The sequence below is a fragment of the Bombina bombina genome, chromosome 1, assembly GCF_027579735.1.
Source record: "Bombina bombina isolate aBomBom1 chromosome 1, aBomBom1.pri, whole genome shotgun sequence".
Lineage (NCBI taxonomy): Eukaryota > Metazoa > Chordata > Amphibia > Anura > Bombinatoridae > Bombina > Bombina bombina.
The window spans coordinates 1,471,485,072-1,471,557,160 of NC_069499.1; the positions used below are offsets into that span (position 1 = coordinate 1,471,485,072).

Here is a 72,089-nt window from a genome sequence, read left to right on the forward strand (position 1 = left end):
GACTGCCCGCCTGGAGGACGACGACTTGCTGCATGGATGAAGACTTCTCCTGGCTTCGTTGAGGACTTCTTGCCGCTCGGATGAAGACTTCTCCCGGCTGGATGAGGATGGATGTCCGGTCTTCAAAAACTGTAAGTGGATCTTCGGGGGTTAGTGTTAGGTTTTATTAAAGGGAGATTATACACTCATTTTTTCTTTGCATAAATGTTTTGTAGATTAACTATTTATATAGCCCATAAAGGTTTTTTTTGTAAAATAAAATAACGTTGCTGTGATTTTCAGACTCCTAACCAAGCCCCAAAGTTTTATGAGAATACCGTCAGCTACCTTCTCCAGCTTGTTCCTGTTTGTGTAAAGGGTCTTTTTATATGCAGAAGAAGGGGGAGGAGGGTCGTATTTCCCACTTGCAGTGGGCTTTCCAGCTACCTTTTCAAAAGAGCTAAACTGAGAGCTTCTAAGTAAGTTTTTAAACGGTTTTATACTGGATTTTTATATCAGTATCTGTGCATCTTATTCTTTATATTAGTGTCTATTACATGTAGTTATATGAAAATGAGTGTGTACTGTCCCTTTAAGGGTTTCTTGGGTGGGTTTTATTTTTAGCTTAGGGTTTGGGCAATGTAAAAGAGCTAAATGCCCTTTAAAGGGCAATGCCCATTCAAATGCCCTTTTCATAGCAATGGGGAGCTTATGTTTATTTAGATAGGATTTTATTTGGGGGGTTGGTTGTGTGGGTTTTACTGTTGGGGGGGGGTTGTTTGTATTTTTTTTTTTTTTTTTACAGGTAAAAGACAATTTCTTTGGGGCAATGCCCCGCAAAAGGCCCTTTTAAGGGCTATTGGCAGTTTAGTTTAGGCTAGGGGGTTTATTATTTGGGGGGGGGGGGTTATGTTGATAGGGCTATTAGATTAGGTGTAATTAGTTTAAATATTTGATAATTGCTTTTATTTTGTTTAACTTAGTGTTTGTTTCTGTAATTTAGTTAATTGTATTTCATTAATGTAATCCATTTAATTTTAGTGTAATGTTAGGTTTAACTGTAAGACAGGTTAGATTTTATTTCACAGGTAAGTTTGTATTTATTTTAACTAGGTAGTTAGTAAATAGTTAATAACTATTTACTAACTAATCAACCTAGTTAAAAAAAATACAAACTTACCTGTGAAATAAAAATAAAACATAAGCGAGATACAATATAAACTTAGTTTTATTGTAGCTATCTTAAAGGGACACTGAACCCACATTTTTTCTTTTGTGATTCATATGGAGCAAGCAATTTTAAGTAACTTTCTAATTTACTCCTATTATCAATTTTTATTCATTCTCTTGCTTTCTTTATTTGAAAAATAAGACATCTAAGCTAAGGAGCCAGCCAATTTGTGGTTCAGAACCATGGACAGCACTTGTTTATTGGTGCTGTCCAATCAGCAAGGACAACCCAGGTTGTTCACCAAAAATGGGCCGGCATCTAAACTTAAATTCTTGCTTTTCAAATATAGATACCAAGAGAATAAAGAAAATTTGACAATAGGAGTAAATTAGAAAGATGCTTAAAATTGCATGCTCTATCTGAATCATGAAAGAAAAAATTTGGGTACAGTGTCCCTTTAAGTTTTATTTTACAGGTAAGTATGTATTTAGTTTTAAATAGGAATAATTTAGGTATTAATTGTAATTTTTATTTGGAATTATTTTAATTAGGTTAAAGTTAGTGGGTGTTAGGGTTAGACTTAGGTTTAGGGGTTAATAACTTTAGTATAGTGGCGGTGACATTGGGGCAGCAGATTAGGGGTTAATAATATTTAACTATTGTTTGCGATGCTGGAGTACGGCAGTTTAGAGGTTAATATGTTTATTATAGTGGCAGCGATGTCTGGAGCGGCAGATTAGGGGTTAATAATTTATTTTAGTGTTTGTGATGCGGGAGGGCCTCGATTTAGGGGTTAATAGGTAGTTTATGGGTGTTGTGTACTTTGTATCACTTTACTTATGAGTTTTATATTACAGCTTTGTAACGTAAAACTCATAACTACTGATTTTCAGGTGATAGTACAGATCTTGTAGTTATAGGCTGTACCGCTCACTTTTTAGCCGGACAGTTAAACTCGTAATACTGGTGCTATGGAAGATCCATTGAAAAAGGACTTTTTGAAAGGTGCGGTAGTTACGTTACGGCCAAAAAAAGTGTGCGGTACAGATGTACCTACAAGACTCGTAATAGCAGCGGTAGTGAAAAAGCAGCATTATGAATTTTCACTTTTTTTCACTCATAACGCAAAACTCGTAATCTAGCTGACAGTTAATTGATGCTTCTTCATAAACATGAGAATTTGCATTATCAGTGTTCGCTTAATCAGTGGAAATATGGAATGTTGAATAACAGGAGTCTGGCCTTTTTGTTTTCCCGAATCTGAATTTTATGTATTACTTGCACTTACATGATGTGTGCGAGTCCTCACATCCTTCACTTTTAATATCCTTACTAATAAATGGGTCAATCGTTATTGTCAAAATGTTTTATCTACAAAAATCTCCATTGACGTCAATGATGTTTTTCTGTTAAAAACCATTAGATAATTTTTTCTAAACAATTGTGATCAACCTGAAAGTGCAGAGCTAAACATTAATGTAAAGAATTTGTGGTTAGAGCAAAGCTTTAACATGAGAATGTAGACGCCGCAGCATTACAGTTTAGCTGTTAGGAGCACCTGCACATGTTTATGAACAAAGAGGATGAAGAGCCAGGGGTCCGACGACGTAGCTGACAGAGGTCTATGGCTGTAGCTGACAGAGGGGTTGTATAGCCAGGGTTCTGAGGCTGTAACGGACAGAGGGGCTGTATAGCTAGGGGGTCTATGGCTGTAGCCGACAGAGGGGTTGTATAGCCAGGGGTCTGAGGCTGTAGCTGACAGTGAGCTGTAGAGCCAGGGGTCTAAATCTGTAGCTGACAGAGGGGCTATAGAGCCAGGGGTCTGATGCTGTAGCTGACAGGGGGGCTATAGAGCCAGGGGTCTTATGCTGTAGCTGACAGTGGGGCTATAGTGCCAGGGGTCTGATGCTGTAGCTGACAGAGGGGCTATAGAGCCAGGGGTCTGATGCTGTAGCTGACAGGGGGGCTATAGAGCTAGGGGTCTGATGCTGTAGCTGACAGGGGGGCTATAGTGCCAGGAGTCTGATGCTGTAGCTGACAGGGGGGCTATAGAGCCAGGGGTCTGATGCTGTAGCTGACAGGGGGGGCTATAGAGCCAGGGGTCTAAGTCTGTAGCTGAGAGAGGGGCTGTTTAGCCAGGGGTCTGAGTCTGTAGCTGACAGGAGGCTATAGAGCCTTGGGTCTGAGTCTGTAGGTTATAGAACTAGGGGTCTGAGGTATGGTGTAAGTATGTGGCTAATAGAGAGTTTGCAGGACCGGAGGTCTAAATCAGAAGTCTGATGTGGGTATGGGGCTGAGCTGAGACAGGGGCTGCAGGGCCACGGGTCTGATCTGAACTCTTATATGGGTCATACTATTAATTAAGATTTGTTATCACTATTCTCATTTTTATATTATACAAAATACAGAAAAAAAAATGCAATTTGTTTCATTTAAATAAAATAGGATTTATTTTCTTTGACAACAATGTTTATTTTAGATGTCACAAGAAAAACATTTGGAGTGTAAGAATTTTTACAACAGATTATTTAAATAAAGTATATTTTTATTCTCTGCACAGGCAGATTTTGCAGTAGGACTTCCCAGCAGGATCCCTGCACTAGCATTAAACATTCAATTACACTCAGACTCATGCACGCGCACACACACACACACACTTTGCATGTAAAAATAACACTTTTACTATATACAGAAAAATTTGAAATAAAATACACTTTTTTTGTTTTGTTTTTTTAACATTGAATCTGCACCAGGATGCCGTCTGGCTAATCCAGGTGAAATAAGCGGATATTTATAGTGAAATATATATATATATATTTTTTAAAGGCACTTATGATTCAGTAGCGCTGGGGTACCATTTGGTAACCCATTCGGTGCAGTAAATGCAGGAATAGGTTATATTTTGCCATCTTCTTAGGTTACTGTGCAAACAGCATAAAACCACTTCGGATAGTGTAACTCTATAATGACCTTAAAGCCAAACTGAATACTTACAATGATCTCTAACCCCAATAAAATATTAAATAATATAATAATCAAATAATTCACTGTGTTTTGTAACCAAAGGCTTGAGAACTGTTAGGAGATTCAGCTCTACACATGCTCAATACCATTATACACTAGCGTGTAAATAAGAAGCTGTTATAGAGAAAGTTATAACTTTAGTCTATTGAAAAAGATTTGCTGTAAAGTTTTTCTTTTTGAGATACCCAAATGATAGATAGCCAAAGATTAACTTTGACCACACATCCCAGTGAACTTCCTACATAAAAAGGTACATCCTATGTTTGGAGTGTCAGTATAGGGGTATGGAAACCCAGCAGCATCAAGTCTCTGTCCAGGCTCGTCTTCTCACTCGTGCACAAGCTAAAAAAGTGTTAGATCACATCCCTTTAGTGGTAGAGCCAGTGAGATTTCACCACTGGTTGTATGGAGATTGCGTCTAAAACACAAAGAAGAAATGCAATCAATATAAAAAGCTTACACTGAAGAATGTTTGGTACTTTACAGTTAATTTTTTTTTGTTATTTAAAAGGGATACTGAGCCCAGTTTTTTTTATTTAATTATTCAGATACAGCATGCAATTTTAAACAACTTTCTAATTGACTCCTGTTATCAAGTTTTTTTCTTCGTTCTATTGGTATCTTTTTTTTAAAAAGCAGGAATGTAAGCTTAAGAGCCAGCCCATCTTTGGTTTAGCACCTGGGTACAGCTTGCTGATTGGTGGCTAAATGTACCCATCAATCAGCAAGCACTATCCAAGGTGCTGAACCAAAAATGGTCCGGCTCGTAAGCTTTCATTCCTGCTTTTTCAAATAGAGATACCATGAGAACGAAGAAAAAAAAATTATAATAAGAGTAGATTAGAAAGTTGCTTAAAATTGCATGGTCTATCTGAATCATGAAAGAAAAATATTTGGGTTCAGTATCCCTTTAAACTAAATAAATCTAGCACTACAGAATTTGCTGGTGCTCTAAAATAAATACCAAATAAATAGATCTCTAAAAAATAAAAGGTTTACTTGTCATGTTTGCAGAGGCATGTCCATTCCCACAAATAAAAAGGAGAGACACGTGTCCTTATTAGCCAGAGAAGATTAGTAGGTAGTACAAAACTAATGGTGAAACATTAGCTTCAACATGATTTTTCACAAGCTACTTGTTTGAATACAATATTCCTTCAATGTAGAAAAAGTGTGACTTTTGTCATTGACTAGGTGTAGTGGGCGAGGCATGGGTGGTGCTTTCTGAGGACAGCGCCTAGGGGACAAAGTTTGCACACTCTTGTAGGGCTTGTGGTTTCCTATAAAAAAAACCTTGATACAAATGGAGAAAAGGGAGATCCTGGGGTTGGCCTCCCAATCATCTTACTAATTCTGGGTTTATTGGGAGTCCTAATATTGTATCATTGCTGAGGCTGGGCAATGATTCAGCTGAAATAAATCTAGTGATCATTATTCATCTTTGTTTGGTTACTGTATCACAGAACACCTGGATTAGAATGTCAGAGATCCCAATTTAAAAAATAAAAATAAATAATAGAGTCCATGTTGTATCTATGACATGGCAAGCTGATTCTTTGATTTCATTGCTCACACATGTCCCACCTGTAAATTCTTGATTTGAGGACTGGCACTGTTCCGGTTCTGAGCAGCATAGGCGTCCTCTGCTCGTATTGTGGCATTTCCGCTGGCTGCCGGGTGTGAGTTGGCTGTGGGTCTTGGAATTATAACATCATATGGAAGTTCTGGCTGTAGCAGGAAAGATATGTTGGTTAATTTAGTTAGAGTATCAAATCATTATATTGTGTAAGATTAGGAGGCAGGTATAAGTCCTTACATCTGTGTATTAATAGAATGTATTGGTTTTGGGTGTGTGATGGAAAAAAAAAAAAAAAAAAGGAGTAGGCAAGAGATATGTATCTCAATGGCTGCATGTTAGAAGAAATTAAGAGGGCCTTGTCCTCATGTTTTTGTATTAGGGGAATTCAGATAAGGGTATATGTCCTGTTGTGTGTATTATGAGGCTGGGGAACTAGTTGTAGAATGAGATAGAGAGTACATTTCTTAAAATCTGTGTAATGATAGGATACATGTTTTATCTATATATGAAGAAAGCAAGAGCTGTGTCCTTATAGCTTTTTATATATGTTAAGTTCATAGAAAAGTATGTCCTGCTGTCTGTGTGTAATGCTGAGTGAGATATGTCCTTGTGCATATTGATATATTGGACAAAGCATGGAGTTGTGTGATATGATGTCTGTATATTAATATTCACAGTCTAAAAAGACTGGAGATACATATCATAATGTCTGTATAAAATGAATTGTAATATTGCTCTCTCTTTATGAGATGAAAATGAAATGCTATGTAATATATGTGTGGCAGCTAAACATATTGCTATTTCTCTGGATTTCATTTTTATGGTATGTGTTTCCTGATGTTTCTCTGGATTAATAGAGTTTAGCTTCTTATGATGTATGCATGGCTTGATGTCTCTCTATATTATAAAGGGTGATGTGTGCATAGCCATATCACTTTCTGTATTATAAGATGTAATATGTATATTTCCTGAGGCCCTTATGTGTTATGAAGGGTTAACTGTGTGCTATCAAATGCCTTCCTTTATTATTGGTTACTATGTATGTAGTCTGATGTCTTCCAGTGTCATGGTGTAGGATTTACGTAGTCTGATGTCTTCCAGTGTCATGGTGTAGGATTTACATAGCCTGATGTCTCTCTGTATTGTGGGGTGAGCTGCGTGGGTGTCCTGATGTCTCTCTGTATTGTGGGGTGAGCTGCGTGGGTGTCCTGATGTCTCTCTGTATTGTGGGGTGAGCTGCGTGGGTGTCCTGATGTCTCTCTGTATTGTGGGGTGAGCTGCGTGGGTGTCCTGATGTCTCTCTGTATTGTGGGGTGAGCTGCGTGGGTGTCCTGATGTCTCTCTGTATTGTGGGGTGAGCTGCGTGGGTGTCCTGATGTCTCTCTGTATTGTGGGGTGAGCTGCGTGGGTGTCCTGATGTCTCTCTGTATTGTGGGGTGAGCTGCGTGGGTGTCCTGATGTCTCTCTGTATTGTGGGGTGAGCTGCGTGGGTGTCCTGATGTCTCTCTGTATTGTGGGGTGAGCTGCGTGGGTGTCCTGATGTCTCTCTGTATTGTGGGGTGAGCTGCGTGGGTGTCCTGATGTCTCTCTGTATTGTGGGGTGAGCTGCGTGGGTGTCCTGATGTCTCTCTGTATTGTGGGGTGAGCTGCGTGGGTGTCCTGATGTCTCTCTGTATTGTGGGGTGAGCTGCGTGGGTGTCCTGATGTCTCTCTGTATTGTGGGGTGAGCTGCGTGGGTGTCCTGATGTCTCTCTGTATTGTGGGGTGAGCTGCGTGGGTGTCCTGATGTCTCTCTGTATTGTGGGGTGAGCTGCGTGGGTGTCCTGATGTCTCTCTGTATTGTGGGGTGAGCTGCGTGGGTGTCCTGATGTCTCTCTGTATTGTGGGGTGAGCTGCGTGGGTGTCCTGATGTCTCTCTGTATTGTGGGGTGAGCTGCGTGGGTGTCCTGATGTCTCTCTGTATTGTGGGGTGAGCTGCGTGGGTGTCCTGATGTCTCTCTGTATTGTGGGGTGAGCTGCGTGGGTGTCCTGATGTCTCTCTGTATTGTGGGGTGAGCTGCGTGGGTGTCCTGATGTCTCTCTGTATTGTGGGGTGAGCTGCGTGGGTGTCCTGATGTCTCTCTGTATTGTGGGGTGAGCTGCGTGGGTGTCCTGATGTCTCTCTGTATTGTGGGGTGCGCTGCGTGGGTGTCCTGATGTCTCTCTGTATTGTGGGGTGAGCTGCGTGGGTGTCCTTATGTCTCTCTGTATTGTGGGGTGAGCTGCGTGGGTGTCCTGATGTCTCTCTGTATTGTGGGGTGAGCTGCGTGGGTGTCCTGATGTCTCTCTGTATTGTGGGGTGAGCTGCGTGGGTGTCCTGATGTCTCTCTGTATTGTGGGGTGAGCTGCGTGGGTGTCCTGATGTCTCTCTGTATTGTGGGGTGAGCTGCGTGGGTGTCCTGATGTCTCTCTGTATTGTGGGGTGAGCTGCGTGGGTGTCCTGATGTCTCTCTGTATTGTGGGGTGAGCTGCGTGGGTGTCCTGATGTCTCTCTGTATTGTGGGGTGAGCTGCGTGGGTGTCCTGATGTCTCTCTGTATTGTGGGGTGAGCTGCGTGGGTGTCCTGATGTCTCTCTGTATTGTGGGGTGAGCTGCGTGGGTGTCCTGATGTCTCTCTGTATTGTGGGGTGAGCTGCGTGGGTGTCCTGATGTCTCTCTGTATTGTGGGGTGAGCTGCGTGGGTGTCCTGATGTCTCTCTGTATTGTGGGGTGAGCTGCGTGGGTGTCCTGATGTCTCTCTGTATTGTGGGGTGAGCTGCGTGGGTGTCCTGATGTCTCTCTGTATTGTGGGGTGAGCTGCGTGGGTGTCCTGATGTCTCTCTGTATTGTGGGGTGAGCTGCGTGGGTGTCCTGATGTCTCTCTGTATTGTGGGGTGAGCTGCGTGGGTGTCCTGATGTCTCTCTGTATTGTGGGGTGAGCTGCGTGGGTGTCCTGATGTCTCTCTGTATTGTGGGGTGAGCTGCGTGGGTGTCCTGATGTCTCTCTGTATTGTGGGGTGAGCTGCGTGGGTGTCCTGATGTCTCTCTGTATTGTGGGGTGAGCTGCGTGGGTGTCCTGATGTCTCTCTGTATTGTGGGGTGAGCTGCGTGGGTGTCCTGATGTCTCTCTGTATTGTGGGGTGAGCTGCGTGGGTGTCCTGATGTCTCTCTGTATTGTGGGGTGAGCTGCGTGGGTGTCCTGATGTCTCTCTGTATTGTGGGGTGAGCTGCGTGGGTGTCCTGATGTCTCTCTGTATTGTGGGGTGAGCTGCGTGGGTGTCCTGATGTCTCTCTGTATTGTGGGGTGAGCTGCGTGGGTGTCCTGATGTCTCTCTGTATTGTGGGGTGAGCTGCGTGGGTGTCCTGATGTCTCTCTGTATTGTGGGGTGAGCTGCGTGGGTGTCCTGATGTCTCTCTGTATTGTGGGGTGAGCTGCGTGGGTGTCCTGATGTCTCTCTGTATTGTGGGGTGAGCTGCGTGGGTGTCCTGATGTCTCTCTGTATTGTGGGGTGAGCTGCGTGGGTGTCCTGATGTCTCTCTGTATTGTGGGGTGAGCTGCGTGGGTGTCCTGATGTCTCTCTGTATTGTGGGGTGAGCTGCGTGGGTGTCCTGATGTCTCTCTGTATTGTGGGGTGAGCTGCGTGGGTGTCCTGATGTCTCTCTGTATTGTGGGGTGAGCTGCGTGGGTGTCCTGATGTCTCTCTGTATTGTGGGGTGAGCTGCGTGGGTGTCCTGATGTCTCTCTGTATTGTGGGGTGAGCTGCGTGGGTGTCCTGATGTCTCTCTGTATTGGGGGGTGAGCTGCGTGGGTGTCCTGATGTCTCTCTGTATTGTGGGGTGAGCTGCGTGGGTGTCCTGATGTCTCTCTGTATTGTGGGGTGAGCTGCGTGGGTGTCCTGATGTCTCTCTGTATTGTGGGGTGAGCTGCGTGGGTGTCCTGATGTCTCTCTGTATTGTGGGGTGAGCTGCGTGGGTGTCCTAATGTCTCTCTGTATTGTGGGGTGAGCTGCGTGGGTGTCCTAATGTCTCTCTGTATTGTGGGGTGAGCTGCGTGGGTGTCCTGATGTCTCTCTGTATTGTGGGGTGAGCTGCGTGGGTGTCCTAATGTCTCTCTGTATTGTGGGGTGAGCTGCGTGGGTGTCCTAATGTCTCTCTGTATTGTGGGGTGAGCTGCGTGGGTGTCCTAATGTCTCTCTGTATTGTGGGGTGAGCTGCGTGGGTGTCCTAATGTCTCTCTGTATTGTGGGGTGAGCTGCGTGGGTGTCCTAATGTCTCTCTGTATTGTGGGGTGAGCTGCGTGGGTGTCCTAATGTCTCTCTGTATTGTGGGGTGAGCTGCGTGGGTGTCCTAATGTCTCTCTGTATTGTGGGGTGAGCTGCGTGGGTGTCCTAATGTCTCTCTGTATTGTGGGGTGAGCTGCGTGGGTGTCCTAATGTCTCTCTGTATTGTGGGGTGAGCTGCGTGGGTGTCCTAATGTCTCTCTGTATTGTGGGGTGAGCTGCGTGGGTGTCCTAATGTCTCTCTGTATTGTGGGGGTGAGCTGCGTGGGTGTCCTGATGTCTCTCTGTATTGTGGGGTGAGCTGCGTGGGTGTCCTGATGTCTCTCTGTATTGTGGGGTGAGCTGCGTGGGTGTCCTGATGTCTCTCTGTATTGTGGGGTGAGCTGCGTGGGTGTCCTGATGTCTCTCTGTATTGTGGGGTGAGCTGCGTGGGTGTCCTGATGTCTCTCTGTATTGTGGGGTGAGCTGCGTGGGTGTCCTGATGTCTCTCTGTATTGTGGGGTGAGCTGCGTGGGTGTCCTAATGTCTCTCTGTATTGTGGGGTGAGCTGCGTGGGTGTCCTAATGTCTCTCTGTATTGTGGGGTGAGCTGCGTGGGTGTCCTAATGTCTCTCTGTATTGTGGGGTGAGCTGCGTGGGTGTCCTAATGTCTCTCTGTATTGTGGGGTGAGCTGCGTGGGGTGTCCTGATGTCTCTCTGTATTGTGGGGGTGAGCTGCGTGGGTGTCCTGAATGTCTCTCTGTATTGTGGGGTGAGCTGCGTGGGTGTCCTGATGTCTCTCTGTATTGTGGGGGTGGAGCTGCGTGGGTGTCCTGATGTCTCTCTGTATTGTGGGTGGTGAGCTGCGTGGGTGTCCTGATTGTCTCTCTGTATTGTGGGGGTGAGCTGCGTGGGTGTCCTGATGTCTCTCTGTATTGGTGGGGTGAGCTGCGTGGGTGGTCCTGATGTCTCTCTGTATTGTGGGGTGAGCTGCGTGGGTGTCCTGATGTCTCTCTGAATTGTGGGGTGAGCTGCGTGGGTGTCCTATGTCTCTCTGTATTGTGGGGGTGAGCTGCGTGGGTGTCCTAATGTCTCTCTGTATTGTGGGGGTGAGCTTGCCCGTGGGTGTCTAAAGTCTCTCTGATTGTGGGGTGAGCTGCGTGGGTGTCCTAATGTCTCTCTGTATTGTGGGGTGAGCTTGGGCTGGGTTGATCCTAGATGTCGATCTCTGTATTGTGGGGTGAGCTGCGTGGGTGTCCTAATGTCTCTCTGTATTGTGGGTGAGCTGCGTGGGTGTCTCTGAAATGTATCTCTGTATTGTGGGGTGAGCTGCGTGGGGTGTCCTAATGTCTCTCTGTATTGTGGGGGTGAGCTGCGTGGGTGTCCTGATGTCTCTCTGTATTGTGGGGTGAGCTGCGTGGGTGTCCTAATGTCTCTCTGTATTGTGGGGTGAGCTGCGTGGGTGTCCTAATGTCTCTCTGTATTGTGGGGTGAGCTGCGTGGGTGTCCTAATGTCTCTCTGTATTGTGGGGTGAGCTGCGTGGGTGTCCTAATGTCTCTCTGTATTGTGGGGTGAGCTGCGTGGGTGTCCTAATGTCTCTCTGTATTGTGGGGTGAGCTGCGTGGGTGTCCTAATGTCTCTCTGTATTGTGGGGTGAGCTGCGTGGGTGTCCTAATGTCTCTCTGTATTGTGGGGTGAGCTGCGTGGGTGTCCTAATGTCTCTCTGTATTGTGGGGTGAGCTGCGTGTATATATATATATATATATATATATATATATATATATATATATATATATATATATATAAATAAGAGAAAGCAGAACACTGTATTTTGATAGAAAGCAGCAGGACTTTGTACAATATTTAGGATGGACTGCAGACCACTGCACATTACATATGAAATAAAAGCCATTGTTTGTCTCTGCAGAACACTGAATTTACACCTTTATGGAATAAATGTTCAGCACTAGGTTGTGCTTATTCATTCTGATATCTCTTGTATTTAGCTGGCAGTGACTCTGTCTGCTGGCAAACTGTCCATGTGGTTTTCACCTCTAAGAAAACAGAGGATATTTAAAGGGGACATTGTACACTAGATTTTTCTTTGCATAAATGTTTTGTAGATGATCCATTTATATAGTTCATCTGTGAGTGCTTTGCAAAAATGTATAGTTTGGCTTATGTTTTAATTGTGCTGATTTTCTGACTCCTAACCAAGCCCCAAAGTATCATATGTACACTCGCATTTACAGACTCCTGCTGGTTCCTGTTTGTGCAATTTCACTTTTCATATGCAAGTGAGGGTGGGTGGGGGGGGGGGGGGGGGAGAGGTCTGCTTTTCCTGCTTTCACAGCCCTTTCACTGGGTGTTCCAGCCTAACCTTATCAACAGTGCTAAACTGGGAGCGTCTAAGTACGTTTTTAAAAGATTTTATACTGGATGTTTAGATCAGTATTTGTGCATATTCTTCTTTATTGTAGTGTCTATTACATGCAGTTATATGAAAATTGATGTGTACTGTCCCTTTAAAGAATCTTTATCCCCAGCTTATATATAAAGCTAAACATTTTAAAGTTATTTTAAGTAGAATTTTCAGTACTTAAAAAAGGTGGTAATATAAAATGTTTAAATATGCTTAGTTGGAAAAACCTGCAAAACACTTTCATCATTTATTTTGGCTCATTTTTTGAGAAGTGCTCACTACACGCTTTACAAGCCTAACCTGCAACAAATCTGTCACAAATTGGCCAAAGCAGAAGTGATAAGATGCTGCAAAACAATGTTAGTTTTACTAACAAAAGTAACAATGGCAAGCCTTGTGTTATTGTATTCTGAAAACTTTCAGACTTGACTAGTATGTATTGCAAGACAACAGAAATGGCTTGTAATTTAAATGGAAACAGTGTCTGTTAAAAAACAAAACAAAAAACAAAACAAAAAAACTATAGTACAACGGAATTGCATTTTTTTAACAGACTGGTAAATTATTTTTATTTTTGAACTCTGTAAAAAAATATTACTGTGTAAGCAGGATCTGTAATGTGTGTATCATTATTTTATTTACATATTCATCTATCCATTAACTAAAGGTTTAGACTTTAAGGGATAGGAAAGTCAAAATTAAAACTTGCATGATTCAGATAAGCCTGCAATTTTAAGATTCACTTTTAAATTCACTTTTATTTTCAAATGTGCTTGTCTCTTGGTAACCCTTGTTGAAAAAGAATACGCACATATCCTACACTAATGGGAGCGAGCACATATTTGTATTTTGTGAATGGTTAACTGTGTTCATCTAGCTGCCAGTAGTGCAACGCTGATTCTTAAGCAAAGGATAACAAGAGAATGAAGCAAAATTATATAATAGAAGTAAATTGTAAAGTTGTTTAAAAATTGTATGTCCTATCCATTTCAAGAAATACATTTTGGGGGTTTTCTGTCCCTTTAAGCATTTAGAAAAATTAATACATACATAGATATTTCATAAATGTCACTATTTAGAAACAAAATATGTTTACAAAGAAATTAAAATACTTGGATTCAGAAGTAAGGTAAGAAAATGAAAATAAAAAAGTGAGCAAGGTTCTGGAAGAGGATGGAGTATAAACTGTCTGTTGATCTACTTAAGGTGAACCAAAACTGACAACATGCAGACAAAGGTTGCACTGTTATACGTCTATTTAGGACGTGTGCATGATGGGTATGAACAGCTGAGTAGTGTTCTTAGAAGTTTGCACAACCACATAGTATTCAAAAAGCTGTTCCAACTGACTGGAGACTTGCTTAAAGTCACAGAGACCTCTACCGGAAGAGAAGGGTCACTTACCATATTTTTGTTCATCAATGCCATCTCCGTTGGTTGGTACACACTACTCCGAACCTGACCATTGTATCCACTATATGGAGAAACAGGCCTTTTGGCAGCTAATGGAAAAAAAATTAAAAAAAATGTTGACCTAAGTTACTGATCAGTATAACACAAACTATATGTACTACTGAACATTCTATTGTACTGTATTGGCAGATATCTGAACTAGTTTGGATTCATGTTATTGGTCAGACCTGTACATATATGTAAGATGAAGGTCTTACAAAATAAAAAATAATTTTAATGCATATATTCTATTTTTTTTTCCCGTTTTAGAGGCTGTGATTTGGTGTCCATCCCTTACACAAATATATATTTTACAAAATTAAATACATATATATTATTTATACAAATAAATGAGGTTTGGTGAGTCAGCATCAACACTTACATGAATTTGGTTCATCCATGGAAAAAGCTTTGTTCTCCACATACATGTTTTGGGAAGTCTGTTCCTTCAGGATCGTCTCATAGCCCACGCCTCTAGTTTGATACAGCTCTTCCTGAAATGTCTGGTCCCTGTTTGGCTTTGTCAGCTGGGAAATCTCTGGGATAATATAGAAGAAGATAAAAGCCCATGCATTTGAAACAAGAGCTATGGCTAATGTTGGGTCATCCCAGTACAAAGGGATTCCAACCTTTCTATTCCCATAAACATACATTACAATCCAGACAATCCAGATGGCAGCAGATATGAAGAGAGTAATCAGAATGAAAATTGCATGCTTCTTCCAGTGTCCATACTGACCACATAATGCTGGCCAAGCAGTCACAAAGCCTGCAAGTATTAGGAACATAACATATATAAGGGCCATCACAAAGTCTTCATTAGCTATGGCACAGGGATCACCTTGAGTGCTTGAAGAACGGACAATAGTAATAATGAGCCATTCTGTGTTGATGATAACTTCAACCAAAGCGAGACACACCGCCATGACAAAAATCCACCAGCCGCTGGGGCTGGTGTTTTTCCGCACCAGGAAGTTGAGATAAAATCCATGTGCCCATAGGCAAGAGAAGCAGATTGCGAACAGTACCCCAAAGAGGAACCTTCTAGATGCACACGTGGAGAAGTATTCTTTGACGATCATGTCAAAGACAAGTCCAAAAAGACCAAATGTCCCTAGGAGAAAGAAGACTTGAGTACCCAGTATACTTTTCTTCTTCTTATCTTGGACAAAGGGTGTGCTGGCTATCAGAACAATAGTGAGTATGAATGAAGACACAATGCCCGCACTGGTGATGGCTTGCAGCACAATGCCCCAGACTGCGTCAAGGTCACATAGGTTGTAGTACAAGGGATTTAAGCCTGACCCACATCCTCGTGGGGGTGCTGATGTCTGGGCATTGGCCGAATTGCATAAAGTACACAGCAACCATAAAGAAATCAGTGGGGTCCATGACAAACAAGGCCAAGATGTTAATAGAGCCATGAACAGATCTGCAATGAGAAAATTATATACCATAAGTTATGTACAAGTTATAAATAAATGTTAAGCACTGAGACTAATTTACAGATGTTTCTGATCTTTGAAAATACATTCAAATGTTTACAGGAAGGCACTGTATCATATGTACAAAATAAATAGATAGTTCTCCATCTGGTAGTCACATGCTGTTGTACAACAATCATTTTCAGCTAGCAATATCAGAAACACATGACTCCATGCCAGCTGGTTTTCAGTCACAAACAGAACATTTCCATGGTGCAAAGCATTCTGGGTACCTACTCCTACCTTCCTGTTAACATATTAACAAAATATGACACGCACAACAACATTTAATTTATTCTTCCACTCTTCTTGCAAATCAGGACATGTTATATGATTAACTAAAATGCACCAATCAAACCTACCCACACAAGCTAATTGTGTTTATACTTTATGTACTTTTTCCATTATTGTTTTTAAAATAGCTATGATAAAATTATTTAATACACTAAAACATTTATGCACTAGTTAGGTTGTATGTTTCGAGAAAAGCGTACAGCTATTTGGGAGCTAAGAGTAAAACGTCAGGATCTCATATGAATAATATATTTTTTCCTCCCACTATTGAATTAAGGTAATAAACTCCTTTACAACTAGTTTATTTTTTATTGTTTGCCATTTTTACTAAAATAATATTTAAATTTTGTATGAATTTTGTACCATATTCATATAGTAATATTGTTTCACTTAATCTGTGCATGGTGATAGAACACAAAGGAGCTCTCTCTCTTTTAGGGTTAGGCTATCAGATGCAAAAACCCATGCAATTTGCGAGATGTCTCCAAAAGAAAGTAAGAGAGTTAACTGGGGAGAGCGCAGTTAGCAGGGAGGGGGTACTTTAAAATGAATTCCTGCAGCTAATACAAATTATATTACTCTGCTTTCACTGTATAGTATCTTACAATTCGCTATATTTTCATATGCTTTTGATTTTATTTTAGAGTAATAAGGGCTAGATTACGAGTGGAGCACTGCCAGTTACACGCAAGCAAAAATGGGATTAGGGTGGGCGTTTGTGCGCATCAGGTTTTTTGCTCGTATTACAAGTTGAAAGTAAACGTGATCGATTGAGCGTTCGTTGGATTAGCGTGACCTCAGAGCTCTGGTTAACAGGTTTTGCAATATCTATATATATATCTAAATATGTATATGCATGTATAGATATGTTTATGTGTGTATATACATAATTACAGACATACATACATACTGGAGCCCTTTGCAGTTAAGTAGCTGAAAACATGAAAAAGCATATTTCTGCAATATTCATATTTAATAAAGTGTTATACTGTGTATTTGCTGTAAATATTTGACATTCCAATGTTCTGCACATAAAGGGAATATGGTCTAAGCATTTTTAAATATATAATATATCTCAAAATACCATCAGATATATGTAGAAATATGTATTTATGAATACACAATATTGTTCTATGTAAAGAACACTGGAATGTGAAATATTCATATTTTCATGCCGGGTTAGTGCACTTGAGAATATCAGATCGTGTTTGCGCGCGAGTAGGGAGGTTTTTATCCCACTTTTTTTGCTACATTGACTTCTATGGGGGGGGGGGGTAGGTTTACTTTCAAACATGTAATACAAGCGCAACCAGACGCACGCAAAAAGCTTCTAGCGCAGTTAACGCTTGAGCAATAAATAACGTTCCACTGGTAATCTGACCTTAAAAGTTCCCCTTTAATATAATAGGCGCATTGTGCATGCGCAAAAGCTGGTTACGAGGAGGATCAAAAAATTACACGGATCACAAGAACATGCTGATGTCACCGACGATGAAAAAGGGAGGGGCTTAATGGACATTTTTAAATGGCTGCAGCGCGAACAGTAAGTGATTTTACTGGCAAACACAATATATTTGAAAACTAGGCTACTTTGGTAAATTATGATAGAAGGAAAATTTATATGTAAAACTTCAAATGTTTTTTTGAGTCGACTGTCCCTTTAAGCGTTTGGCATATTATATAACACAATCTTGCCACCTTTCAAGATTAAACTAAGTGCTACGCTGAAGGACACGTTTATATAGTACACCAGAATGAAAATTGGTGTATATCATCATCATCATCATCATGACTTTGTAGAGCGCCAACAGATTCCGCAGCGCTGTAAACATAGTCGGTGTACAGGATAGGTTTTGTAGGGGTCAAGTGGGTAGAGGGCCCTGCCGAGAGTTTCACTGTTGTAGTCGGCTCTTATGAAGCGATCTGTAAACAGCTGGACGCATAGGCTTACATTCTAAGGGGTTCAAGGGGAAAGCAATGGAGTTAGGAAAGGTTAGTGTTGGTTGTATGCATCCCTGAATAGTAGAGTTTTTAGGGAGTGCTTGAAGCTGTTAAAACTAGGGGAGAGTCTTATGGAGCGAGCAGGGACTTCCACAAGATGGGGGCCAGTCTGGAGAAGTCCTGTAAACGGGAATGTGAGGAAGTAACAAGAGAGGAGGAGATCCTGAGCTGATCGAAGGGGACGGGAGGGAGAGTATCTAGAGACAAGTTCTGAGATGTAGGGGGGAGCAGTGCAGTTGAGAGCTTTATATGTCAGTGTGAGGATTTTATGTTTAATCCTAGAGGAAGCCAGTGAAGGGATTGGCAGAGAGGTGCAGCAGATGAAGAGCGACTAGTAAGGAAGATGAGCCTGGCAGAGGCATTCATTATGGATTGTAAAGGAGCTATGTGGCAGCTAGGTAGACCAGAGAGGACGGAATTGCAGTAGTTGAGGCGGGAAAGGATGAGAGAGTGGATTCAAATCTTGGTTGTATCTTGTGTAAGAAAATGTCTAATTTTAGTGATGTTTTTAAGGTGGAAGCGGCAGGCTTTAGCCAAGGACTGAATGTGAGGAGTGAAGGAAAGATCTGACATCTGACCCCAAGACATCGGGCATGCGGGGAAGGGGTATTGATGGAATTATCAATAGTTATAGAAATTTTAGGGGTGGAGACATTGGAAGAAGGGGGGAAAATAAAGCGTTCAGTTTTGGAGAGATTTAGCTTAAGGTAGCGAGAGGACATCCAAGATGAGATGTGAGAAAGACAGTTAGTGACACGGGTTAGTAAGGAAGGAGGTAGGTCTGGTGCAGAGAGGTAGATTTGGGTGTCATCGGCATACAAATGGTATTGAAACCCATGGGACTTTATTAAGGAACCTAGTGATGACGTGTAGATTGAAAAGAGAAGGGGACCAAGGACAGAGCCTTGAGGTACCCCAACAGAAAGTGGTAACGGGGCAGAGGATGCTCCGGAGAAGGCTACACTAAATGTACGGTTAGTCAGGTAGGAAGAGAACCACGAGAGAGCTGTGTCACAGATGCCGAAGGATTGGAGGGTTTGGAGCAGAAGAGGGTGTCAAAGGCTGCAGACATGTCAAGGAGGATAAGCAGAGAGAAGTGGCCTTTGGATTTTGCTGTAAGTAGGTCATTGTTTTATCAATATATCCGCATTCTAACATCTCATCCTTAAAAGGGACACTGAACCCAATTTTTGTCTTTCGTGATTCAGACACAGCATGCAATTTTAAGCAACTTAATTTACTCCTATTATCAAATTTTCTTCATTCTCTTGGTATCTTCATTTGAAAAGCAAGAATGTAAGTTTAGAAGCCGGCCCATTTGGTTAACAACCTGGGTTGTTCTTGCTGATTGGTAGATAAATTCACCCACAAATAAACAAGTGCTGCCCAGGTCTGAACCAAAAATCGTCTGGCTCCTTTAATGCCTTCTTTTTTAAATAACGATAACAAGAGAACAAAGAAAATGTGATAATAGGAGTAAATAAGAAAGTTGCTTAAAATTGCATACTGTATCTGAATCACGAAAGAAAAAATTTGGGTTCATTGTCCCTTTAAACCTGTGTTCAAAAGATACTGTGCATATTCCCAATTACAAAATATCAAGTCATCTAAGTCAAATCTTATTTTAAATCAAAATTAAATTACTTGACTTACGTATTTCTAAGGCTAAATCATAATATAACCAATATTTGATTCAATCTATAGATCTATATTATTAAATCTCAGAATTTCATCTTGCACAACATGAGGAAATAAATTAAAATAACAAATACATATTATAGTTTCACCTCTTCTCTAAGGTTGCTAAGGCAGTGCTATTTCCTCCGATAAAACAGACGGGTGACCTTACAAACTCTCCACCATGATATCATTTGAGTTTTCAAATAACATTTTTCTCTGTCTATTAGGAGTTAATGAGAGGATATAGCATTGCCATTCACACAACATTCTAATTTACTTCTCTTTTTCTTTGTATCTTTTGTTGAAAAGCAGGGATGTATGATTAAGAGCCAGCCCATTTCTGAAGCACTATATGGCAGCAGTTTTGCAAGAATATTTTCCATCTGCAAGAGCACTAGATGGCAGCACTATTTCCTGCTATGCAGTGCTCCAGATACCTACCTATGTATCTCTTCAACAAAGAATATCATGGGAACAAAGCAAATTTGATAATAGAAGTAAACTGGAAACCTTTTATTTATTTATTTTTTTTAAATGGTACGCTTTTTTGTGTTTCATATCCCTTTAAGAGCTAAAAAAAAAAAAACGGAATTATTTGAGGAAGACATAGTCAAGATGTGCCAAAAGGGGAACAATGACAAAATACAATGTTACAACATAATTTATTCAGAATACCCCCCCCCCCCGGAAAAAAAACCCAACTAATACATTTTTTTTGTAGTACAATAGCCTCTTAAAAAGGGACACTCAAGTCAAAATTAACTTTTATGATATCAGATAGAGCAGCAGTTTTAAGACACTTTCCAAATTACTTTCATTATCAAAGTTTGCAGTCTTTTTATATAGACACTTTCTGGGCAACAAGATCCTACTGAGCATGTGCACAAGCTCACAAGGTATACGTATACTAGTCTGTGATTGGCTGATGTCTGTCACATGATGCAGGCTGCTGGAAAATGCAAGAGAAAATAAATTTAAAAAAAAAAAAAAAAAAAAAAAAAAAATCTGCTGCTTATATGAAATTCAGAATAAGTATTATTCCTTTGTCTGTATATTATGCTCTTGTTAATTATGCAATTCTACTGCATTTAGTCGTCCTTTAAATAATAAAGCTGAAAATCAAAAAGGTCCAGTGAGGAGACAAAACCGGTTCCCATTACATTTTGGCCAATCATCCCTAAGAAAAAGAGGTGAGAGTTTTGTATTGAGGCGGCAATGGGTTTGGCAATATATACTGGGGAGGGGGGGGGGGTATGTGCTACTGCTCAGTATAATGGGGACGCGGCAGTTCAGGTGTGATGGAAGAAAATCTGCTTCCAAGGTAACAAAATACTGCAAACATAGCTTTGTAAAAGGACAGATTGGTCATTAACAGTGTTTGATCATTAAAAGTCTTCACCTAGCAACACATGCAAGATTAATGTGACATAATAATCTCTCTAGAGAAATGTAATCATTAGCCCTGAAAATACAAATGGTATAATGTGCATGGTATAGACCGCTAGTTTATTTAAGCTTTCGAGAAATTGCTCTTCATATCTGAAGTATTTCACCTTGGACTGAAGAATGAGCAATCTCTTGAAAGACTTAAAAAGTAAATAAAGTAATGCTTTTTATTTAACTTATTTCTTAAATATTTAAATGACTAATATAATAAAATAGGTCTGCATATTAGTATCAGGCATTGAATGCATCAATATGTCTGCTATTTTATTTTTTAGTGTTTAATGTCCCTTTAAAAAAGAACCACACAATGCACTAGAATTACATAATTAACAAGTGCATAATAAAAAGACAATGATTTAACATCTACTCTGAATTTCAAAATAAGCAGTAGATTTTTTTTCTGACAAATTATTTTTTTCTCCCATAAGTATACCCTGTGAGCTTTTTCACACGCTCAGTAGAATCTTGTTTCCCAAGAAGTGTTAATATTTAAAAAAAAAAAAACACCTGTTCAAAATTTGATAAGTAAATTGGAAAGTGCCTTAAAACTGTATCTTCCCCTAAACTACATATTGCAGCTGAATTTATTTCTCAGTATAAAAGCTGTATTATTGTAAGGTGTAGAGAGCAAGTTTAGATGCATGTGGAAGGCAAATCTATATTGAAGCTACTTTGGAGGATTCTGTATGCAGCTGTTGACAATATAGGTTGTGCGTTGAACCAAATCCACATCTAGAATTCTTCAGACCTCAGCTCAGATCTGGTATTCTCAAGAATATGTATGTGAGAGCCTAGGCTGAAAGAACGTTCCCACAGCATCTCACACAAAGTTCTTTCCTTTGAGTTCTCTCACTGCACACAGACTGCAGATAGTGAAATTACCCTGTTACATGTATTAAATGTATAGAAATAATCTCCTGGGCTATTATGGTTCTGCATCAGTTTTTTTTTAACTCAGTAACTTTCTTCATATCTTGTGTATACTATATGTGTGTCCTTTGTCTATCACATTCCCCATTTGTGTTAAAGAGGCAGTGAAAGGTGAATGTGTCAATTACCTTTACTATTATCATTATAACTTATAATGCCGCAACGTGACTCATTGCTGTAAAGATGAAAAAGGACAGTTTACCCCCCAAAAAATTATCCTCTTTAATTTGTTCCCAATGATCCATTTTACCTGCTGGAGTGTATTAAATTGTTGAAAAGTAGCTCCTTTACACCTATTTCAGCATTTGAAATAGCCAATTTAGCCGGTGGTATCCCCACCTATACTTAATGATTCTATACTTAAGAAGGGACAGTCTACTCCAAAATTTGTATTGTTTAAAAAGATAGATAATCCCTTTTTTACCCATTCCCCAATGTTGCACAGCCAACATGGTTATCTTAAAGGGACAGTCAACCATAGAATTGTTATTGTTTTAAAAGATAGATAATCCCTTTATTACTCATTCCCCAGTTTTGCATAACCAACACAGTTATATTAATGTACTTTTCACCTTTGTGATTACCTTGTATCTAGGAACCTTCTTCCAGCCCCCTGATCACATGACTGTGACTGTTTATTATCTATTGTCTTAAATTTAGCATTGTGTTGTGCTAGATCTTAAATAACTTTCTGTGCCTGAACACAGTGTTATCTATATGGCCCACGTGTACTTTCTGTCTCTTTGTGTTGAAAAGAGATTTAAAAAGCCTGTGATAAGAGGCAGCCCTCAAAGGCTTAGAAATTAGCATATGAGCCTACCTATGCTTAGTTTAAACTAAGAATACCAAGAGAAAAAAAGCAAATTTGATGATAAAAGTAAATTGGAAAGTCAATAAAAATTAAAAGTCCTATCTGAATAATGAAAGTTTAATTTATACTTGACTGTCCCTTTAATGTACTTTTATCTCTGTGATTACCTTGTATCTAAGCCTCTTCTGACAGCCCCCTGATCACATGACTTGCATTTTAGCCAATTAGTGCACTGTCATGCACAACTCCACGGGAGAGAGCACAATGTTATCTATATGGCCCACATGAATTAGCAGTATTTTGTTGTGAAAAGCAAATAAAAAAGCATGTAATAAGAGGCTGACTGTAGTGGCTTAGAAACAGGCAGAAATTTAGAGGTTTAAAATGTTATAAAGTATATTAATATAACAATGTTGGTTGTGCAAAGCTGGAAAATGGGTAGTAAAAGCGTTATCTATATTTTTAAAACAATAACAATTCTGGTGTAGACTGTCCCTTTAAGTCCAAGCTATTGAAAGGCAATGTAAACACAGCCAGCAGAAGAAATAATAATAATAATGAGGAGAGAATTGGGTCCTTGGCAGAGCGGAGGGGGTGAGATAGGGAGCATTTGCAGACAAGAGCAGAAATATAGTAGGGCGCAGTGTTGGTGAGGGCTTTAATGAAAATGTCAATACTGCATTAATGGATACACAAAAGATATGCAAATTAGAGACATCAGTAGACAGCTCCCACAGGGTGGGAGAGAAAGGTACAAAAATGTAAATTTTCAATTGTTCTGTCTAAGGGCCAGATGATCAAAAGTTTGCCACCAAAATGTGGAAAACAAGGTTTAACCTCGCAGGGACAGTCTCGGTGCAATTATCAAAGAAAATGGTCCTTTTTTGCAAGTGCTGAGCTGTCTCCCATAAAAATAATGAGAGCTCTCTGCTATGAGAAAGTTCTTAATGGGGGACGAAGTACACAGGGAGAAACTGGCGTATGTTTAAACTTGAATTTTATGCCTAATAAAAAAAAAATCAAAAATATGCTGTTTTCAGTGCACTATACTTTAAAATTAGTTATTTTCGTATGCATAGGTATTTCTATTTAATTGGTGTTTTGAGTATTTTTTTTTTTTTTTTTTTTTTTTTTTATAAACAACTTTATTGAATATTGCATAATGTGATACATATAATAGGAGACGCAGCTCCTTGTTGTTTACATATCCAACAGTTGTCCATTATTTGTTATCCTTACTTTAATACAAAATATATTAACTTTCTAGAACTCTCTACTTATTGGAATCAATAGAGATATACGTAATAACAATATAGAAAAAAGGAAAAGGGGTAGCGGGAAGGTAGAGAATAAGGGAGGGAGAGAGGAGAGAAAGAGAAAAGGGGAGAGAAGAAAGAAAAGAAAAAAAAAAAAAAAAAAAAAAAAAAAAGGGGAAAGGATCCGTCCTGCTCTGCCCATGTCCCCTAACCAGTCTAACTTTCTGTGGGTTGTTTTTCTTTAAGTAATTGAAGATATGTGTCCCAAGTTTGGGTTATCACTGCATAAGTATCCATTTTTCCATGTTTGAGATAATAGTATTCTTCTAGTGAAATTAACTCGGTAACCTTCTGAACCCACATAATAAGTGAAGGTGCTCCATTATATTTCCAGTTTTTGGCTATCAGTTGTTTTGCCCCGTTAGTCATAATCTTAAATAAGTTTAGGTAAGGTTTATATTTAATTTTAGGTTTTTTGTTTAGCAGCCATATTAGGGGGTCTAACGGGAATATTGTTTCCATTATGTTTTCTACTTCCCCTATTACCTGTCTCCAAAAGTTCTGAATGGCATTGCACCACCACCACCACCACATATGTGCTGCATTGATGTTTACATGTCCGCATCTCCAACATTTATTAGGCTGTGAGCGGAATAGTCGGTGTAATTTTTGTGGGGTAAAATACCACCTGTATAGTATTTTGAGATTAATTTCCAGTATGGAAGATGAAATAGAGGATTTGACGGTGGCTTGAAGTATCGAGTCACCCATCTGGGGAGTTATAATAACCCCCAGATCGGTTTCCCATTTTTCTAGGTATGGTGGTATATGACTTGGTGGCCTCTGTATTAATAATTTATATATTCTAGCTAGTGTATGTCTGATTGGAGGAGGTTGTGTACATAAGGTTTCGAAGTTGGTCAATGGCCTTACCATGTTGTTATGATCTTTGTGTTTGAGAATATAATTTCTAGCTTGTCTGTAGGTGAACCAGTTAGCAAAACATTCGTGTCCCTCTGTTGTTAGGTCAGTTTGTGAGCGTATTGTTTCATTAATAACCATCTGTCGGATGGTATAGTCTCTGGTTATTGAATCTGTAGTCGAGGAATTTGTAAATGGGCTCAATGTAAACTCGCCATTCTCTATTAAGGATGTCAGCGGGGAAGGTATGGAGGAAATAAATAAAGATGTGTGTATAGTTTTTGTCCAGATCTGGTAGGTCTCCCTAGTCACCGGGTTATCATTTTTCAGACTAAATTTGATGGAGTTATTCCAACAAAGACGTCCTAAGTGGGGTCTTTGAGATATTAAGTGTTCCAGAGGGACCCATCTCTTATGATGGTAATGGATGTTCCAGTCTACGATTCTTTGTAAAAATATAGCTTGCCTGTATAATTCTAAATTTGGTACCCCCAAACCTCCTAATGTTCTAGGTAATTGCATTGTGTGTTGGTTGATTCTAGGTGGTTTTTTGTTCCATATATATTCCCGAAATGCTCTCTGTATGGATGGTAGATAGTGTTTGGGGAGTGGAATGGGTAGTGTCTGGAGATAGTATAATATTCTCGGGAAAATATTCATTTTGATTACCTCTATGCGTCCTAGCCACGAGATCTGTTTGGACCTCCATGAAGAAAGATCACTGATAATTGTCTGTTTAAGTGGTATGTAGTTTAGCTTGAATATATCATCTATTGTAGGGGCCAATTTAATTGTTTTGAGTATTTTATTAAAAGCTTGCCCGCGAGATCTGTAGGGCAAAAATGTTTAGATAGATAATTACGCTGGGATTTGAGAGACAATTTCAAACACACCAAAAAACAATTATGCTTTGAATTTTGGACTTAAAAGGGACACTGTACCCAAAAATGTTCTTTCGCGATTCAGATTGAGCATGAAATTTTAAGCAACTTTCTAATATTATCAAATTTTCTTCATTCTCTTGGTATCTTTATTTGAAATGAAGAATGTAAGTTTAGATGCCGGCCCATTTTTGGTGAACAACCTGGGTTGTCCTTGCTGATTGGTGGATAAATTCATCCACCAATAAAAAAAGTGCTGTCCAGAGTACTAAAACAAAAAAAAAAGCTTAGATGCCTTCTTTTTCAAATAATGATAACAAGAGAACGAAGAAAAATTGATAATAGGAGTAAATTAGAAAGTTGCTTAAAATTGCATGCTCTTTCTGAATTACAAAAGAAAAAAATTGGGTTCAGTGTCCCTTTAAGTAAGAATTTGTGTGCTTTTTGCTCATCCAATGTACTTAAATTACGATTTACAATGTGCATATTTATTACAATTTATTCCTGTGTGATTTACATACAAATTTTAAATTTTTTATAAAATAAGATTTTTGGTGAACAATTTTGTTACGGTTTTTGATGCACCATAGCAATACAATTTTTCCCTGCGTATTCTTGTGCGAACGGTTAAATTATTTGTTTTGTAAGGTTTTTAAAATTAGAAATTTTATTGTGCACTTTTGGAATGAATGAATGAATGAATGAATGTATGTATGTATCTCCTCCACATACAAAAAAAGCAGTATACGCCCCTTAGTGAGACACCCTGTTTTCAGGGTAAAAATTATCTTTAGATCATTCCACCAGGGATATAAAAAGTACTGGCAAGCATTCTTTAATAATCGTTTCAGCCCAGAGACCTTTAGATCATCGGTCCCCCAAGTATTGGACTTTGTGTGTGTATATATAGAAATAGATAAGAGGAGACATGCTCTCCCTGCAAGTTTGGCACTTTTATTGGGTTATGTTTCAAAGAACAAAAACAAAAATAAAAGGAACAGCGTCCCATAAATTTTATACTGTGCAGCTGAAACACAGCACTAGAAACACAGGGGAATTTTTTTTTTTAAGTACACTTAACCCTTTCATGACAGGGTCTCATAATTTGTCAGTTATGGGATCGGGTCAGGGGGGCTTCCCTAGGATGCTAGGCACACCCTCAAGACTGCAATCGCATCCAGGAAGCCCCGTTATCTTCAGGACAGCCAAACGGCTAGGACGTTCTATTCCGTCCTAACACTAAAGCCCTGCACGGTTAGGATGGAATAGAATGCCATAACGGCATTAAAAGGTCAACTACTATGCATTATTATGTTGTTATATCTCCTAACCAACCTGGATCTTAAAGGGACGGTCTACACAAAAATTGTTATTGTTTAAAAAGATGGATAATGCCTTTACTACACATTCCCCAGATTTGCACAACCAACATTGTTATAATAATATACTTTATAAAACATTTAAACCTCTAAATTTCTGCCTTTTTCAATGGCTCTAATGACAGCCTCTTAATCACATGCTTTTGTATTTGCTTTTCACTACAGGAGACTGCTAGTTCACGTGGGCCATTTAGATAACATTGTGTTCACGCCCGGGAAAGTATTTAAGAGTTAGCACAACACAGTACTAAATGCAACTCAATAGATTTTAAATAATCACAGTCATGTGATCAAGGGGCTGTCAGAAGATGCTTAGCTACAAGGTAATAAAAGTCCAAGAAGTATGGCAGCAATCAGTGGTTTAACAAATGGTCTTTATTAGGAGCACAGCAAACAAAGCAGCGACGTTGCTTGACAAAGGGAGGAAGCTCCCGAAATGTCGCTGCTTTGTTTGCTGTGCTCCTAATAAAGACCATTTGTTAAACCACTGATTGCTGCCATACTTCTTGGACTTTTATTATATTGTGAGTAGGGTTTGGTGGTACCCCTACATGGCGTGAAAGTGGTTCAGGTGCTGACTGATACTCTCTGGACATTAGCTACAAGGTAACCACAGAGGTAAAAAAAAAAGTATATTATTATAACTGTGTTGGTTGTGCAAAACTGGGGAATGGGTAATAAAGGGATCATCTATCTTTTAAAACAATAAAAATTCTATTGTAGACAGTCTCTTTGAGGGAATGCAACGGGTAGGGAGATCTGCTCACTGTTCCTACCACAGCTTCCCCTGTCAGGGCAAATATACTAGTTTGCAGGGATTGCATTGGCTCCACCCATAACATGCCCCAACTCTGCCTAACCCCACCCCTTGCAATCCATTCCTATATTGGCTCCGCCCACCAAGCAACAGTTTCTTAAAGGGATATTCCAGCTAAAATTGATATCCACAGGGATGCATTTCTGTTTTTAATAGAAGCATTTTTTGTAATATGCATGTATTAGCAAAAATGCTTCTAATAAAAGCTATAGCTGTTTCAAAAGTGTATTTAAGTATGCACCGTGCACCAGCATTTTAAGCATAGCACTTGCTCAGAGAGCCTAAGGTGCTTCTACTATACTATCTGGTAATGACTCAATTTGTTAACTGCTGACATGATACAAGTCCCACTGAGCAGCTGCAGTATTTAAAATGCTGGTACAATGAGAATATCTAGCTATGCTTCACGTGCAGAGAAAAATGTTAACACTAAAACAGTTATAACATTTACTAGAAGCATTTTTGCCAGTACATGTATATTGCAAATATGTTTCTATTCAAAGATGTAATTCATCTATGTGCATTAAAATTTTGCCTGAAATGTTCCTTTAACTTCCTTTTCATGCAAAATATTTTTAACACCTTTAAATAGTGATTCTTCATATGTATGATGGAAATGTCTTGTCTCTTTAAAGTATATTTTATCTTCTATTAGGAAAACATATTTGGCATCAATTATAAATATATAGCTAATTTTTCACCACATGCATCTCTCACCCATAACTACATTTCAGATTATCAGAGGGTTAAACCAGGAGCAAGGAACTATTTGCATAAGGTGAAGATGGTAAATGAGCTACTGCTAATAGGTTGGCAGAAAAGGAGAGAGAGAGTCCTCCTGTATCATGTGACAGCTATCAGCCAATCACAGACTAGTATACATATAACGTGTGAACTTTTGCACATGCTCAGTAGGAGCCGTGCCTCAGAAAGTTTGTATATAAAAAGGAATGTGCAAAATGTGATAATATAAGTAAATTTGAAACTCTTAAAACGGTATGCTCCGTCTAAAATCATGAAAGTTTAAATTTGACTTTAATTTCCCTTTAAGTGGGTGTGAATTAGGATTGAGGAACATGCCCTTTTCTTTTCACACAGTTCTTTCCCTATTTTGTTTGTATAATTCTACTTGTTCACTGAATGGACACACACACATATACACATATACACATTGAATCTCTCTCTCTTTCTTCTCATATTTTTCTCTTTAAAAATCCTGAGATTTTTGCTGGCACAACATTCTGAGGGCTGAATTCACTAACAGTCTTTATCCTCTAGTTCCTCTGCTCGTCTACAGACCCCAATGACTAAAGCACATAAACTTCTAAATGTAGTAGTGTATGGGCTCCATGAAAAAACAGTGATGGGTGAGAATGGAAAGGTTGGAGACACCTTTAGTGAATACGAATCAGTGCCAAATCCTTACAGATCCATTAATCATGCCTACCCTGAGCTCAGCCTTGTTTTACTGTCATATGTTAAACATAATTACAGTACATTAATATATTGTTTGTTGATGTAGACACATTCATTTTCACACATATAATTTGACCCATGCCAAACCTAGTTGCCAAGGCTGTGTAGATTGAGCCAAGTCTCAAGATACTAGAGAGAGAATTACACATGCTGGGGAAAAGCCAGGTAACAAAGGGAAGGATAGGATGGGGAATTGTCAATGTTCTGTCTCTAAAGGGAGCCACTTCTCAATCACTTCTGAAAATAAAAGTTAATTTGGCAATGTTTGTGTATTAACTGAAGCAAAGGTTTTAATTGTGTGGTTACAATGGGAACTGTAAACACAACAGCTATAACTCACCATGAAAAACAGGGCGTGTAGAACAACAACCGGGACACAGACGTCTGTATTGTACACATAATAGGATCTTATCCTTTGTATTTAAAAAAGGATCTCATGGCCACTCTTTTTTTTTTTTTAAATAATTTTACAATGTCTCAGTATTATAAATTCTAAAGTATATTTAAAAAGGGACACATTTTTATCCTTTCATAATTCATAAATAAAATATAAAACAGGTTTCCAATTGACTTCTATTATCTAATTTGCTTCATTTTCTTGGTATCCTTTGTTGACGAAGCAGTAATGCACTACTGGTAGCTAGTTAACCCTTTAAGGACACAGCTTTCAGTTTGCTCAATGGTTTTATGACGGAAAAAATCTGTCATATGTCCTTAAGAGGTTAATGCACGGGGTGAGCCAATAACACGAGGCATATATGTGCAGCCAACAATCGACCTCCTGAGCTTACCTAGGTATCCTTTTCAATAATTTATACCAAAAAGAACAAAACAAATTAGATAATAGAAATCAATTGGAAAGTTGTTTGAAAATCACTATCTGAATCATGACAGAATTTTTTTTTAGGTTTAATGTCCCTAAGATTATATACAATTGCATATATTGTTTCAGTAGATATCGGTAATATGACATGAAAGTCAAAGTTACATTGTCTTGGTTCAGATGTAGCATGCACATTTACGTCAATTATCAAATTAACTGTTCTATTTGTATCCTTTGTTGAAAGACATACATAGGTGACTGAGAATCAACAATTCAGTACTGGGAGCTAGTGGCTAAAACACATACGCCTCGTCATTGGTTTAGCAGATGCATCCAGATAGCTTCCAGTAGTGCATTGCTGCTATAGAGATTACTTTATCTATGGGCTCAATAATCTAAGGGTTTCTTGGTTTGTGAGATTCTTGCCATTACTATGAAGTCTCTGGTGGAATTCTCTAGCGGTAGTTTTTACCTTGAGAACAGTATGTTTTACATGTTCCCTGCATTTAAAGGGATAGAAAGGTGGTAAAAAAAAAAAGAATTGTGGCACACACACACATATGCTGTGAAGGCCCATGCGCCTTTATTTAAACACCGCGCCTTTATTTAAACACCACACCTTTTCAGAGAGTCAGCCACCTTGCTCTATGAGCAGATAAGGCATTTGAATACTGGTGCACAGGGCCTCACAGCATATGTGCATATGCCCCTTCAAAATGTTTTAGCTTTTGCTAGAAGTAAATTTTGCTAATGTAAATATACTACAAATATTATTTTCTATAAAATGGAAATGTACCAACGCCCATTTCAGTTTTGATCTTTCTATCCCTTTAAAAGTGATAGAGATGCACACATTACAAGGTTTTAAAAAAATAAATCATAATTAAAGGGACAGTTTACTCAAAATTTTTCTCACCTTTAATTTGTTCCCAATGATCCACTTAACCTGCTGGAGTGTATTAAATTGTTTACAAGTCGCTCCATTACCCTTATATTGGCATTTGAAATAGTTGATTTAGCATGTGGTATCCCCACCTATTCTGAAAGTTTGTGGCCGCAGGTCCAAGCTATAGATAAGCTTTGTAAACACAGCCAGCAGAAGAAATTACACTCCCAGGGGGATATAGCAGAGATAAGGTAATAAAATGTTTATTTTCCATTGTTCTCTCCAAGTACTGGTGATTGTTTTATGGACAGATATAAGATAAAGAAGCAGGTATATGTACACAATGTGATACAGTAATGAGATCTGATTATACCTACAAGCTCAACCCATTTTATTAGGTTGTGGCTTTAAAACACAAAATAAGAGCTTTAATATACCCAAATAAATTTTTTACTCTGCAGTTGGTAAAAAAAAAAAAAAAGCAATTGTAAACACATTAAAGGAAAAACTATTTTACAGTATACTGTCCCTTTAAAAAAAAAAAAAAAAAAAAAAAAAAAAATGGTATGAAACCAATAAAATATTGAAATAAAAACAGTTAAAAAATTGCATTGCTAAATCACATTAAATGGTATATTTGTATTGAAATTAAGATCTGGCATATTCTCTAAACATTTTTCCCTGTAGAGTTCGCTGTTTTATCTCACAAAATGAAAAGTTATGGGATATTGTCAAAAAAATTTCAAACTCTTTATTACACCTAATAGAAAAAAAAACACATGCAATGCGTAAATAGAGGTTTAAGACATTCCCGTCAAGCGTCAGTGGTTTTTGATGTCTGATCCTGTGAATGATAAATAATCTGGCCCTATGTGTTTAACCCATTTGCAGGAATTAAAAACAGATATATGCAGGGAACAGTACAATAATAAAATGCTCTAACACATAGTATTCTTGAGTGCTTGTATGTCCCTTTAAATGAGCGTAGTATTAAAAAAGGGTTCTATGTTTTTAGAAAATTTTATTTTTAAATAAACTCCCATTTCCCATTCTGCCTCAAAATAAGTCCTGCGTGAAAAAACAGTGCATTCAAATTGGATAAACCGACATTTAAATTAGTAAATGCACAAAACATAAATACAATATCACATAACATACTTTTTAAACATGCAAAAAATCACCATGGAAAAAAGGTTTTTAAAAAGTTTTTCCAATGGTGTTTCAACAAACCTTCAGGACAAATGATTTGCAACCAGAGTAAACATATTTAATTAATGTATTCAATATTGATGAAGACTAATGTGTTTGAATGCATTTTACTTAAAGGGACAGTATACTGTAAAATAGTTTCCCCCCTTAATGTGTTTACCATTTTATTTTTTATTTTTTTACCAGCAGCAGAGTATAAAATGCATGAGATTTGCTTTTTAAGGTTTGTGTATATGAATTAGCTGATTTTGTGTTTTGAAGCCACAACCTAATTCTTCAAGGTATAATCAGATCTCATTACTTTATCACATTGTGTACATGTACATGCTTCTTTATCTTATATCTGTCCGTTAACCAAAGACCAATACTTGGAGCGAACAATATAAAACATTTTATTACCTTATCTCTTCTGTACCCCACTGGGAGTGTAATTTCTTCTGCTGGCTGGGAGCTTACCTATAGCTTGGCCCTAAGGCCAGAAACTTTCAAAATAGGTGGGGAAACCACAGGCTAAATCAACTATTTCAAATGCCAATATAAGATCTTGTAAAGGAAATACTAGTAAACAATATAATACACTCCAGCAGGTAAAGTGGATCATGGGGAACAAATTAAAGGGGAGATTTTTTTTTGAGTAAACTGTCCCTTTAACCAATAATATCAATTCATTAAAGTATTCATCCATAAATTAAAACTATGTTTGTATTTTAGAAGTGTAAAAGTTTCATTAAAAAAAACGTAAGCAATATTTTTAAAAGGGATATAAAAGTGCAAAATGAATCTCTCCTGAGCATCAGTGCACTATTGAGAGCTACTTGAACACATCTGATGAGCCAATGACAAGAAATGTGTGCAACCACCAATCCCCAGCTAGTTCCCCAGTAGTGTAGGACTTGTACATATTTTTCAATAAAGGATACCAACAGAACAAAGTAAATGTGAAACAAAATCTGAAAATACATGTTCTATCTGAATCATGCAAGTTTCATTTTGATTTTCCTATCCCTTTAAAATTTTCATTAAACACACACATATATATATATATATATATATATATATATATATATATATATATATATATACATACACACACACACACACACACATATATACACATACAATATATATATATTAATTCAAAAGTCAGCTATTGATTTTGAAAAATATGAAAAGCCAGAGAAAAATGTGATTGAAGGGCATTTCCTGATATTTCAGAATACTGAATTCTCATTGCAAAGTGAGCACTAATATAGCATAACTGGAGATGTCACAAAAATAACTACCGTAAATTATAAATCATGTTACAGCCCCCATTCAATTTGGCTCTTTCTTTTAATGAAAAAATAATTTTATAACAGTTGTTTAATATTTTTGAGAATTAGATGATCTGAGATCATTCGAAATCTAAAAAGTGTGTGTGTATATATATATATATATATATATTTATTATTTCTCAGACAAAAAAAAAAGGGTTTATATACAGTTATTGTATTAATAATTGCAGAACCTACAGATAATAGCTTCCTCTTTCGTTGCAATATGATTACAAGATAGTTGAACAGTACTGATATCATCACTATTTTGAGTGTTTTATTATCCAAATGTGTGCAGGGTTTGTTTCTTTAACCTCTGGCCAGACAGTCCCATTTACCAGCAGAGATTTTAAGCTGTCTTTTGCTACCATTTAGGCACAGTGTTACAGCTTTGCATATACCACCCTTATCCAGCCTCACTGCCTAAAAAACATTGCCACATTATTTTGTCTCTCTCTCTACACAAAGAATGTTAATCCATCCCCCACTCCCCTACATATGAGTCCACAAGTCACAATACTGCCCTGGAGCACCTAATGCTGCTTCTATAGCCCAAGCTAGCAGCTGCCTGTTCTGCCACTTATGTGTTTAATGGCCATAAACCACCCTGTATACAAACTTACAACAACACCAGGGCCCATTTGGTACAAACATTCTGCTGTCATAATCAAAGTAAAGTAAAAGTCAGCAAATAGTATTCTCAACTTCAGACCAAGTGCAAACACCTCTTCTTTTACCCAGGGCACAAATACATGACCCCTGGTTGAGAACAGGATATTCTACTCAACACAAAACCACAGCAATACATGACATTTTCAACCTCTCCTAATACAGACAAATTAATTTGCTGCTCCCCTAATCAACAGAACAGGTTCCCCTCACTTCATTACAGAGGTCACTGACCTCTCATCCAGCTGCCTTCTACAAAGGGCACTTACCTAACCGGCCACATACCTCTAATAGAGATGAACAGATAATCACCATCAACCTTGCATAGAACCTGCATATCTAACTTACCTATTAAGGCAAACAAAGGTGTCACTTATACTCACATCCACCTAATACGATACAAATGACATATTCCTTATACAGTACAATACATAAGTACCTCACCCTTAAAAGGACACATACCTCTCTGCTCTTCCTAATATACAGGAAAAAAAAACTCACACCTAATACAAATTATATTTACCATGTAGCACCTCCCAATATAGTAGCTCGTTAATATTCTACTTATAGAAAGACAACACACCTTGTGTGACTTTCTAATGTAAGGTTCCTCTGAATCTAAGAAGTAAACAATTTTTGCAGTTCTCACCTAGAGCACAAACAATGCAACTCACTAGCTCCTTATACAGAAGACAAACCATTATTATTCTAATAGACCAGCCCTCATACTACCCGAGACCCATTCATAATACATAAAGCAAATCAAATCATGCCCCTTCTAAATCACAAAATATACAGCACTCATATTCTCCTAGAATTTGCACCACTGTCCCCTAATACAAAGGAACATGGGCTATCTCCATATTATTGCACATATTTAATTCTATTTAAATTTCTAATACACAATCACGTGATAAATTGTGTTAAAATCGCTTTATCTTAAATGCCTTAGTATTCACACCCCAGGCTCTAACAATTATATACAGTGCATAAGTCTCTCTTCCACTAATGCACAGGCCTTTTGTACAGTTTTCTAAGCCTGACTGTGCTTCTTAGTGCTACAAACTGCCAACTGTATTTTCTTTTCGCAGAAAGACCACATTATTCTCTTTTCTGAAAATGTTACATTATACTGGTTCAAATGTTACAATTTCTTGAAGCCCCTCTGGCCAAATTAAAAACAGCTACAAGAAAAATATTTTGTATCCTTCTCTAACACTTCAGTAAAAGATTTGATTCAGCAAGCATATTTGTTTTTTTATTTCACCTAGATATTCCTTCAGAAACAAACAGCCCTACCTATAATATATAAAATACAAATAATAAACAGTAGGCAAAGCACATGGACAGAAACCTAACACAGTTATTTAATAAATAGTAAATATACACACATTATATATATATATATATATATATATATATATATATATATATATATATATATATATATCCCTGCTGTGCATTTAGTAACACTTTGTGCATTTTCAGGTAAATAATTATGCTTGTAATATAATAAGCTTTTGTATTTTCAGTATATTACCTATAGAAATACACAAATCATGCATTGCCCAGTATGTATGGATTTATTGCAGCCTTGTTAACTTGCTAATTAATTGGGTTCTGTAAGGAATCTCAGATTTTTTTTTACCTTTGTATAAAGTCCGAGGTATGGGAAAAATGAAGCAGTCAGATGCTAATACTTTTCTCACTGGCCCCTTGTACTTGCTAGAACTTTTAAAGCCACTTTATCTTTGAAGATTATGTGCAGTAATGCTGTCTTACTTGTGGCTCAGAGGCCTTTAGTCCATAGTATTCCACAATGCTGACTGCACAACGGTTACACAAACTCATTTATAAATATAAACACAACAACCTCACAAGCAAGCAGTCACCACAAAGTACATTAGGTCTTACCTGGTAGCTCAGAATTATTATGAAGCTATTTCAGGAGACTGTAGAAACCAGATTTTGTAGAGTCTGAAGGGAAAATATCCTTTTCTTTGCTGCTTTTTTTTTTTTTTGGTTGTGGGATGTTTGAGCCAAGGGGCAACGTCTGCAGCTGAGAGACTCCTGTTTAATGTGTGCAGTAGCTGAGAGTGTTAGTTTCTTTCTTCACTCCTCCTCTTTCAGAGATTGCACAAGCCCTGTATTCCTGACATCAGAGTGACATCACTGTGACTCCCTCTGAAGCTGCAGGTATACACACAGCCACTCCCCACTTCACCGTCTTAACTCTTCTTGTGCTAGGGACTAACCCTTGCACTGAAACTACAGTCATTCTTCTGCTTACTCATTTTTTCCTGGCACAAAACATTATTTTGACTACCTGTTCTAGTCTATAAACACAACACACACACACACAACAGACACTCACACACACACACAACAGACACACACACACACACACACACACTCACACACACACCAGACACTCACACACACACACTCACACACACACACCAGACACTCACACACACACACCAGACACTCACACACACACACCAGACACACACAACAGACACTCACACACACACACTCACACACACACACACACACACACACACAACAGACACTCACACACACACACCAGACACACACAACAGACACACGTGCCTATGTATGGGAGAAATACAAAGAACATTTCAGGCTAGATTACAAGTTGTGTGCTATGTACCACTCCTGCTCAAGCGTAAATTTAGCTAGAAGTAATCTTTTTGTGTATGTTGGGTACTGGCATATTAGAAGTTGAAAGCAAAAACCTGATGGGTGCTAACTTCCGGACTTTGGATATTGCGGCTAATGCATTCGCCCAATAAATATTAACAATTATTATAGTAGATACTATAAAAAATTCTAAATAATCCATAGAATATATATATATATATATATATATATATATATATTAATTAAAGTTTGCGTTTTCTTTCAACTTGTAATACAAGCAAATTTTTTCCTCAGGGATAAAAAGCCGAAAAAACACAATATCGCTTGTGCGCAAAAAGTTAGCGCGCCACTTGTAATCTAGCCCATCATTTATACACACACATGTACACAAGTATTCTCTCTGTCTCTCTCTCTCACTCACTCATTCACACACCTACTCTCTAACACAGTGATTTTTAACCTTTTTTTTGCCGTGGCACACTTTTTTACATTAAAAAATCCTGTGGCACACCACCATCCCAAAATTTTTAAAAAATCACACATTGTAGCCTAATACAGCATATATATATATATATACACATACACACAAACACACACATACTGTATGTATTGTGCTGTTATGCCATGCCTCCTACAAACTACCCCTGCACTGGGAGTAAAAAACAAGCAAAGTTTAAAAAATATGTCACACTGTTGTCAGTCTGCCGTGGCACACCTGAGGACCTCTCATGGCACACTAGTGTGCCACGGCACACTGGTTGAAAACACTGCTCTAACACACACATGTACCTACTCACACACACAAATGATCTCTCTCTCTCATCCACACACATGCGCATAAGTATTCTCTCTGTCTCTCTCGATCACTAATTCACTCATTCTCACACACACCTACTCTCTCTCACATACATACACACACAAAAACACACAAATTATCTCTCTCATCCACACACATGCGCACACACACTCACACAAATGCACCTACTCTCTCTCTCTCTCACGCACACACATGCACCTACTCTCTCTCTCTCTCTCTCTCTCTTTCACACTCACACACACAGTACATATGTATGGGAGAGAAACATATAAGCAGTCCAGGAAAATTTACAAGTCAGGAGAGAAGCTACTAGTCTGCTCAATATTACAGAAAACGTTTTATTATTATTAATAATAAATAATAATTATTATTATAATTTATTTTCTGCTGCTTTTGTTGATGCATTTGTAACCAGAAGCACACACATGCACACGAAAAAATATAAAATTGTTTTAAAAAATCATAGTGAAAAAATGCTCCACAAGCAATAATATAGGGCAATTACTTGTTTGGTGCAATATAAAACTGATACGGAAATGTCATTTAATATAATGATTACTTTAAAGACAATCTCTTTTTTTCTCAATACAGATCCTTTTTGTTTTTAACATGTGAAAGTGAGAATTATCAGTGGATCTCTAAACAGACAATACAACTATTTGCTGTCTGCTCCTTCCTTCCTGCCTTCCTGTATTGTGCATCTGTTGCTTGTAAAATTCCCTACTTGCTATTTAGATAGTATGGGGCTACAGGCACACAAATTACTGTAAGGAATTAAAGGGACATATGAAACGGCATAAAAATTATTACAAAGGTAACTCATTTATTAGCATTTTTTACGTGTGAATGTAATACTTTCCTTTAAGAAACATTTATCGTTCTACAAAGAACTTTTCCCTAAAGGTTTATTGGAACAAATTATCACTTTGTTTGCAGCAATTGCCAAATGTCATCCGCCACTTGCTTTATTTGGAGGAACTAATCTGGGCTTGTTATTTGAACAGGCAAAGCTAGCCGAAGTCATTTTGTTAATAAAACCTTAAGGCTAGATTACAAGTGGACCACTAAATTATTGCAAGTGAAGCTCGTGGTAGCAATTAGCGCTCCGAAGATTAACCAGAGATCAGATCTCTCTCCAGCATTTTTGGGGCTTTAAAGTGCCTTTACACTGAGGTCTATGGTAACTGTGTGTTCCCAGTAAATATGTATGTATATGCTTATATAAATATATATTTATGTGTTAATATGTATATATACACATATTAACACAAATATATATGTATGTATTCATATACAAATATATTTAAAAATGCTGCCCATCGCTGCACAACTTACCTCCTTTGCTGTGTGAGATTCTAAAGCTGTCTGTGATGGCATCTGAACGAGGCTCTCATAGCAGCCTATGGAAACGTGCTCTCATGAGCGCAATTTACTTGTAATACCAGCGCATATTACAAAGTGGAGCACTAATATCGCGTGTATGCAAGCGATATTTAGCGCTCCACTTGTAATCTAGCCCTTAGTTTCTTTTATCTGATAATCGCTGCCAATCAGAGATAGATAAATAGCAGGTTTATATTTGTGAATTCTGCAATGTGCACTTTCAGTTCTCAAAACTGGAAAATTTCAGACTTAAATGAAATTAAATGAAAATGGGGTAAAATAAATAAAGTTTACTGCAATATTTTTAAATAAACGTTATTTAATTATTTCTGTCCCTTTAATAACAAATTGCATTAAATGGTTAACTTTGTCACATGTATGTTTTTTGTCTCTTTAAAGGAAAATAAAGCATATTTTGAAAATAGGAATACCTGGCCCCAAACTTTACATTGCCAATAAATCCTCTATATGTCTTTGAGTGGTAGCTACGCATATTCACTGAGTGCAGGCAGCCATTATCAGCTTCTGAGCTAGGTAACATTCTAGTCCATTAGCATTTCTATGCAAACTCATACCCCCCAACTGTCCCGATTTTCCCAGTGACAGTCCCGATTTTAGGGGTCTGTCCCTCTGTCCCGAGTTGCTAGCCATCTGTCCCGATTTGCCCCAGGCATTTAAAAAAAAAAAATTTTTTTTTTTTTTTTTTTTAAATTCTATTGGGCCCATACTCAGAAGCAGCTGGCTTTGCTCTCACAGGGTTAGATACCTGTTATATTCCCTGTGGAAAAGGAATGGTGTGTGGGTTAAGCAGGAGTAAGAAGGCTGTATACACTCTGACCACGGGTAATGGTGACCTCTCTAACCTACCTCTGGTAGTGATGATGTCTAACCCCTGGTGATAATACTAGCATGCCTTCAGTTTTATACAATGAGCAGTGGCAGCCGCAGACTGCCAGCTAATGTGCTTGCCAACCCCAGGACCCCATACAATGAATTACAGATACCCATATATGATGTAGTGTGTGTGTCTGTATCCATAACTGTGTGTGTGTATATCTGTATGTATAAGTTTATGCTATGTAGTGTGTGTCCGCATGCATACATGTAAGCTATGTAGTGTGTGTGTGTGTATCTGCATGTATAAGTGTGTATCTACATGTATAAGTGTATGCTATGTAGTGTGTGTGTGTGTATCTGCATGTGTAAGTGTATGCTATGTAGAGTGCTACTGTGCATTTTTGCTGACTTTAATGGCCAGAATATAGAATATTAATGGGGAATGCAGAGAGTAGTTTTAAAGAATTTATTAATAAATGTGCAATTAAGATAAAAATATTTAGCAATGTCTTTGCAAAGGCTAATTAAATACAGCGCTCACATAGCCATACCAGTGGTTTGAGATTGTGTTTGATTTGCTGCCTAAGTGTATTAAAATCTATGACTTTATTTAGAATTTTATTTTTATTACTTTGGTCTTATGATTTTTTAAGCCCCGCCCACCACATTGTAATTTTTTTGCCGGGGGTGGGGGGGGGGGGGGGTGTCCCTCTTTTTAATTTTGAAATGTTGGGAGGTATGCAAACTGCCTCATGTGAGTTTTGTGGAGCAGGGCCACCCTAATTCTTATTATCATTTATTTGTATAGCTCCACAAAATTCCCTAGTGCTGGCACCTTTAGCATTTGCTGGGCCACCTTATACCCCTCCCCTTGTATGCCCTGTATGGCTCACCCCTGTTCAATATTCAGTGTGTCCTGTATACAGAATTACTCTATATTAAAGGGACAGTCTAGTCAAAATTAAACTTTCATGATTCAGATAGGGCATGCAATTTTAAACAACTTTCCAATTTACTTCTATTATCTAATTTTCTCAATTCTTTAGATATCCTTTGTTGAAGAAATAGCAATGTACATGTGTGAGCCAATCACACAAGGCCTTTATGTGCAGCAACCAATCAGCAGCTACTGAACATATCTATATATGCTTTTCAGCAAGTGATATCAAGAGAATGAAGCAAATTAGATAATAGAAGCAAATTAGAAAGTTGTTTAAAATGACATGCTCTTTCTAAATCATGAAAGAAAAAAATTGGGTTTCATGTCCCTTTAACCCTCTTCATACCATATAAACATCTTCACACTTGCATTGCACCTGCTCCTACCCTCAGAGTGCGTGGCCCCCCAAAATGTGGGTCCGGGTGAGTGCCCCTCTTGCCCTGCCTATTAACACCCATTAAACCTTACACAGGGACATTACTGCATCGGTATTCCGGTCCCACATGAAAATGCTTTTATAGAATTTAACCCCTCATCAACAGTCAACCCTGTAGTCGGCTGTCTTTTTTCATATTAGGGGCGCGATCCGATATAGATCGCAGTTTGCGGCGCAAGCGAGGGAACCGGCATCGCCCGCAGTTTCAGCTCGCAACTCGAGCTATCCCATATATGGTGCAGTCAGATGCTAACGTGCCGTAAGTCTGACAAACCAGCGATGTCCAGAAATCTGCGCAAGTACAAATTTCTGGCGTCGCCAGTGACTTGCGCCACGTTAGAAACTGCCGGCGCCTATAAAACCTGACTAAAGTCTAAAACACCCGCACTGTCTAACACGCCTCCCTAACATAGCCCGCACTGTCTAACACGCCTCCCTAACATAGCCCGACACGTCTAACCCTCTATCCGCTATCCCCCCTCACTAGCCTAACAATAAAAAAGCTATTAACCCCTAAACCGCCGCTCCCGTACCCCGCCGCAACCTAATAAAGTTATTAACCCCTAAACCGCCGCTCCCGTACCCCGCCGCCAGCTATATTATATCTATAACCCCCTAAAGTGAGCCCCTAACACCGCCGCCATCTATATTAAAATTATTAACCCCTAATGTAAGCCCCTTACACCGCCGCCATCTCTATTAAAATGATTAACCCCTAATTTAATCTACCTACCCCGCCGCCAGCTATATTATCTATATTAACCCTAAGTATATTATAGTTAATATAGTTATTACATTATATATATTAACTATATTAACCCTAATTATATTAGGGTTAATATAGTTACTATAGTATTTATATTAACTATATTAACTCTATCTAACCCTAACACCCCTAACTAAATTTATATTAAATTAATCTAATTCATATTATAAACTAAAATATTCCTATTTAAATCTAAATACTTACCTATAAAATAAACCCTAAGATAGCTACAATATAATTAATAATTACATTGTAGCTATGTTAGGGTTAATATTTATTTTACAGGTAAATTGTTAATTATTTTAACTAGGTATAATAGATATTAAATAGTTATTAACTATTTAATATCTACCTAGTTAAAATAATTACCCAATTACCTGTAAAATAAATCCTAACCTAAGTTATAAATACACCTACACTATCAATAAATTTAATAAACTACAAACATCTATCTAAAAATACAATTAAATTAACTAAACTAAATTACAAAAAAAAACAAACACTAAATTACAAAAAATAAAAAAAAGATTACAAGATTTTTAAGCTAATTACACCTATTCTAAGCCCCCTAATAAAATAATAAACCCCCAAAATAAAAAAAATTCCCTGCCCTATTCTAAATTAAACAAATTTCAAAGCTCTTTACCTTACCAGCCCTTAAAAGGGCCTTTTGTGGGGCATGCCCCAAAGAATTCAGCTCTTTTGCATACAACAAATACAATCCCCCCCCCCCCATTACAACCCACCACCCACATACCCCTATTCTAAAACCACCCAAACCCCCCTTAAAAAAGCCTAACACTACCCCCCTGAAGATCTCCCTACCTTGTCTTCACCACACCGGGCCGAACTCCTGATCCGATCCGGGCGATGTCTTCCTCCAAGCGGCAAAGAAGAATTCTTCCTCCGGCGACGTCTTCCTCCAAGCGGCAGCAAAGTCTTCATTCTTCCGGCGGCATCTTCAATCTTCTTTCTTCGTTCCGCCGCCGCGGAGCATCCATCCCGGCCGACTGCTGTACTACGAATGAGGTACCTTTAAATGACGTCATCCAAGATGGCGTCCGCCGAATTCCGATTGGCTGATAGGATTCTATCAGCCAATCGGAATTAAGTTAGAAAAATCTATCCAATCAGATTGAGCTTGCATTCTATTGGCTGTTCCGATCAGCCAATAGAATGCGAGCTCAATCTGATTGGCTGATTGGATCAGCCAATCGGATTGAACTTGAATCTGATTGGCTGATTCAATCAGCCAATCAGATTTTTCTAACTTAATTCCGATTGGCTGATAGAATCCTATCAGCCAATCGGAATTCGGCGGACGCCATCTTGGATGACGTCATTTAAAGGTACCTCATTCGTAGTACAGCAGTCGGCCGGGATGGATGCTCCGCGGCGGCGGAGCGAAGAAAGAAGATTGAAAATGCCACCGGAAGAATGAAGACTTTGCTGCCGCTTGGAGGAAGACGTCGCCGGAGGAAGAATTCTTCTTTGCCGCTTGGAGGAAGACATCGCCCGGATCGGATCAGGAGTTCGGCCCGGTGTGGTGAAGACAAGGTAGGGAGATCTTCAGGGGGGTAGTGTTAGGCTTTTTTAAGGGGGGTTTGGGTGGTTTTAGAATAGGGGTATGTGGGTGGTGGGTTGTAATGGGGGGGGATTGTATTTGTTGTATGCAAAAGAGCTGAATTCTTTGGGGCATGCCCCACAAAAGGCCCTTTTAAGGGCTGGTAAGGTAAAGAGCTTTGAAATTTGTTTAATTTAGAATAGGGCAGGGAATTTTTTTTATTTTGGGGGTTTATTATTTTATTAGGGGGCTTAGAATAGGTGTAATTAGCTTAAAAATCTTGTAATCTTTTTTTTATTTTTTGTAATTTAGTGTTTGTTTTTTTTTTTGTAATTTAGTTTAGTTAATTTAATTGTATTTTTAGATAGATGTTTGTAGTTTATTAAATTTATTGATAGTGTAGGTGTATTTATAACTTAGGTTAGGGTTTATTTTACAGGTAATTGGGTAATTATTTTAACTAGGTAGATATTAAATAGTTAATAACTATTTAATATCTATTATACCTAGTTAAAATAATTAACAATTTACCTGTAAAATAAATATTAACCCTAACATAGCTACAATGTAATTATTAATTATATTGTAGCTATCTTAGGGTTTATTTTATAGGTAAGTATTTAGATTTAAATAGGAATATTTTAGTTTATAAATGAATTAGATTAATTTAATATAAATTTAGTTAGGGTTAGATAGAGTTAATATAGTTAATATAAATACTATAGTAACTATATTAACTATATTAACCCTAATATAATTAGGGTTAATATAGTTAATATATATAATGTAATACCTATATTAACTATAATATACTTAGGGTTAATATAGATAATATAGCTGGCGGCGGGGTAGGTAGATTAAATTAGGGGTTAATCATTTTAATAGAGATGGCGGCGGTGTAAGGGGCTTACATTAGGGGTTAATAATATTAATATAGCTGGCGACGGTATAGGGGGATTAGATTAGGGGTTAATAATTTTTATATAGGTGGCGGCGGTGTAAAGGGTCAGATTAGGGGATAGATAAGGTAGATGGCGGCGGTTTTAGGGGCTCACAGTAGGGGGTTAGTTTATGTAGATGGCGGCGGGGTCCGGGAGCGGCGGTTTAGGGGTTAATAACTTTATTAGGGATTTCGGGGGGGATCGCGGTTGACAGGTAGATAGACATTGCGCATGCGTTAGGTGTTAGGTTTTATTTAGCAGATCGCGGTTGACAGGGAGATAGACATTGCGCATGCGTTAGGTGTTAGGTTTATTTTCTAGTTAGTTTAGGGAGTTACGGGGCTCCAATAGTCAGCGTAAGGCTTCTTACGGCTGCTTTTTGTGGCGAGGTGAAAATGGAGTACGTTTTCTCCATTTTCGCCACGTAAGTCCTTACGCTGCATATTGGATACCAAACTGCGCTGGTTTGGTATACCTGCCTATGGCCCAAAAAACTACGGGCAACGGCAGAAATATATGCGCGTAACTTCTAGGTTACGCCGTATATAGGATACCAAATCAGCGTAAATATTGGCGTCGCCGGCTTTTGCGGGCGACGATTTATATCGGATCGACCCCTAGGGGTTAAATAGCTGAGACCTTGCTATTGCCGTATTCCTCTTGGAGTGCAACATGTAGTAATAGAGCCACTTTCTGTCAGACCCGCACCAGGCTAAAACTCCTTAAAGGGACATTAAACCCCAAAAAAATATTTCAAGATTTAGCAAGAGAACACAATTTAAAAAAAGTTTCCAATTTAGTTCTATTATCAAATTTGCTTTATTTTCATGATATTCTTTGTTGAAGAGATACCTAGGTAGGTAGCGTGCACATGCCTGAAGCAAGACATAACAGGAAATAGTGCTGCCATCTAGTGTTTCTGCTAATGAATAGCATTGTTGCAAAACTGCTGCCATTTAGTGCTGCAGAAACGTGCACACTCATGAGCTTACCTTGCTGCTTTTCAACAAAGGATAACAAAACATGAAGAAAAATTGATAACAGAAGTAAATTTGAAAGTTAATTAAAATTGTATGTTCTATCTGAATCACAAAAGAAGAAAATTGGGTTTTATGTCCCTTTAAGGACACGTGACATATAGTGTACGTCCATGTCATTAAGGGGTTAAAGGCATTTTTTTGTGGCAATTTGAATGACTTAGTACATTTTTAGTGCACACTCCCATGTTAAACAGACAAAAAAACGGTCACTAGTGCCACTATACAGATCCAGTATACAACAGCTATATAAATAAAGACTGATTAGCCCTTTTTTATGCGGAGATCAGTCCCATGTGCACATGGGCAGTACCAGTCTCTGTAATCTCTGTGCTAATACAGGTTACAAAGTGATACCAAGAGAATGAAGCAAAATTTATAAGGGAAGTAAACTGAAGAGTTTAAAATTGTATGTTCTATCTGAAGTGCAGTTGTACTATTCTATCTCCATTTAAACATGCTATGTTGAATAAAAAGTTAAAGGGACATTCTGATGGAAAAAAAATACATATCCTAATTTGTTAGTTCATGTTACTTTGTTAGAAACTGAAGATTCTTCTTTTCTTCAGATCTTCGTCTGCCATCCGGTTCATGCTGTAATCGCAGTACACTGCAGCTTGAATGCAAGGTTCCCCTTATATAGGGGCACCTTGCATTTCTATTAGCTGATTTTTCAATTCAATTCTAAATCAGCCAACAGGAAAAGCTATCATTCTATCGGCTGATTTGAAATTGGATTTGAAAATCAGCCAATAGAAATGCAAGGCACCCCTATATAAAGGGGATCTCACATTCAATCTTCAGTGTGCTGCGGTGACAGCATGAAGAGGACGTTGAACATTAGATCAGAAGAAAAGAAGAAGCTTTGAATAGATCAGAAGAGAAAAAGAAGCATCGGATCAAAGATAGAAGATGGAAGGATATGCATCGGATGGAAGAGGACATCCCCAAAGGAGCTGACCCCTTGGCGCTACCTTTGATCGATATGGGTGTTTGAGTAAAAACACCCTTTGTTTTCTTTGCACTGCCGAAAAAGTTTTTAATACAATGGAAATAAAGCATTTTGGTTTTTAAAGAGTTCCCCGGTGAGTTTCTTTCATCACATTGATTCCAGCACCTGAAACCCGGGTTGAACTCAGCATTGAGGAGCGGAAACACGGAACACAGACCCCGGATGCACATAGTGCTCACAGAGCAGGAAGGAGTCGGGTCAGCGTTGCCGAAGAGGAGAGGGGCAGCGGTGAGTAAAAAAGTTTATGCATTACAGGCAAAGTTCCTTTTTTGATATATGAAGCAGACATTATTTTCTTTACCCCGCAAACTGCTCTCTCCGTGGACCGGAACCGGTCAATCACACAAAAGAAATACAAGTGTGTATATATATATTATATGACCGAGACTGACCCGACTTTCCTTACAAATTTGTGTTTACTTTCCTGTGGCTATTCTGTGGAATTCAATATATATAAATACAAAAAGTGGACCGTGAATTTATATAGGAACAAAAAAGACTGTTTATTTGAATCAGCCAATCTTAATGTGAGAAGGTCAATTTCATATATTGATCCCCAAAGGAGAGCCACAACGGGCCCATAGCTGCGCCCCTAAGGAGTCGGATTCAAGTTAGGTAAGTACTAACTTTGTGGTTTAGCCATAGAGCTTTTTTTGTTTTGTTTTATAGTATAAAAAAAAATTCCCTTGTAAAAGAGCTAAATCACTTATGCCCTTTTTAGTGTTTTTTAGTGTAGTTTATTTTTAGACTATGATCACTTATACACCTTTGCAGAGCATAATATTTTGCCAGATTATTTTAAGATACACTTCAACTATGGCACTGCCTGACAAATGCCCTTTTCAGGGCAATGTTTAGAGTAGGTTATTTTAAGGGGGCTTTACTTTTAGGATAGGTCTTACTGGTTGGGCTTTTTATTTTTAGTAATGTATTTTTTGAATTTGGTATATATATATATTTTTTTTAAATGTTTTATATTGTGTAATGTAGGGGGTCTTGAGGAGGTAAGCTATTAGGTGGTTATTAGTGAAGGGGGTTTGTTTTGTTGAGGGTTGTGGTGGCTAGGAGGTTAACATTGTAGGGGGCTTATTGCGGTAGAAGTTGCGGCGGTTAGGGGGCTAAAAGTGAAGGGGGTTTATTGTGGTGGGGTTACTAGTTTAGGGGTTAATAGCAATGGGGCTTATGGCAGATAAGTAGTTAATAGTATAGCGAGGTTAGGTTATGCTGGGGGTGAGGGTGGGCAAGGGGTTAATAGTTTAGAGGAGCATTATATGTATATGTATATATAAAGTTTCATATCTATGCATTTTCTTATATTATGCATTTTATTGTTGTGTTGGTTAGGGGGCTAAAATTGTAGGGAGTTTATTTTGGTGGGGATAATGGCGGTTTAGTGGTTAATAGCAATGGTGCTTATGGCATCTAATAGTGTAGCTGTGTTAGGTTGCGCTAGGGATGAGGGTGGGCAAGGGGTTAATAGTTTATAGAAGTATTATTTTGTTTCATAATTTTTTTATTTTCTTGTTTGTTTTTATTATTTTAAATGCATATTTTATCACCATTATGTCTGACCATTATGTTAAAAGTTAGTTTAACCAGCTAAGGCCAATATATCTTTTTTGTACTTTCTTTCATGGTTTTATTTCCTTACATGAATACCTCTGTCTTATCTCTGTAATTTTAAACTTTCCCTGTGTTTTTGCTTGAATGACCCTTAGCTAAAAATATCCAAAGATATACCCTCCCCATTCCTTTTTGCAGGCCAATCTGACGCTAATATATCTCTCTCCTTCAGCCTGATTTTAAAGTATATCTGCCCCAGTGTTACAAGAAAATGCATAGACCTTCATTTCAGCTATCCCACTGCTATGCAAACAGGTAGCCTCTGGAAGATAGTTTCCCTCCCACCCGGCCCGTCAACCCACCCACCCCAGGGTCATTTCTTCATTTATAGATAGTCTCCCACACTACTTTCATTCTCCTTAAATGACAGCTGCAAACACTGATCAGCACATCCTTCCTTTTACTTAACCCTATAGAATACATACCCTCTCTTCCTACAAATAGCTATATATCGCACATCAATAGTATATACTTTTATTTCTTTTTTTAATTTTTTCTTATTTTTTTGTTTTATTTTCATCTACACACCTCATACCACTAACATGAATCCAAATATGACCATACTGTTATTCGTGATAACCCTTTTCTCACTCCAATTTTGTTCACATCACTACTGCCATAAGCGCACACCTCTAACTAGAAAACAAATTATCATACACCATGGCCTGCTCTGTTGCTGTAACTTATCTGCTGAGTGCTGGTGGAGGGTTATAAAAAATAACCCTCTTACCCCACCTCACAAAATTATAAAATATCACATTCACAATATGGCCAAACAAAAATGATTTCTAAATTTCTATTCCTTATGTTACTTGCCCTTGCAAATGATGTAGAGTCTAACCCTGGTCCACCAACAAATTCCATTCCTAGCCTTCCAGCTAAAAAAGGCCTCTCCTTTGTGCACTGTAATATCCGCAGCTTACTACCAAAAATTGATGAACTGCAAGCATGGTGTTTACAATACAAGCCCAAAATCATTGTGATCTCTGAATCGTGGCTAACCACAAAAATACCTGACTCTGCCATTGCAATACATGGATATTCATGCCATAGTAATGATAGAGCAAAGAGAGGAGGCGGCATTGTAATTTATGTTGACAATTCCACAAAGTACACCCCCTTACAAAAATCTAGCTCTCCTGCCACCTTTGATTTCCTTTCTGGCACAATTGAGATCCTGTGCAGTAAATCAATCATTGTTGCAGAAATCTACCGCCCACCTAGCTCACCTGTGCATTTCCTTTCTGACATAACACATCTCCTTAGTGAAACTATAGCTCAAAACCCAAAAAGTAAAATTTAGTTTTTTGGAGATTTTTAATATTGATTGGCTGAATCCAAAAAATAATAGTTGTCGCTCGCTGTTTAATTCTTTACAGCTAACGCAATTAATCTCCTCCCCAACTCGCATAAACATCAAAAGCCATAATCACACCCTGCTTGACTGGATTCTCTCCACTTTTCTCGACCGAATCCAGGAGGAAGGTGTTCTCCCTAACAATTTTAGTGACCACTGCTTAGTGTACTGCGTGCGCAAAATAAAGGCAACTAAATCCTCCCCCAAGGTTAAAATCACCAGGTCCTTCAAAAAAATTAATCTTCAATCATTTCTAAATGACATCAAGAACCTCCCCTGGCACACATTAAACCTAATCCCAGATCTAGACCCTGCAGTTGAATTCTTTCAGTCTGAACTCCTACAACTTTGGAATTTACATGCCCCGCTGCATAAGGTGAGAGTAAAAGTAGCACACTTGAATTGGATCACAGCTGACCTCATTCAAATGTACCAGTTTCGGGATTCATTGTGGTCAAAGTTCAAGCATACTGGCTCTATGAACGATCACTGTGTATATAGACAATTGTGAAATATATGGACTAAACAAACAAAATTGGCCAAGGCTCAATATTTCTGTGAAAATCTGAACAATAACATATCAAACCTTAGAAAGTTTTGGAAACTCATAAATAACTTACAAAATCCACCAATCCACTCCCAACCCTCCACTGTCATTGTGGATAACCAAACCCTGCAACTCCCCTTAGAAGTAGCAAATAGTTATTTTGTCGGATGCTCCACCACCCTGATTGACAAACTAATAAATGACATGCATCCTGAAACTATAAATGTGGATCAGGCCCCACTAAATCAGCAAAGACCCAATATAGAGAAGTTCAATTTTAGACCTGTACCCATCAATGTCATTAAGAAACACCTTAAAGGGACAGTCAACCCAAAAATTACTGTAACTTATTTAGATTAGTTAATTAACGACCTTTACAGTAAACTGTAGACCAATTTTCATCTAAATAAACTTTGGCAGAAAATACACTGCCTGCCCGCACAGACTCACATCACATCACTGCCTGCCCGGCAATCACTGCCTCTCATTCTCTGTAACACACAGCGCACAGGATGGATGAGAGGCAGTGAGTGCCGGTTACGAACAGCTAGAGAGCTGAAATTGCGGCCGTGGGGATGAATGAGGGAAATAGTGAAGTGAGGGGGGTGCCATATGAGTGTCTCACTGAACTGAATGAGGGGAGACAAAAGAGCGTGCAGGGACGAAAGGAAAGGATCCTGTACTAGTGGAAGCTTTTGGGAGACGTCAGAGAAGGAGGGGTCAGGCGGCCATTTCAAAACGGCCAGATGAGATCTAGTAAGTGTATTTTCTGCCAAAGTTTATGTAGATGAAAATTGGGCTGCCGTTTGCTGTAAAGATCATTAATTAACTAATCTAAATAAGTTACAGTAATTTTTGGGTTGACTGTCCCTTTAATAATCTAAAAATAATAAAACAGTCTGGACCTGATCAAATCCCAGCAATGCTGTTGAAGCTCAGTGCGCCGGCAATTGCTACACCTGTCACAACCCTAATTAATGAATCCTTGGTGTCTGGATATATACTCAAACTTTGGAAAACTGCAAGAGTAGTGCCTATCCATAAAAGTGGGGAGGTAACCTTGGTTTCTAACTATCGCCCTATAACATTGCTCCCAGTATTGTCAAAAATCTTTGAAAAATGTGTCCATACACAACTATGTGAGTATTACCAACAATCTAACTATCTGACCCCTGATCAATCAGATTTTCGCCCGAATAATTCCACTACAACTGCCCTCCTAAAAGTTTGCAACGACATCCAAACTGGCATGGAACAAGGAGACCTAACTGGAGCTATTTTCCTTGATTTTGCAAAGGCTTTTGACACAGTAAACCACGACATACTACTGCTCAAACTAAAAAATTCTGGTATTGCTGATTGTCCGTTAACCTAGTTTCGATCATATGTATCGGATTGATCACAATATGTCTCCATTTCTGACAGAGACTCTCTCCCGCTCCCAGTCACGCGTGGTGTTCCCCAAGGTTCCATTCTCGACCCCCTACTATTCACATTATTATTAAATGATCTGCCTAATGTCTGCAAATCCTTAACTATACACATGTACGCAGATGACACAGTAATCTATGCAAACAATTCCACTCTGCCGCAGCTTGAAGCAGTGCTCCAAGACCAGTTCACAGAGGTAGAAAAGTGGATCTCAAAAAACAAACTCTTCCTAAACACTGACAAAACTGTCACAATGATCTTTGGAACGGGATCTAAATTACACAAATTACAAAATTCCCATCTATGCATGAAAACAAAATCCAATTGCATGCTGACCGCAGTCCACTCTTTCAAATACTTGGGTATGTTGTTAGACCACAATCTATCTTTTGGCCTCCACATACAAAAACTTGCATCTAAACTTTATCCAAAACTAGGTGCCCTGTACAGAAACAAATCCTGCCTCAGCCCTACAGTAAATGAAAAGATTGTACAGCAAATGCTGATGCCTATCATGGATTACGGGGACGTAGTATACGCACCTGCAGCGCAAACTCACCTTAATAAACTTAATACATTGTATAACTCGTTCTGCCGCTTTGTGCTACATTGTAACTACAGAGCCCACCATTGTGACATGCTAAAAGAACAAAACTGGCTGTCGCTGGAATCCAGACGCACCCTCCATCTTTACTGCCTTGTGTTTAAGAGCCTTTCTGGGAAGCTCCCACCTTACCTGGCAGAATACTCTCCCCGACTATTCCCACCTCCTATAACCTCCGATCCAATACCAGCACATTATTTAGCTTTCCTTAATACAAAAAGAAAGCAGCTCAATCCTCCTTTTCCTACAGAGCACCACAATTATGGAATGACCTCCCGCACACTTTCAAACCTTCCCCAAGCCTAATATCCTTTAAGAGATCCCTCTCTACATATCTCAAAACAGAATGCAAATAAATAAATACATTTATAAATAAGTATTATTTGTATATATGTTTCATGTATATGCATTTTCTAATATAGGGCATATTATTGTAATTAGTTTTTTAACAGCTTTTTTTTGCATTTTTTTTATATAATATTTATTTTTAGTTATATAAATTTTTTTAAAATGTCAGTAGCCGCAACTTTGAATTTTTACATAACTGCATTTGTTTAACTTTGCATTGTTAAACATTTTGCAGTTATGTAAAACTATAAAGTTGCGGTTACTAACTTTTATAGCATATTTATATGTGTAGGTTAAGTAGATGTAAGTTTAGGTATGTAGTATTTAGTATGTAAATTTGAAGTGTAGTATTTGAAGTGTAGTATTTGTAGTGTTCCTACAAAGAAACCTTTTTGTTTCAGTGAAGGCACTGTCTGTGCTGTGTAGGAACACCTCAAATACAGGGTTTCCCCAGGGGTTAAGTCCTACAAAAAAAAGTGTGGGAACTAACCAAGACTTCCACCCCCTCACAATTTATATTATTTTACACATAGACACACACACACACACACACACACACAATCTATGCACTCTGGTTAATGAAAGCACATTAAAACCAATGAAGGGCTGAATAGTTGCCTTTGGGCCTGAGGATGAACACCCATGGTTACATTTTTACATGGCAGGGGTGAAATATTTATTTGTAATTTAGGATTCAACTGATACTGAATACTGAGAAGCCAGACACACACTTTTTAGAACACATAAAGGGGTATTTGTATATAGATGATGTTAAATAATCCAAAAAGCTAGGAGCCTTAGTAAAATTTTAGGAGATGTTACTCTCTAGCTCTAAGGATGTGTAAGGCTCTGTAATATAAAACATCTGATACCATGATCTTGATAAGGTTTGTGTGTATACAAGTAAATGTGAAGCAAGTAACACTGGCAGAGGAAGCAGGAAGCATGAGGGTACAGTAACATTGAAAGCAAAACAGGTCACCTTGGACATTGGGATGAAACTGGTAAGGTTGAATCTGCAGCAAATACATTATCTGTCACAAGTCAGCATTCTGCAGAGAATCTGGCCTACTGACCATTAATTGGTAGACACACAGACACCAACATAGATAAACAAACTGCACATACTATTGGTGTATAAAATAAAGTAATTGGGCTTATCCTACTACAAAATGTTTCACAATCACCATTAATTGCAAGGACTATTTTCCTTTGTGTGTACACATGTATTTCCATTGCAAACCTCATCCCAGCTATCTCTGGAAGAGCTAAAAGGAATTCCAATCAGAGAGAATGCAGGAAGCTGGAAGGACTTGACTCTTCCCTGCTTGATGAGCACATTTTTTCTGGGGAGAAACGCTGAACTTTTTTCTAAAACAACTTTAACGTAACTAAACTAGACACACATATGCCAAGATACAGGGTGTCCATACTTTTTAACTCACATGGTGCATTGCCAGCTTAGCTTCAGATCCTCACACCCTCCTTCCTCCCCTCTTCTTTCTTTCCAGGGCAGCCTGAGACCTCTGTGTCTGACAGCAACTCCAGACTTTTCCTCTATCACAAAATCTCACTCATCTACTTAAAGGGACATGAAACCCAATTTTTTCATGATTTAGGTAGAACATACAATTTTAAACAACTTTTATTTTACTTCTATTATCAAATTTGCTTCATTTGATTTGTATCATTTGTTGAAGGAGCAACACTGCACTACTGGTTTCTAACTGAACACATGGGGTAAGCCAATGACAATCGGTATATATATATATATGTAGGCATCAATCAGCAGCTAGAACCGAGGTTATTTGCTACTCCTGAGACTACCTAGATAGACATTTCAGCAAAGGATAATAACAGAAGGAAACAAATTAAATAATATTAGTAAATTGGAAAGTTGTTTAAAATCACATGCTCTTTATAAATAATGAATGTCTAATTATGACTTTACTGTCCCTTTAAGGTGCAATAGTCGTATTTCTGCTGAGGGGGGCTAAATAACCCCAGAGCAAAATACACAGAAATGTAAGAAACATGTGTTCCACGCAGTGCGGGGAGGGGGGGGGGGGTGATAACATAGCAGGACCATTGACAGGCTTGCATTTAGTGTATTGTAGGGAGTGTTACTGCGCATTAATAGAGGATCTCACTATCCCTCTAACCAGACTGTGCTCTAGCTCCTCCCACCAGCAGCAGCAGTGTTTACTGAAGTGTTTCTGTTCTCTGTCCAGGGGGAACTTAGTTCCTCCTGCAAAATTAGTGCAGGAACTCTGTTTCCATGCGTTCCCACTGGACTTGACCCCTCTTTGCTGATAGTGCAGATGAGTGGCGATGTCGGCGGACTTATGCTCATGTAGCGATCCCCATTTTGCGGTTCAGCCCCCTTTTTTGGAATATATCACCAGGGCTGTGAACTTGGCGATGCAAAAAAAGCCCTTTCCTGTTGGTCTGATAATGTTTTGAACATCGACCGGGCCAGAGAGAGGAGATGCCTAAGGCACCTGTGTCTCTTTTTGTTGTTTTATATATTTATATTTTTATTTCACAAATATTTTCATTTTTTTATTGTCTTCTCTGCTATTTATTTATAACTACACACAAAGTCATATAATGTGATTATTTTCAGACTGTAGAGGGAAGTTTGTCCTAATCATATTTGTTCTTTTATTCAGAAACTAAAATTATGTTTAATCCTATTAAGCTCCGAAACAAAAGAAAGGCCCAGTTCAGGAAAACAAACCATAAACAAAAACAATCATGAGGGAATGATGGTATTACTGACTTGGTAATGTAAAGGGAAGTAATTTAGTTTTCTTAAAGGGACATATTACTTAAAGGGACAATGAAATATTATACAAGAACATCTGGTAAGCATTTTTGTATGTAAAATTGTCGCAACTTGTCAGGTTGGGGTCTTTGGTAAGGGTTAGTGATTACAGGTAAAGGGACACTAAACCCAATTTTTTTTCTTTAGTGATTCAGATAGAGCATGTCATTTTAAGCAACTTTTTAATTTATTTTTCGTTCTCTTGCTATCTTTATTTAAAAAGCAGAAATGTAAAGCTTAAGAGCAGGCCCATTTTGGTTCAGAACCTGGGTTATGCTTGCTTATTGGTTTGCTAAGTGTAGCCACCAATAAGCAAGTGCTATCCAGGGAGCTGAACCTAAAATGGACTAGCTCCTAAGATTTAAACTCCTGATTTTTAAATAAAGAACGCAAGAGAACGAAGGAAAATTGATAGTAGGAGTAAATTAGAAAATTGCTTAAAATGGCATGCTCTATATGCATCATGAAATAAAAGAAAATTGGTTTAGTATCCCTTTAAGGTTAGTGAATTGGCATCCAAAGGGTCAAGAGAAGTCTGCACATTCCTACAATTAGGCAACAGGCAGCACCATTTTTTACAGTTGTGATATTGCGTTTGGACGACATTCCAGACAAAAAACAATTTTAGAAACAACATAAACGATCCAGTTGCAGAGGAGAGGATCAAGCAATTTCTCAAACTCTGCTTTTAGCTGCAGGGATGAGACACAACAGTGCGCCTCTTGCAAGGGTAGGGAAGATGAAGTGTGAGAGATGCTTTACTGTAAAATCACACAACCGTGTGCTGAAACATGGTTCAGATATATTATGAGCTCTATTTATCAAGGCGTTGGAGCGCAGTCGTCTGTAGGTTCACAAAAGCAAACCTGTATCCAAGATTTAAGAAACAGTGGTCCTCAGACCGCTGCTTCTTAAACCACTTCACCACCTGTTATGTGGCATATGTCAATCCCTCCGGACTCTTCTGACCGGGGAGATTGACAACCCTTGCTCATGTGTGATTGGCTGTATGCAAGCAGGGGCCGGCATTGCACACTAGCTGTAGTGTGCAAGGGTAAATGCGGGCAGTATGTTGCTGACCTCTAGACTCGAAACCGGGAGGACAGGGACAAAGATGTACACCCCTCTGCGCCTTAAATCTGGTCCATTGGGTATTTATAACCTATCCACCTTTCATTTTTATGTTCACTTTGTTAAGCAAATACTGCCACAGTGTTAAAAAAACACTGTATTTGATGGAACATTAAATTCACTACAAATAACTCCATTGCAAAGAAATGTTTTAAGATGATTTACTGCTGTAATATTGTTAGCACAATAGATAAAGTTTTGCAAATCAAGAACAGTTCAGGGATATACCCCTTGAAAATACTATTGGAATGTTCCTGGCCTCCTTTGCTGTGTCAAGTTAGGTACACGTGTAAATTAGATTTTTCTCTGACTAGATTCTTATATACGCCTATGCAGCTTAGCGATCTCGTTCAGACGAGATCATATTCCAAATTAATTGAAGCTCATTTCAGCCATCTTTTCTAGCCAATCAACAATTGGCGTTCTTGCGATTATCATGTAAAGTTGTGTTAAATGGCCCAATACATGATATCTCACACATGAAACATGACGGCTGCAAATGAGAGAAACAATAAATACATCCCCAACACTTTGGAAACACATTTGTAAAATGGGATCTGTAAATGTGTGTAAATGTTAAAGGATTCACACATCTGCTTTGTTAAAGTAATGTTGCTGGAAAGAACAGTATTTGTCTTATGTCTCACTGCCACCCACAGTCAGACCCTTTTCCTTAGGGCATTCTCAAGACGGCGGTGTATGTGACCCAGCAAAGTATCTTGTCTCTCAGTTGTGTCTCAATATATCAAAGCTGAAAAGATTGTCTATTTTTATTTTCTTAAACTTTTTCCAGTTTTCCCTTTTAAAAATGAGTTAACTGTTTTATAGACGGTGTTGAATTTTTATCTATGTTTTTTATGTATTTCTTTAGAAAATCTTTGTAATGCCAGTCTCCACGGCAGGAAGTTGCCTTGAGATAGTTGCATTGACTTGTGAGAATTACTCCTGCTGAACTTTTTATAGTGTTACAATGGGCTGAGGTCGTGGTTAACAATTAGGGTTGGAATTAAGGCCACAGCTAGAGAGTTACTCCAGTGGTGTATTTATTTTTTGTGTTGCCCTAGGCACTGGCAAGTCGACTGCCCCTTACCCACAACAATCTTGGGACACTCAGAGCTCAAAGACACATGGAGGAGTCTTGCACTACAAAACCAGGGATCATTGATTACAATTGGCACTCTATTTAGCGCTTTCGCTTGCGCGCAATCATCACCAGCGGTAAACTTCTAACGCATGTGTGTAAGCAAGGTTAATGGGTTGGGGAAACTAAAACCGTCACAATGATCTTTGGAACAGGACCTAAACTACACAAACTACAAAATTCCACTCTTTCAAATACTTGGGTATGTTGTTAGACCCCAATCTATCTTTTTTTTTTTTTTTTTAAATAATTTTTATTGAGGTCAAGGACATAATACAGCATACGAATGATATGTCAAAATGCATGAATACAGAGTACAACAAACAAATTATACATATTGTTAAATATACCTGCGGAGATCAGTCTTATAGCGTAGTAAGATTCGACTAAGGTTCCCTATATGGCTCCTGATATAAACTAAAATAATTGCTTTGTCTTGCCATACACTGCACTATGCCAGCAAATTGCAAAGCTGCCAACCTAGAGTTACCCATAATCTATTGCCGTTAGGGCTTTTTTTATTTTGGGGGGGCTTTTTTTATTTTGTTAGGGTGATAAAATTAGGTGTAATTAGTTTAAAAATCTTGTAATTTGTTTATTATTTTCTGTAATTAGTGTTTGGTTTTTTTTGTACTTTAGATCATTTTATTTAATTGTAATTAATTGTATTTAATTTAGGGAATTCATTTAATTATAGTGTAGTGTTAGGTGTAATTGTAACTTAGGTTAGGTTTTATTTTACAGTCACTTTTGTATTTATTTTAACTAGGAAGTTATTAAATAGTTAATAACTATTTAATAACTATTGTACCTAGTTAAAATAAATACAAACTTGTCTGTAAAATAAAAATAAAACTTAAGATAGATACAATGTAACTATTAGTTTTATTTTAGCTAGCTTAGGGTTTATTTTATAGGTAAGTATTTAGTTTTAAATAGGAATAATTTATTTAATGATAGGAATATTTATTTAGATTATATTTACGTTAGGGGGTGTTAGGGTTAGGGTTAGACTTAGGTTTAGGGGTTAATAAATTTAATATATTGAGGGCGGCAGATTAGGGGTTAATAAATGTAGGTAGGTGGTGGTGGTGGCGGTGTTGGGACGGCAGATTAGGGGTTAATAAGTATAATGTAGGTGGCGGCGGTGTAGGGGGGCAGATTAGGGGTTAATAAGTATAATGTAGGTGGCGGCGGTGTAGGGGCGGCAGTTTAGGGGTTAATAAGTATAATGTAGGTGGCGGCGGTGTGGGGGGGCAGGTTAGGGGTTAATAAGTATATTGTAGGTGGCGGCGGTGTAGGGGCGGCAGATTAGGGGTTAATAAGTATAATGTAGGTTGCGGCGGTGTAGGGACGGCAGATTAGGGGTTAATAAGTAGAATATAGGTGGCGGCGGTGTAGGGGGGGCAGATTATGGGTTAATAAGTATAATGTAGGTGGCGGTGGTGTAGGGGCGGCAGATTAGGGGTTAATAAGTATAATGTAGGTGGCGGCGGTGTAGGGGGGCATGATTAGGGGTTAATAAGTATAATGTAGGTGGCGGCGGTGTAGGGGGCAGTAGATTAGGGGTGTTTAGACTCGGGGTACATGTTAGGGTATTAGGTGTAAATGTTCCCATAGGAATCAATGGGATATCGGGCAGCAGTGAACATGAGCTTTCACTGCTTTCAGACTCCCATTGATTCCTATGGCATCCGCCACCTCCAGGGCGGCGGATTGAAAACCAGGTACGCTGGGCCAGAATAGTGGTGAGCGTACCTGGTAGAAAATTAATAACTAGCAAAAGTAGTCAGATTGTGCCGAATTTGCATTTGGAACATCTGTAATGACATAAGCATCGATATGTGACGGACTGAGTCAGGCGGATTGTATGTTACATCACAAAATTCTACTTTTGCCTGTCTGTAGGGTTTGATAACTAAGGGGAATCAGGCTCGCCACAAATACGCTGTTCCAAATTATTATGCCAATGATATATTTCTCATTTACCTAAATAATTGATGTAAACAACAGTCAGCATTATTTCTAATGTTATCAACTATTAAGAGTACAATTCAAATTTTATTGAACAAACCTCCTAATGATAACAATATTCTTTTTTCAAAATAAAAAACTTACAATGCCCTGTTCCAAATTATTATGCACAGTAGGTTTCAAAACACTTTATAGGTTGTAAAGGACTGAAAATTGTCATTTGTTGTGTTTGCAGCATATTTACTGAAATCAAAAGCTATTTCAATCAAACTTTGAACAACATTTTAACTTTGTAAACATTTTAACATAGGACCCCTTATTTGATAGCAGCTTCACAAGTCTTGCATCCATTGAACTTGTGAGTTTTTGGACAGTTTTTGCTTGAATTTGTTTGCAAGATGTCAGAATAGCCTCCCAGAGCTGCTGTTTGGATGTAAACTGCCTCCCACCCTCATAGATCTTTGGCTTGAGGATGCTCCAAAGGTTCTCAATAGGATTGAGGTCAGGGGAGGATGGAGGCCACACCATAACTTTCCCTCCTTTTATCCCCATAGCAGCCATTGATGCAGAGGTATTCTTTGCAGCATTAGATGGTGCATTGTCATGCATGAAGATGATTTTATTACAGAAAGCATAGTTCTTCCTTCTGTACCAGGGAAGGAAGTGGTCAGTCAGGAACTCCACATACTTTGCAGATGTCATCTTTATACCTTCAGGGACCCTAAAGGGACTGACCAGCTATCTTCACATGATTCCGGCCCAAAACATGACTCCACCACCGCCTTGCTGACGTCGCAGCCTTGTTGGAACAGGGTGGCCGTCCACCAACCATCCACTACTCCATCCATCTGGACCATCCAGGGTTGCACCACACTCATCAGTGAACAGGAGTGTTTGAAAATTAGTCTTCAAGTATTTTTCTGCCCAATGCAGCCGTTTCTGCTTGTGAGCATTGGTTAGTGGTGGCCGAATGGAAGGTTTATGTACAGTTGCAAGACTCTGGAGGACTCTACACCTTGATGTCCATGGGACTCCAGAGGCACCAGCAGCTTCAAATATCTGTTTGCTGCTATGTAATGGTATTTTAGCAGCTGCTCTCTTGATCCGATGCATGGATCTGGCAGAAATCTTCCTCAATGTGCCTTTATCTGCACTAACCCGTCTGTACTCTGAATCAGCCACAAATCTCTTAATAGTGCGATGATCACACTTAAGTTTTCGTGAAATATCTAATGTTTTCATACTTCGTCCAAGGCATTGAACTATTTCACTCTTTTCGGCAGCAGAGAGATCCTTATTCTTCCCCATATTGCTTGAAAATGGTGCTCTGCTTAATAATGTGGAACACCCTCCTTTAGTAGTTTTTTCTTTACTTGAGCTCACCTGGCAATCTAATTATCACAGGTGTCCGAGATTGTTTTCAGTGATCAAAAGAGCCCTGAGACACAATGCCACCCATGAGTTAAACTAAAAATAAAAATATTTAATCTTTGTGACACTGAAATAGAATTTGCATAATAATTTGGAACAGGGTGTATACACACACACACACACACAGAGTATATACAGGGAGTGCAGAATTATTAGGCAAGTTGTATTTTTGAGGATTAATTTTATTATTGAACAACAGCCATGTTCTCAATGAACCAAAAAAACTCATTAATATCAAAGCTGAATAGTTTTGGAAGTAGTTTTAGTTTGTTTTTAGTTATAGCTATTTTAGGGGGATATCTGTGTGTGCAGGTGACTATTACTGTGCATAATTATTAGGCAACTTAACAAAAAACAAATATATACCCATTTCAATTATTTATTTTTACCAGTGAAACCAATATAACATCTCAACATTCACAAATATACATTTCTGACATTCAAAAACAAAACAAAAACAAATCAGTGACCAATATAGCCACCTTTCTTTGCAAGGACACTCAAAAGCCTGCCATCCATGGATTCTGTCAGTGTTTTGATCTGTTCACCATCAACATTGCGTGCAGCAGCAACCACAGCCTCCCAGACACTGTTCAGAGAGGTGTACTGTTTTCCCTCCTTGTAAATCTCACATTTGATGATGGACCACAGGTTCTCAATGGGGTTCAGATCAGGTGAACAAGGAGGCCATGTCATTAGATTTTCTTCTTTTATACCCTTTCTTGCCAGCGACGCTGTGGAGTACTTGGACGCGTGTGATGGAGCATTGTCCTGCATGAAAATCATGTTTTTCTTGAAGGATGCAGACTTCTTCCTTTACCACTGCTTGAAGAAGGTGTCTTCCAGAAACTGGCAAGTAGGACTGGGAGTTGAGCTTGACTCCATCCTCAACCCGAAAAGGCCCCACAAGCTCATCTTTGATGATACCAGCCCAAACCAGTACTCCATCTCCACCTTGCTGGCGTCTGAGTCGGACTGGAGCTCTCTGCCCTTTACCAATCCAGCCACGGGCCCATCCATCTGGCCCATCAAGACTCACTCTCATTTCATCAGTCCATAAAACCTTAGAAAAATCAGTCTTGAGATATTTCTTGGCCCAGTCTTGACGTTTCAGCTTGTGTGTCTTGTTCAGTGGTGGTCGTCTTTCAGCCTTTCTTACCTTGGCCATGTCTCTGAGTATTGCACACCTTGTGATTTTGGGCACTCCAGTGATGTTGCAGCTCTGAAATATGGCCAAACTGGTGGCAAGTGGCATCTTGGCAGCTGCACGCTTGACTTTTCTCAGTTCATGGGCAGTTATTTTGCGCCTTGGTTTTTCCACACACTTCTTGCGACCCTGTTGACTATTTTGAATGAAACGCTTGATTGTTCGATGATCACGCTTCAGAAGCTTTGCAATTTTAAGAGTGCTGCATCCCTCTGCAAGATATCTCACTATTTTTGACTTTTCTGAGCCTGTCAAGTCCTTCTTTTGACCCATTTTGCCAATATAAGAGCTATGGCCAAACATACACGTGCATTTAAAGCATTACATATTTATGAAATTAACAAATAGTATTGGTTCTGCTGAAATATTTAAAGGGAAACTGAAACCAAGATTTTTTCTTTCATGATTCAGATAGAGCATGCAATTTTAAGCCACTTTCTAATTTATTCCTATTATCAATTTTTCTTCATTCTCTTGCTATCTTAACTTTAAAAAGAAGACATCTAAGCTTTTTTTTTTTATTCAGAACTCTGGACAGCACTTTTTTATTGGAGAATGAGTTTATCCACCAATCAGCAAGAACAACCCAGGTGGGCCGGCATCTAAACTTACTTTCTTGCATTTCAAATAAAGATACCAAGAGAATGAAGAAAATTTGATAATAGGAGTAAATTAGAAAGTTGCTTAAAATGTCATGCTCTATCTGAATCACGAAAGAAAAAATTTGGGTACAGTGTCCCTTTAACAAATAATTTAAAAAAATTCTTACAGGAGGAGAGGCAGTGAGAAAAATCCAGACTATCCCTGTGATAGAGAAAAGTCTCATGACAGTACAGTAAAACAGGAACTCATGTTTAAAGTCTTTATAAAACAATATTTATTTACATACGGCTAGATTTAGAGTTCTGCGGCCAAAGGGGTGCGTTGGCTACGCATACTTTTTTCCCCCCGCACCTTTTAAATACCGCTGGTATTTAGAGTTCACAGAATGGCTGCTTTAGGCTCCAAAAAAGGGAGCGTAGAGCATATTTACCGCCACTGCAACTCTAAATACCAGCGGTGCTTACGGACGCGGCCAGCTTCAAAAACGTGCTCGTGCATGATTCCCCTATAGAAAACAATGGGGCAGTTTGAGCTGAAAAAAAACTTAACACCTGCAAAAAAGCAGCGTTAAGCTCCTAACGCAGCCCCATTGTTTCCTATGGGGAAACACTTTCTAAGTCTGCACCTAACACCCTAACAGGGGTTAATACATTTATTAGAGTAGCGGTGAGATCCGGTCGGCAGATTAGGGGTTAATAAGTGTAGGTAGGTGGAGGCGACGTTGGGGGCGGCAGATTAGGGGTTAATAAATATAATATAGGGGTCGGCGGTGTTAGGGGCAGCAGATTAGGGGTACATAGGGATAACGTAGGTTGCGGCGGTGTACAGAGCGGCAGATTAGGGGTTAATAATAATATGCAGGGGTCAGCGATAGCGGGGGCGGCAGATTAGGGGTTAATAAATATAATATAGGGGTCGGTGGTATTAGGGGCAGCAGATTAGTGGTACATAGGGATAACATAGGTGGCGGCTGTGTGCGGTCGTCAGATTAGGGGTTAATAATTGTAGGTAGGTGGCGGCGACGTTGGGGGCAGCAGATTAGGGGTTAATAAATATTATGTAGGTGTCGGCGGTATTAGGGGCAGCAGATTAGGGGTACATAGGGATAACGTAGGTGGCGGCGGTGTGCGGTCGGCAGATTAGGGGTTAAAAAATTTGAATAGAGTGGCGGCGATGTGGGGGGACCTCGGTTTAGGGGTACATAGGTAGTTTATGGGTGTTAATGTACTTTAGAGCACAGTAGTTAAGAGCTTTATAAACCGGCGTTAGCCCAGAAAGCTCTTAACTACTGACTTTTTTCTGCGGCTGGAGTTTTGTCGTTAGATTTCTAACACTCACTTCAGCCAAGACTCTAAATACCGGCGTTAGTAAGATCCCATTGAAAAGATAGGATACGCAAATGGCGTAGGGGGGTCTGCGGTATGGAAAATTTGCGGCTGCAAAGTGAGCATTAGACCCTTTCCTGACTGACTCCAAATACCAGCGGTAGCCCAAAACCAGCGTTAGGAGCCTCTAACGCTGGTTTTGACGGCTACCGCCAAACTCTAAATCTAGCCGTTAATTATTATTTTTACATTAGAGGTGGCCCAGGTTATTATTTTGTTAATTTGTCCTAAAAATAGACTCATGAGTGACTCTGTGGCAGCCTGAGTTGCCGCCTGGGCTGGGAGATCACGTGCGCACGTGTGTGACTCCCCGGCTCAAGCCATGATGTGCGGCAGATAGTAGAAGCAGGCTGGTTGACCTCGGCGAAAAGCAGGTCACCTGACCGCCCGCCCAAAGTTAATTTTTTTTTTTCAAAGCAGTTAGCAGAGTTATCAAGTGCAGTGTGGTGTGGACCAGTGCAACCTCCCAAAATCTGCTACCCTAGGCGCCGGCCTTGTTGGCCTATCCGTTAATACGCCCCTGATATATATATATAAATATATATATATATATATATATATATATATATATATATATAGGAATATCTTTTAAAAAATACATAAAACATTTTCCCTGCCTTATGTGAAGAAATTTGGAATGTAAAAAAAGTACACACACACTAAAACACATTATTAAATATTATAAATGGATAAAAAAAAATATTTTTCGTTTTCAGGTATTTGACTGGAAAGGATTCAAGTATATGTGTATATATATATATATATATATATATATATATATATATATATATATATATACAAATGTATATTTGTGTATACAAGTGCATATAGGTGTTTATATGTATTTATATTATTGACTAAAAGGGTGCCAATAATTATGGCAAGCATAAATTTAACCAAAACTATTTTTTTCTTTGATATCCATGAGACCTGAGTATTTTTGTGTATTTTGTGAACAAAAAGATCAAAAGGTTAAGCAATAAAGACACATTTTCACAGCCATCTTTGTTCATATTTACCAAGGGTGCCAATATTAGTGGAGGGCAATATGTGTGTATATATAACACAGGCCACGGCTACTATTCCACCTGAGATTGAGGGTGTTGAAACTTTGTCCTTGAGTGACACAGATGCAGCACGGATATTGTTCGACACTTTATTACCAAGTAACCAAGCAGAAGATGCAATGACTGTATTTAACCAAATCATGAAACTTAAGAAAAAAGAGGTAGATTTAAAACTACACGGAATATACCTCTCTGAATACCACAGGAAAAGACTAATACCTAGGGGTTTCAGAATTAACAACATACCCACCATTGGCAGACAGAATCCTGAGTTTTGCAAAAAGTGGTGTGCGGTCCTTAACAAATGTTCCCTGGATTTAATACTACTAGTAGTGGAGGAAATTAGAAATTTGCTACAAAAGACAAAGGATGATATTAGTATCATTGAAGAGGCTAAAAGTCTGATCTTGCAGCAAGATAAGTCTGAGAACTGGACTGAGAAAATAGCGACACAATTACGCGAGTATAACAACGCGCTAGTAGCCTTCAAGAATAAGAAATTGGGCTACGTTATGGACGACTATAAAGACAAAAAAGTTTACCGATGGACATTAGGACCGGTTGAAAGAACATACTACCAACCCAGGAGACAAAGACGAATCAGGACCTATGGACACCGCCAGGTTAATTACAGTGGACACAAGCTCAGGGTCGGACTCAGATGGCACCGTCAACCCACAACAAGAACAACAAAGCAATACAGGCACACAGCCTTTTTTAGGAATTACTACCCGCTCCAGAGGCAGAGGAGAAGACCGCATGTCAGAAGGGGCGGGGTATGGAGGAAGACCACCGTACCAGCGCAGGAGGAGGAGGATGTGACAGTGAACCTGAGCCAACATACCCTGAGTGAACAAGAAATAAAGGTTCTAAAGAAGGGACTATCATTTGTACCTACTACAGCTACGAATAAATTCTCCACATACATTGATACAATGAAATTCCAAAGACAATTGAAATTGGGGGATTACTTCCAAGGGAAAACATTTGAGGACCAGCCCCAGGCATTTAAGAAACCAAGTTCATTTGATCCTCCCACTACTAATCCTAGTATAAGGACATACACGAGGATTATACAACAAAAACTGAATGCTGGCTGCCAGATGAAGTATAGAAACAACATGACTACCTCTGACTGGGAGGCCATAAGATCGCTTACAGCTGATGATTCAATTGTCATACGCCCGGCGGACAAAGGGGGTGCGATAGTCCTTCAAGACTACAAAGACTACAAAATGGAGATTGATAAACAACTGGCAGATACTGCGACTTATATGGCACTGCCCTGCGACCCGACCATTACCTACAAAGCACAGATTGATGCCCTTATTGAACATGGGGCAGAGATGAATTGGATTGACTCAAGATTACGGGACTGGATGATTACTGACTACCCAATCAGACCAATCCTGTATACACTTCCTAAAATTCATAAACAACTGGACCATCCACCTGGGAGACCGATTGTCTCTGCCAGGGGTTCACTCCTTCAACCTCTGGCCACATATATAGACTCCATTCTACAACCTATGGTGACTAATATGAGGTCATACCTGAGAGACTCCACTGCATTAATTAAAGACCTAGCTGCACTAACCGAAATACTACCAGGTGATGTTCTGGCTAGTTTGGATGTAGCAAGTCTTTACACTATTATACCTCATGAAATGGGTATGGATATCGTAAGACGAAGTCTGGAAAAACATCCCTACATTGGACCCCCGTTTGGGTTCATCATTGATTTACTAGCTCTATGCCTGAAGATGAACTATTTCAAATTTGAGAAGAGATTTTACCTCCAGTTGATGGGAACGGCGATGGGCTCCAATATGGCCCCGGCCTTCGCAAATCTCTTTATGGAACACATGGAGGAGAATGTCTTCAAGGTATATGAACATGAACAGGTACTTTTTTATAAAAGGTACATTGATGACATCATCGTGGTGTGGAGAGGTACTACAGAATCATTCCAGGAATGGGTGAGAAACCTGAATACAATGGGTGACCAGGTGAAACTGAAAGAGGTGTCAAGCTACAACGAAGTAGATTTTTTAGATCTAAGAATCTATAAAGAATCTATAAAGAAGACTCTGGCCTGGGTACAACCCTGTTTAAGAAAGAAACTGACCGTAATACACTGCTGCATGCCTCCAGCTTCCACCCTAGATCTCTTATACAAGCTATTCCAAAAGCGCAGCTATTACGGGTTACAAGAAATAACTCTTCTGACATCAGAAGGAACACCCAGCTGAATGAAATGGAGGAAAGGTTCCGGAACAGGGGCTATAATAATGAACTGATTAAGAAAGCTAGAAAGGATATCACAGAGAACAGGACGAGTGTGGACCCCAAGACCAGAATGAATTTCATCACTACTTACTCCCCAGACACAAGGACACTGGGTATGACATTGAAAGAGAAATGGGACATAATTGAATCAGATGCATCATTACCATACCATGGGTATGGCCCTCCAAGAATTGGTTACAAGAGAGGGAGGAATTTAAAAGACATACTGATGAAAACTGACCCCATTAACAGTTACAGTAAAAAAACCCGACCCACTAAAAAGGATCATTCAAGCGCCCCAGTTGTGTGACGTGCAATTTAATGCTCCAAGGCAGTCAATTCCGACATCCTCACACGAATGAGTTTAAAATTAAACATTACCTTACGTGTACCACACAATATGTGATATACATGCTAAACTGCAATTGTTTATTCTACATTGGAAAAACTTCTGATGACATAAAAAAGAGGATGGCGAATCACAGAAGTGCCATACGAGCAGCCATCGATAAGGGGAAGAGTGACCAACCCGTTGCAAGGCACTTTTTGGAGATGGGCGACACGGTATCTGATCTTAGGTTCAAGCTGATTGACCACATCCCACCGCTAAACCGCGCGGGGGGGGGGGACCGTGACAAGCTACTACTCCGTAGAGAGGCTGAATGGATTTATAAATTGAACACAGTCCACCCACACGTCCTTAACATGAGTATCGACTGGCATTGCTTCTTGTGACATCAGAAGACACAGGTACCACCTTTTTGTTCCCTGTAAACAATGTGTTTACTCTCTGTGGTTAGTTCACAGAAACAATTGTCGTTTACTTATCATTTGACTTATTTTTTGACTTTCTGATGTTCTCCATTGCTTTTGGATATTGTGGACATTGATTACCTGGTTTCATCCTTAAGACCCAAACGTGGGCATTTGACATTGAATTCTATGTTTATGTATATACCTGCTATCTATTGGGTTTGTTTATATGAATACCTGTTTAAAATTTTTTTTTTTTTTTTTGGTGTGTCATATAACGGAGGTTGCCTTACATTGTGTATTTAGCCATTGGACATTTGGATATGACCGCATACTATATCTTATATCTTATATATATCTTTTGTGTATTTTTTATGCATTTGGAGTATACATAGCGATCCCTTGAGTTGTGTTGTGTGTGCCTTTTTCCACCCTTGTTTTAATACAATAGGTTAATTGTTTATTTTTTTAATCAAATTTGGCTTTTTGTAAACTCAAAATTTGCTTTTTTGATATACTATACATGTACTTTTTTATCCACTGTGCATGTACTCTTCTGTACAATATGCCCCCTTGATTAATTCTTCCGTTTACCATCCGGTGCTAATGGATCTACCAACTATTGATTAGCTCAATATTCCTGCATTTGACCGTGTTAGGGACTGTGTCTGTGCTATATATAGCTGATCAGTTATTTTTACTTTCCCCATATGAGTTATTTTTACTTTCCCCATATGAGTTATTTTTACTTTCCCCATATGAATTTTTACACTGTGTAAGGGTGTTCCTTACAATCTCTGGCTATGCGTATCCAGTGATCTCTTTTTCCAGCTGCTCTTGCTGCTGTCTTTAGCTGTTTGTTGCCTGTTGACAACATAGGGGCTTGTCTCCTCTAACCAATTAACTTTCACATAGCGATAGCCTTAGGGGTGTTGCTTAATTGCGATACGCATGTGCAGTACTCCAAGCTTATTTATTATATCTCCGGTAACACACACAACTCTCCGCGGAGCTATATCCCTCTAAACCCATCAGGTATTTATCTTCTCCTTATCTGTATGCATAGAGTGTTTTACTGGTTACTCCATGTTCAAGTGCCTTGATAGCCCCTCTGCCTGCCAGCGCTACATTGATACTAATGAGATAAGTCCCAATACATATACCTTGGACACCCCCTGCTAATATATGCTAATGTATGCCTGCAGTGTGATTTCTACTTATAGTCGTTCCGCTATCTTGTCTACCTGCCTGTATGATGGGGATAGTATGCCCTGTATATGTATATATTGCTTGCTCAGTATAAGCCTGTAATGAAATGTTTAATCTAAGCATTGCTCATTGGTTCTGTTAACTGCTGCCCATCCATAACATCTATCTATGCTGAATACTTTTTTCTATTGATATTCTGTTTGATCTTTAATTGTATCTACCGTTTGCATTATGATTCCCACTTGCTCTGTATATGTACATGGTTGCAATGTTCACTTATTTGGTATATTGTGGTATATTTTGTTTTTTTAATTAATTTGTTTTTCATTTGTATGCGGTTTGTTGACACTTGGTGGTTGCCATGGCAACAATTCTGGCGCAATTTCACACTGGGGGAGGGTCTTATGGAACAGTATAAATGTTTGCTTCATTCTATGTACTCTGGTCTGTAGAAGGGGTGTATTCCCCGAATACGTCACTGAATAAATCCAGTATTGTCAAAAATAGTGAGTGCTGTCTCCTGATTTCCATATTCTACACCATATTCTAGCACCCTGGCATTTGGAACTAAAGTGTTAGTGAGAGTGCACCTGCCAATACCTGCTATATATATATATATACACACACACATGTATACACACGTATATACATATGTGTATATAGTCATACATACACATATTTAGATTCAATTTAAAAACCCTGTCGTATACCATTTACCCTTATAATTTTTTATTTTTTTTCCCAAACAAGCTTTATTGAAAATATATAGTATTCATTACATAAATGCAAAGAGAGACTCATAATCTGTAGAGAAAATATAACATGGTGCGTATGAAGTCCGGAAATAGTTCAAAATAGGGACACATTTTCCTCTATCTCATTATTAACCCCTTAATGACCACAGCACTTTTCCATTTTCTGTCCGTTTGGGACCAAGGCTATTTTTACATTTTGGAGGTATTTGTGTTTAGCTGTAATTTTCCTCTTACTCGTTTACTGTACCCACACATATTATATATAGTTTTTCTTGCCATTAAATGGACTTTCTAAAGATACCATTATTTTCATCATATCTTATAATTTACTATAAAAAAAATTATAAAATATGAGGAAAAAATGGAAAAAAACACACTTTTTCTAACTTTGACCCCCAAAATCTGTTACACATCTACAACCACCAAAAAACACCTATGCTAAATAGTTTCTAAATTTTGTCCCGAGTTTAGAAATACATGTTCTTTCCTTTTTTTGCAAGTTATAGGGCCATAAATACAAATAGCACTTTTTTGCTATTGCTATTTTCAAACCACTTTTTTTCAAAATTAGCGCTAGTTACATTAGAACACTGATATCTTTCAGGAATCCCTGAATATCCCATGACATGTATATATATTTTTTTAGAAGACATCCCAAAGTATTGATCTAGGCCAATTTTGGTATATTTCATGCCGCCATTTCACCGCCAAATGTGATCAAATAAAAAAAATTGTTCACTTTTTCACATTTTTTTTTTTTACAAACTTTAGGTTTCTCACTGAAATTATTTACAAGCAGCTTGTGCAATTATGGCATAAATGGTTGTAAATTTTTCTCTGGGATCCCCTTTGTTCAGAAATAGCAGACTTATATGGCTTTGGAGTTGCTTTTTAGTAATTAGAAGGCCGCTAAATGCCATTGCGCACCACACATGTATTATGCCCAGCAGTGAAGGGGTTAATTAGGGAGCATGTAGGGAGCCTTTTGGGGTAATTTTAGCTTTAGTGTAGTGTAGTAGACAACCCAAAGTATTGATCTAGGCCAATTTTGGTATATTTCATACCACCATTTCACCGCCAAATGCGATAAAATAAAAAAAAACGTTAAATTTTTCCAAATTTTAGGTTTCTCACTGAAATCATTTACAAACGGCTTGTGTAATTATGGCACAAATGGTTGTAAATGCTTCTCTGGGATCCCCTTTGTTCAGAAATAGCAGACATATATGGCTTTGGCATTGCTTTTTGGTATTTAGAAGGCCGCTAAATGCCGTTGCGCATCACACGTGTATTATGACTAGCAGTGAAGGGGTTAATTAGGTAGCATGTAGGGTTAATTTTAGCTTTAGTGTAGAGATCAGGCTCCCACCTGACACATCACCCCCCCCTGATCCATCCCAAACAGCTTTCTTACCTCCCCCACCCCACAATTGTCCCCGCCATCTTAAGTACTGGCAGAAATTCTGGCAGTACTAAAATAAAAGGCATCCTTTTTTCTTTCTTTTTTTCCCCTGTGCATATTAACATATGCTGCTGTGTAGGATCCCCCCTTAGTCCCCAACCTCCCTGCCCCCCCCAACAGCTCTCTAACCTCCCCCTCTACCTTCTTGGCAGCCATCTTGGGTACTGGCAGCTGTCTGCCAGTACCCAATTTACAATATTTTTTCTCTTTTTTATTTTATTTTTTATGTTTTTCTGTAGTGTAGCTTCCCCACGACCAACCCCCACCCCTCCCAGATCCCTTAGATTACTTTTTTGGGGCATTTATTCCCCCTCTTCCTCCCACTTATACAGGATCATTTCTGTAGTGTAAGCGGTTCCCACCCGCTC

General features: G+C 38.7%; 1 protein-coding gene across 1 annotated transcript; it reads right to left on the minus strand.

The window, feature by feature from the left end:
- Positions 1 to 3,572: 3,572 nt before the first annotated feature.
- On the minus strand, positions 3,573 to 36,298 carry GPRC5C (G protein-coupled receptor class C group 5 member C). Its single transcript, XM_053706917.1, has 5 exons — positions 36,095 to 36,298; positions 14,287 to 15,336; positions 13,857 to 13,954; positions 5,759 to 5,902; positions 3,573 to 4,592 (listed from the first exon to the last, which is right to left on the minus strand). Exons 2-5 carry the CDS (start codon positions 15,326 to 15,328, stop codon positions 4,566 to 4,568), a joined length of 1,311 nt encoding a protein of 436 aa, XP_053562892.1. The 5' UTR covers positions 15,329 to 15,336; positions 36,095 to 36,298; the 3' UTR covers positions 3,573 to 4,565.
- Positions 36,299 to 72,089: the final 35,791 nt, after the last annotated feature.

Excerpts from the sequence above, each read along its gene's own strand:
- GPRC5C (XM_053706917.1), bottom strand. The coding sequence starts at position 15,328 with ATGGCTCTATTAACATCTTGGCCTTGTTTGTCATGGACCCCACTGATT. Across the intron at positions 13,955-14,286 it reads CATGGATGAACCAAATTCAT|CTGCCAAAAGGCCTGTTTCT; the intron begins GTAAGTGTTGAT and ends TTTTTCCATTAG. Across the intron at positions 5,903-13,856 it reads CATTGATGAACAAAAATATG|CCAGAACTTCCATATGATGT; the intron begins GTAAGTGACCCT and ends TTCCTGCTACAG.